General features: G+C 32.0%; 2 protein-coding genes across 3 annotated transcripts; both read right to left on the reverse strand.

Moving 5' to 3' along the window:
• Nucleotides 1–6,893: 6,893 nt before the first annotated feature.
• Nucleotides 6,894–15,463, reverse strand: LOC108915243 (ubiquitin carboxyl-terminal hydrolase 35). The gene is made up of 4 exons (XM_018721218.1): nt 15,235–15,463; nt 14,944–14,992; nt 13,076–14,316; nt 6,894–8,247 (listed from the first exon to the last, which is right to left on the reverse strand). Exons 3-4 carry the CDS (start codon nt 14,307–14,309, stop codon nt 7,454–7,456), a joined length of 2,028 nt encoding a protein of 675 aa, XP_018576734.1. The 5' UTR covers nt 14,310–14,316; nt 14,944–14,992; nt 15,235–15,463; the 3' UTR covers nt 6,894–7,453.
• A 5,562-nt stretch (nt 15,464–21,025) lies between these two features.
• LOC108915235 (lipopolysaccharide-induced tumor necrosis factor-alpha factor homolog) lies at nt 21,026–60,135 on the reverse strand. 2 transcript variants are annotated; one of them, XR_001964710.2, is made up of 4 exons: nt 59,677–60,135; nt 35,464–35,620; nt 21,754–21,912; nt 21,026–21,721 (listed from the first exon to the last, which is right to left on the reverse strand). XR_001964710.2 is itself a non-coding variant. In XM_018721209.2 (3 exons), the coding sequence occupies exons 1-3, from the start codon at nt 59,789–59,791 to the stop codon at nt 21,807–21,809; spliced, it is 378 nt and encodes a 125-aa protein (XP_018576725.1). In that variant the 5' UTR covers nt 59,792–60,135; the 3' UTR covers nt 21,026–21,806. The 2 variants fall into 2 exon arrangements, 1 of the variants encoding a protein (XP_018576725.1); XM_018721209.2 differs by having other exon boundaries at nt 21,026–21,912.
• Between the last annotated feature and the right edge of the window lie 936 nt (nt 60,136–61,071).

The following is a 61,071-nucleotide window of genomic DNA, read 5'->3' on the forward strand; positions in this document are numbered from 1 at the left end:
AATGACTTCAGCTGGTAAATTATGCATCTCCGCCCTAATCTTGTTCTTTAAATTCTCAATATTATCCGGTCTGTCCTGGTAGACTCTTTCTTTCAAATATCCCCAAAGAAAATAATCCAGGGGTGTTAAGTCGGGGGATCTTGGCGGCCATTCAACTGTACCCCGTCTACCAATCCAGCGATTTGAAAACATTTCATCTAAGTGTCTTCGAACATCAATACCAAAATGTGGGGGGGCGCCATCTTGTTGGAACCAAATTCTTTCATTCGGTATATCTGGATCAATTTCATGAGGGAAAATCACAGCTAGAGCAGGTATCAGGTCAAATGTTAGGAAATCCAGGTAGCGTGCGGCAGTAAGATTTCCTTCAAAAAAGAATGGGCCCAAGATTCTGTTGTTGATGATACCTGCCCATACATTAAATTTTTGTGGATGCTGCCTATGCGATTCGCATGTCCAGTGTGGTTTTTCCAGGGACCAAAAGGGATAGTTGTGCCTGTTAACCACTCCATTTAAATAAAACGTAGCTGCATGCGAAAAAAGTACGTCTCGTTGAAAACCATTATTGTCGTCACACCGTCTCATCATTTCCTCACAAAATTGTAATCGCCTATCATAATCGTCTTTCAAAAGCTTTTGGACAAGACATGCCTTATAGGGGTGGTATTTCTCTTTTTTCAGAAACATTCGAATTGCAGTTCGAAAAGCATCGTGATTGCGAGCCAATGAAACAGTTAAAGTATGAGGATTTTCAACAAGTTCTAATGCAAGTCCACTTTTGAGCAAAGTCTGTACTGTACCGTGTTCCTCAAATTTGTGAAATATTTTACTAACTGTCCCTTGCGAGATTTGGTTTTCGGAATATTTCGCATTAAATAAATCGCGCACTTCAGTCTGACTTCTTATTTTGTCTCCACATCCAAGCAATATCAATATTTCGATGCGTTGCCTTTCCGACAATACCATTGCAATTCAGTAAATAACTTGATTTTGACACAATAGTAACGTTTCGAACTCCAATTTACAATTAAAGCGAAAAATTAACCAGAAAGCCTGGCAAGTAAGTGGTGCCAAAAAAACGCAACATAAAAAATATATCTTTTTTTGCGTTAGCAGTGATAGGTACAGTTTCAAATTCTTTATTTTATTGTGTGCAAATTCATGGAGGATAACATTGAAGATAATTAAATTTTATTTCACTTGTTAAGTAGGTGTTTTATACAACCCTAAAAACCCTGCTATTGGATTCGGTTTTCTATAAGCTTTTCAACGAGCCCCCTCATGCCTTATGTTTCCATTTGAAAAAAAAGTAGGGGTAGCTGGGGGTTAGGGGGTTGACGAAAAATTAATTATTATATAACCGAAAGATGGGAAAAAATGAAAATCAGTTAACGTGTTTCGGCGTTTTAAAAAAAATTAACTCATTCAAAAGATATGAATTTTATTCCGTACTTCTGACCATCTCTGTATATCGCAACTAAATTAGATGGCGGTGGTCAGGTAGATGTCTTCTATACTGATTTCTCAAAAGCATTGGTATTCTATTGTCGAAATTATTAAACTTTACTAAACTATTTTTGTTAGCTTTTTCACCTCATATCTCTCTCAAAGGAAATTGACAGTAGAGTATCGTGGTTTCCAATCAAGAGAAATAAATGCCATATCTCTGCGGTCCCTCAAGGATTGGTTCTCAGTCCGCTATTATTTCTAGTCTTTATTAATGACATTGTCCGGAACCTAAATTGCGAGGCACTTTTATGCAGATAATCTCAAATTGTATGGGTCTATGTCAGACATTAATGATTGTGGCAAGCTTCAATCTAACCTGGACAAAATTTCTGATTGGTGCTCTGAAAATATATTACCTCTGAACTTCTCTAAGTGCAATTTTACGAGTTTCACGAGCAAAGTAATTCCTAATACTTTTAATTACGATACGTGAGGCATATAAAAATCTCAGCTTTATTCTAAGAAACTCAAGACAATTTTCTGAAACTTATACTACTTCCTTGCTGTTCAACGCATTCGTTTTGTCGAAACTAGAATGCGGGTCACTGCTATGGTGCCCCACCTATGAAATCCTTGTTATACGGGGTGTCCCTAAAAAGGATGGACAACGCTTGACCACAGGTTCCTTGGATGAAAACAAGACTATTTAACCTAACTTACCTACATACAAAAGTGCACGCCTACTGAGATATAGCCTTCTAAATATAGAACAGATAACCTAGTTTTTTTCAAATAATTTGAAAACTGTTTTCTTAGAAACTTCAAATTTGGTACACATATTTTTTTTATATAAGGGCAATGTAAATATAGAATTTGGTGAGAATACATATACAGGATGTTCTCTTTCTAGTGTCTGTGCGCCACTGGCTATCCCGTAACTTTTTTGTATGTACGCCAATGACGATAGAATTTATATTTTTAAAAATAAGCACTATTTTAGAAGATTTTTTTGCTCTTACAAAATTTTGATATCGTTTATGGATTTCGAGTTAAATTGGCATTTTTTACACATTAAATAATATAAAATCAGTTTAAGATAAATAGAACATTCTAGTACGAGGTACCATATAACAGAGAAACAAATTCATAACAATAATTAAAAGGTTCTGTGTCAAGCTAGCTGTGATTTAATTTTAGCTTACTTTGTTTTTTATTGCAATTTATACTTTTGCTGAACAAACTGATATGTTAGTAGTTTTGGGTTATTGTGAAGGAAATTGTTGTGCTACTGTTCGAACATATGCTGAAAGATTTCCTAATCGAAGAACTCCAAATCACAAAACATTTGCTAATGCGGAGAGACGCCTTCGGGAAACAGGACGTTTTTTACCTGTAACATTAAATCGTGGATAATGTACGGCCGGAATTATTCAGCTGGAGGAACAAATTTTGGAAAGGGTCGAAGAAATTCCTCAAGTAAATAAAAGGCGTTTAGCGGCAGAGGTTGGCTTTCAAAAAGTTCCTTTAATAGAGTATTAAAAGACCAGTTATTACAGGTTACAGGTATTACAGGGTACAGGTAGGTATTACAGGTTATTAAAGGTCTAACAGGTGGATAGGTAGAGGAAATAATGCCCCTTTAAAATGGCCACCTCGATCCCCGGACCTAAACCCATGTAATTATTTCATTTGGGGAGCGTTGAGGACCACAGTTTAAAATAACTTTTCAGTAAATACAGAAAACGAATATGGGAAAGAATACAACATGAAATTAATGTTATGAGAGGTAATGCACAATTATTGGATAATTTCTAATTTTCGAAGAACTAATGTTTGCGTTTAAGAACAAGAAAGTAACTTTGAGCATTTACTGTAATATTATTTTAATGTGATTACAAATATCAGATCATTTAAAATGTTAACTTTCTTACATTCTTACATTATTAGTTGATATTGTTTATTAAAAAAATATTAGTGTTGATTTTTATTTTATTGATTGATAATAGCATCTAATACCAAAAATGTGTAGTTACTTTTTTCAATGTGACGTTTTTTCATTATTATTCCCTGCTTTGAGGCTGTAGTTATAAATTATTTTTTATAAATCGGAATTTTTGCCTACATTTAATTAATGTATAAAAAATGTGAATTTTACTCGAAATCCATACGATATCAAAATTTTGCCAGAGCAAAAAAATCTTCTAAAATAGTGCTTACAAATATAAATTCTGTCGTCATTGGCATACACACAAAAAAGTTACGGGATAGCCAGTGGCGCACAGACACTAGAAATAGAACATCCTGTATATGTATTCTCTCCAAATTCTATATTTACCTTGCTCTTATATAAAAAAATAAGTATACCAAATTTGATGTTTCTAAGAAAAATAGTTTTCAAATTATTTGAAAAAAATAGGTTATCTATTCTGTATTTAGAAGGCTATATCTCAGTAGGCGTGCACTTTTGTATATAGATAAGTTAGGCTAAATAGTCTTATTTTCATACAAGGAACCTGTAGTCAAGCGTTGTCCATCCTTTTCAGGGACACCCCGTATAGTAAATATGTTAAATACCTATGGTTCAAACTGGACAACACATCCACCTCAAGGGGTACCACAAAACACTTTATTAAGTCGGTTCCATCTGAAACGACGTATGTGTACTCATAATTCATTGATCATTCTACATAAAATTGTAACCGGAAAAATCGATTGTCCAGACTTACTAGCTGCATTTATTAAAACAAAATGCAAGTGTCCAAAGTGCGTCTTAGGTCAAAGAAAACCAAATTACAGCGTGGACAGTGTCTTTAGTGGCTAAGATTAAAGGGAAACGTTTGAGACACTTGTGAACCCCCTCGCATTGGCGAGTAGGTGACTGACGTCCCAGCACCGCAGGTCAAGCGGACCCAGACAGAAACGCTCAATCTAAACCCACTATGAATGTTTACGACCCTCTCAATATTCCAAGGGAAGATGAATAAAATCTGTCGTGGCGCTCAACGTGGGACTATGACAGAAGATAGATAAACAGAATTAGTTATTTTCATTTATGTATCTTTATTTATTACTCTCTAAATTTTATGTTAAATGACTTGCTACTATTTTCTAGTTTATTTTATTTAAATGAATTAAATTTTTGTCTAGGTGGGATAAGCCTACCCTTAAAATTTCCTGTCTTTCTCTAAAATCATGAGATTTGACAATGAATGCCGTAGTACCGGAGTGTGTATGCGCATGCGGCTATCTGCGGGGTTGTTCGAAGTCACACTAACCTGCCCAACGACGGTATGAAAATTACGAAAAAAAGGGTTAAAAAAATTAGTTTTCACAACGGAATTTGAAGACAACTTATGTGTTTCTAAAGGTCAAAAGTAACCTCCATATAAATAAAAACCCCATTCAAAGTTAAATCTTGTATAAATAGGAAATACTTTTCAATTATTTTACTTTTTCTTTTTCTCTTCTGCTTTCTCTTCGTTTGCCTTACTAGCTAATTAAAATTTTTAGTTAACTATACAGGGCGTCCGCAAATTTGTGATTTATGGATTTCTTTTTGTGGGGACACATCGACGCTTTAGTGCATACAAAAACATGCTATCTCAGATTTCGGTTGGAAACATGCTAACTCAGATCTTTAAGTAAAAATATGCTATCTCAGTTTGACTAGAAATTTAAGTTGGCACATTGAACGATTGAAACCGTGCATTTATTAATAAACTTATATAATATATTTTTCAAAAAGTAAGGAATATTTATGTTTAGGTACACCGTTTATTCTATTTTTTTTATTCGGCATTTTTCAATTAATTTTGTTAAGTTACTATAAACGACAAAATTGTTAATTAAAAAAATATAATAATGTTCAGTATGCTGCAAAGCCTGAAAGTGGTCAGTTTAATTGTTATTAACAAATTAAATGTTGGCTGTAAAAAGTTTATTTTTATAGCTAGTACATGGAACTTGATCTGGCTCCTAGACTTATACGAACTGTAGTAGGATCGTATTCCATGCAAAGTAGAGCAAAAAGTTGTCGGTCTTTTATCAAAGGAAAATCGTGTCATCAAATTGAATAGGTATGATTGTTTTCGAATGTACGGTTATTACAATTTATCATTTTTAATATTACTAACGTTTTCACATTTTATAATTTATTATGTTAAATAATACAGTTTTAGTATTTCAATTTATTATTCAATATGCAGTTGCGTATAACCAAAGTTTACATAATAAATGTAAACTTTAGTGTAAATCTAAACTTTGGTGTAACCTAGGTAGGCACTTATTGTTTTTGAGAAAGCAATACTTATGTTTTTTACCTGTTTAAAATGCCAGCACTAGTAAAACAGCATTCATCCGTCCAGAGCACTTTGTTAATAAAGTTCTGCTGTACTTAGGAACCAATTGCAAAATTCAAGACGATTGGGGAAATCAGCTGCTTCTAAGGCTTGAACTTTTTGAAAATGTGTTATGTTAACTCCTTTGCGGGAAAAATGCGGGAGATATGGAGGGTGGTAGATTTGAATAAACGCTTTAAATTTTTAGGTAATGGTTTTCTAACAGTGTGTAGTGTATTTTGTATATTCGGGTATTTAGTGTGCCGACTTTTTTATTTGATAAAATACGGTGTGCCTACAAACCTCTGCTTTATTTATTTTCTTTTAACGAAAGTTGACTTCGAGAAGTCAGACTTGTTAAAACATTTTGCACTAAATTATTAAAATTAGTTATAATAAAATGCAGCATGATCCTTTATTTACTTGCATTTTATTGGTTTCGTACATACAGGTTAGGAAAGTACCGATGGTCCATCTGCCGTTACGTGAGAGTGATAAAGTCAGACATAGAAATCCATGCGATAGAGGATGGCTAAAATAAAGGCGTCTCATAGTCACCGCCCGTTTCGCCCTTCCACAAATAAGATCCACTTCAGATTTGTGGAAGGGCGAAATGGGCGGTGACTATTAGACGCCTTCATTATAGCCATCTTTCTCTATCGCACGGATTTATATAACTTACTTTATTGCTCTCACGTAACGGCAGATGGACCATCGGTACTTTCCGACCCTGTATGTATCTGTATACTAAAGCGGATTAATTAAATGTGAACCACAGATTATGATGTGAACTTGGCAACGCTGTTTGCTTCAGCTGACGATTTGTTCGTGACGTTACGTTACAAAATTTTCCGAGCATCCAGGCATCTGGCAGGGCTGCCCTCTTAGCGGGAGTTATGGGTTGATTTCCTCAATTTTTAAGTCAAGTAATAAATTTTTTTTTCAGATTTTCTTCGTTTATTAAGCCTTCCGAATACGTGGTTAAAATTAATGACATTATGACTGAACCACCCTGTATAACGTCGTAGGTCTTGCACTATTTTTTTGCCATTTGTTCCGCATCACGATATTAAAAGAAGAAAAAAGAAAAAAAGTGAAACAGTGATATCTGTGGATAAAAAGATATAATTGTTCTTGTCAAAACATTAAATCGAGATATATAAAATATCTGTGCCTCTGGCAGCATTTACATAGGTATTTATCTCACCGATTTCTAAGATACAATTTTTTAAATCTAAATAATCCAGAGTAGAGTTAAAATAAAATGAACCGCTAGTCCTTCGTCTAGAGTCTAGAGAATTAAACATGTAATTTAGATTAGTTTCGACACAAAACCTAAATACTTACTGAAAATTTCATTAACAAATTTAAAAATGTTTATTTTCAAACTTAGAACAAAGCAACAAAGTACATATTCAAATACGATGTGATAAACGTAGATCGGCGATTCTAATTTAAAAAAATTAGAAGCGTTATCACATTCCGTTCTTCATTTTCCGTGAAACAAAAAAAAAATAGTTGTTTCTTACAAAATAAAAACAATTATCCATATCATCAACATATATAACTTATAAATATTTATAAATTAAAACTACAATTTATCTAACATAGTTTTTGCAGTAATCGATACAATACCCCTCAATAGTTCGTTTTCAACAAATTTATCATTAACACACAAACATATTCCCCGCTGTACTGGAAAATCCCCCCCCGCCGCACCCGGGCGGAGGCGGTTCGTCGTTTCTATTCTGCCTGTTGTACATCTTAAGCGACTGTTTTCTCTTCTCGGAATCGTACTCCGACTCGTCCTTCTTAAGAGTCGACTGCAATCTATTAGACAGTACCGCGCACGGCAAGTTTTCCGGCTCCGCGTTGTCCTGTCTGCCATAAAACAGGATGTAAGGTGTTTCCGGCGGTTTCAGCCTGGACGGGTCGTCCGATCTCGCCTTCATCACGGAACCGTCGTTAAACTTGTACCAGTCGGATTTATCCTTAGCGAACGTGTAATAATGACCCGAATCTACGCTGGACCCGCAATGTACCACGACTGCGTACAACTCGTACTCGTAGTCCCCCAAGGCAAAGCGTTCGTCGAGCTCGACTCGTTGCAGGAGTTTTGTGCGTTGCTGCGAGGCGGGGTCGTACCGGAAGTGTTTTAAAGTTAGGATTAATCTAGGTGGGGCCTCTACGATTCTGGTGATTCTCTCCCCGTCGGTCAACGTAGTACATATATCACAGTGGTACTGGTTATCACCATGTAGTTTCTCGGGTTGTAGGTAATACTGCAACAGCTTCTGCACAGACTGATTGTCAGAGTTGTTGGGGAACGAGAGCTGCAGCTCCCTGAAATTGTCGGCCCGTTCGCTTTTCGTGGAGCACACGTCACACCTTGAAACTGTGATGGTCCTCCCGCCGAATGACTGCTGGACTACGGTTTGCACGTCGGTGACCGCAACTGCTCCTATATTGGAAAGAAAAACCATACAGAATATACTTTTATAACCTCTTCGACGGTAAATAAAAGAAACAGCTTGCAAATCTGAGACGACATGTTCGCAATAAAATTTACTATAATTCAGAGGAAAATTACATTTTGAAGTGTCCGAAATGTTGACTATGACTAAATCAATGTGAATTGTATTTTACCTAACCAATATTTTGCATTTTAATGTTAATAATACTTAAACGTATCATTTTCGATTTTTATTTAAGAGAGCTCTATAGCAAATAGGCAACCAGCAATACATCTTTATAGATTTTATTACACAGTTTGTCTAAACATGAATTAATCCACAAAAAAACACTTTCCTCCATTTTAAGGCAGAATTTCTATAAAATGGACTTCGTGTGAAACTCAAATAACTTTTTGGTGAAAAGAAATTTATAATTTACGATGCCGCTTGTTCAAATTCGGCAAATTACAAATTTCTTTATAATAACAAAAAGTAATTTAAATTTCAAACAACTCCATTTTATAGAAAATCTGCGTTAGAATGGAGGGAAGTCTGTTATTTGTGCATTGATTCATATTTAAACAAACTGTAATAAAATCTATAAAAATATATTATGGTTGCTATTTACTATAAAGTCCTCTTAACATAAATATTAATTATTACCTGTTTACTGTTATTGCTGGTATAATTCAACGCTAGTTGGGGCATGTTGCCCACAGAATAGTTTCCTGCAGTATCAACAGTTAGAACTTATATGTGAGGTTAGATATCTTTTGGTACAAATACTTAAAAAAGTCTTTTGGAGACTCCAATGTTATGTTTAAAGCTAACATGTTTTAGTAAGACAATAATAAAACAAGTAGATCCATCCAGGAATGACGAAGCGTCATGCTAGACTAGAGCAACTTCCTTTAACTTTTCGCATTGAAAGATCACATGTAAACATCAGAAATTTACCTTTCTTCTTTTGTCCAGCAAAGTAAAGACACTCAATAATTGTGATTAATGTGTGTGTTAATATTTTCCTAAAAGGATTCTGTGGGATGTGATTAAGTTTATAGTACCGTACGCAATTTTCTGTATGTTCAACATTCAGGAAACGTAAGATAAACATACGAGGTAAAATATGCTTTTATTTCCTTATTTTGAATGTATTGACAATGACAGTTGTCTTATATCCTGAAGAAAACTTACATACCTCGTACAGTGAAGAGACATTGTTTCTAACTTGCTTAGATTTTCTAAAATGCTGGACAAAAAATTGCACATATACATTGTCCCAGAATAACGTGTACAATGGAAGACCACAGATTCTTGTACTCCAAATAGGCAGATTTATTTACAAAATTCAAAAAAATTTCACGAACTTAGAGGCCATCTAGCGATCAAACGGAGCGATTTCGGATATAGGTGAATTAGCCTAGATCTGCCTATTTTGACTCTACAAATCTGTGGTCCTCTGTTGTACACGTTATTCTGGGACACCCTGTATAAGCCCGCCCTCCTTAAAACATTTGTGGAATGCACGAATTATCTTGCAATTTATGCAAATGCAGCTTAAAATTTAAGTAATGTCATGCAATCAGTCCTAATGAGAGATATTATAGAAACTTTTAAGATGGTTGTAAATAAGGAATTAAAAAATTATCTCATTTCACATCGGCTAGATGACTTAGGCATTTTTATGGTTCTCCTAATTCTCACAATTAAGCCAATGTTTAGCAAATGATCCATTTTTCTCAAATCGGAATTTCTAAGTCATAAAATTATTTTCCTCTTCAACTATTACATGACACTCAAATGTTAAATATTTTAGCTTGAAAAAACGTTCATGATGCTAAGTTAAAATATTAAAACATTTTAAATAAATCACCCAATATCTTATAATATTTTTCAATTTCACTATATATATCATACAGGGTGTCCAGAAATTATAACCAAAAAATTTTGTAGCAAAATAATACAATAAAAAAAAATAGTGGCGTAAGTTTCTACAACAATTTTTCGAAAACTTTTTTTAATATTGTGCTCATGGTTTCTGGACAGCCGATATTAATAGCAATTTACATATTTCTGAGAATCCCTCTATCAGAGAAGGCGAAGAGAGGACAATAGATATTTTACTTACTACAATCCATAAATAATTTTTATCTACATTTTTATACCTACAACCCTACAAGTATGCCACATTTTACAGGTGCACAAGTATAATAATTCAAATATTTCATGTTTATGTATTCTAAAAATGTACATATTGTACAGTTTTTCACAAAATAACTTTATTTTATAATAAAACAATACAACAATGACCAAATTATCTCAACACAACACCTCGTCAGTCGCCTGTGGTCATTCTCTCTCTCTCTCCCGTGTCCCTGCCTTTCAGTCTGAATTTCTGCGCTTTGGCCTTCACTTCTTATCGTTGTTTTATAAACAACGGCCCCAGTTGAAATAATACCCCAACAATATTTAGATTATTACAAAACTCAAAATTAAGCCTTACGTTGACAATTTTTTAAAAACTAGATTTAGATTTTTTCTTATTGAAAATCAATTATCGAATGTTATTCTACACTACTTAACCATTAATGTACGAAAATGTGTAAGTTTTCGCTCAAAAGCACAAATTACCATTATTATTTTCACATTAACCCGAAAAGAATTAAACAAATAAAAATTAAAAGAATTTCTGTGGATACAGAATAATTATATACCTAATGTAGACTATACAAGTCCTACTAGATTTCAAATAAAAAATTTCTAATCCAATTTTTCAAAAATTCTTACTTAAAAAATTCATAGCAAGTTCACAATTTGCAATTTTCGAATTTTGGATCTACTTTTAAAAAAATTAACTTGTTCTTTACTTATTTTGATAATAATCTTTACAAATATAAATAGGACACTTATTTATACTCTATTTTACCTATAACTTGCTCGTAATAATTTTAATAATGAGAAAAATAATATTGTTCTTTTTCATAAAATTAAAGCGATATGTCAAAGAAATATTTTAAAAATTTATTTCAAAACTGAAAGTAAACCCCTGGTTTGTATTTTATTTTACCTTTTCTGAATAAAAACTAATCGATCATTAAAAGTGGAATCCTACTAACTAAAAATCCGCTGAATTTTATAATAGTTGCAATTTTTATTTGAACAAAATAGAACATTTCAAATTTGATACGATTTTATCTCACTTTGGTAAAACCCCCCAACATAATAAATTTATTATCTTATCTTGTCCGAGTCTCTTACTGTTAATATCTAAAAATACTACTTACTGTAAACAAAAAACAACGCAACACACAAGACTTTATCTAAAATGTGGTTAAATTCAAATATTCAACGGTAAACAACTAAAATAGACTGAATTTCAGAATTAAGAGAGTGTCCGTATTTGAGGCTTGAAAAACACATCTTGATAGCAATAAATAACAATAATATTCAACTTAGGATCACGATATAATTTCATACTTCAAAAAATTATTGAGTAGTGATTGAAATTTTTACATAAACTTCAATAATTTATTTGTACAGGATGTCCCGAAATACATGCAACAATATTTGGTCATAGATTCTTAAGAGAAACTTAGGGGACCCATATTTTTTCCTTTTGCCAACTGGCCCCCTCTTTCGGAGTTACAGCCCCCTGAAATCGGCCCTAAGAAGTCTTTTTTATGTCTCAAAACCATGCTGTACAAGAATCACAAAATTTGGTACACAGGGGTTTTATGACATGTGGAATCTCACAGTGCTATGCCTTTTGGCGAGAAACCCCCTTAAGACACTTTTTCGTGGGCCCCCTTGTCTTTGGAACCAGAAAAATTTGGTTGCAAATTTGATTTTTTTTTTAAATTATTAGTTAGCTAGAGAGCCATCGAATTTAGAAACTTTTTTTTCTCTCGATATTTGTTTCGTAAAACGCAATGTTTTTGAGGAAAATGGCGAATCGCGATATGCATTCGATAACATTTTGACATTTTTCTCAAGAACATTGCATTTTACAAAAAAGTAAAAAGAGGCAAAAAGTTTCTAAATTTAATTGCTTTCTAGTGGACTGATATTTTTTAAGAAATTTAAATATGCGACCAAATATTTTTGGCTCCAAAGACAAGGGGGCCCAAGAAAAATTGTCTTAAGGGGGTTCCCCGCCAAAAAACGTAGCACCATCAGATTCCACGTCATAAACCCTCTGTGTAGCAAATTTAGTGATTCTCGTACAACAGGGTTCTGAGATATAAAAAGATTATTCTTAGGGGCAGACTTCAGGGGGCTGTAACTCCGAAAGAGGGGGGGGGGGGCACTTGGTAAAAATAAAAAATACGGGTCCCCTAAATTTGTCTTAAGAATCTGTGACCAAATTTTGTTGCATGAATTTCGGAACACCCTGTACAGCAAGTAAAGACCTTTAACAAAGATGAAAGCATGGACTTGAAATTTGATAATTTTATCTATTATTTGCAAAAAATAAACTTGGACCACAGAAAAAAATTTGCTCGTTAAACTTACTTACAATCCATATATTTGTTGAGATAGGATTCCAAGAAGACCCCCGCACCATTTACTTTGTATTAACCGCATTCGACACCCAAGGTAGAAAGATATTGGCCGTGTGGTGTTCACCGTTCATCCGAATTTAAAAACAACTTAACAAAGAAAAATATTTTATTTAATTTCTATCTCAAGAAATATCGTATGGACTGTAGCAATTTTGCATGGATCAAATTTCAAGTTGACGGTTGTAGATCAGCTATTAAATATTTAAAATTACCAACAAAATAAATTACCTCGACCACATTCCACAAGCTCCTTTTATAAAAAATTCATATTTACCTTCGGAACTGCTGGAAGCTGTAGAAACATTCTTCTCTTGCTCGTGTAAGGTGTCCAATAAATATCCAAGAAACTCTGAACTGTCATGCTGATGCCCCAGCAAAAATCCAGGTGGTCTCGACAAGTTTAATATATCGGTGGGCGACAAAGAGAATTTCTTCGAGAATTGCAAAAGAGCGAACAGAACCTGTAGTTTCGAGAAGAGCGGCATCATCTCTTTGTGGTGCAACAGAACGTCGTTTCGGAACTTTTTCGTCATGAACAACGCCTGCAACACGCTGTTCATGTAGCAAGTATTCCCCAAATTATTCAACCCCACCTTTCCGACGGAATACCTACTGGGAATAATCGCGTTAGTACCATCAGACCAAGATTTGCAGTGCAAAGTTTGTTTGTAATTGGAATCGGGGCAGTAGGGCTGCAAGGTTTGCGTTAAGGGCTCGTAGATATTCGGGAATCCCGGAAAGTGCTCCATTAAAGCTATACACAAATTTACAATTGCTTGCAAGTACAACAAACTGGTTTCCGTTTTCTGGGTGTCCAACTGCTTGCAAACAACGTTTACCAAGGGAATAATTTTATGAAATATCTGCGGGCTGTGCTGCACTCTCGACAACATGTAAAGTACAACAGGCCCGACACTTTTACGGCTTTTGGGCAATATTAAAAGCTTAAATAGTGTATCTACATTGGCTAAAGTCACGTCCATCAAGATATCATAGTGGTGCTCCGCCTCTAGGCCTTTCATAAAAGCTAAGACTAGAGGGCCCAAATTGTCGGTCCACAGCCATTTAGTCAACCAGTTACACAACGTACGTAATGCCCTTTCAAGGCTCTGCTCTGGATAGCCAGTGTTTAGAATATATTTCACTGCGTTCGGAATATCATCTTCGTCGATTAGTTTCAAAACGATCGACATGACTGGAGAAAGGTGTTTGTTAGGATTGGATATTTCATCGTACAGAGCCTTTAAAGCAGCAAACACTTGCTTTTGACTTGAGCACTCTTTAGCTAAAATATTTTGAACACTCTTAATATCTTCTATGAATTTCATATAACTGGTTTCATCTGTCGGTACTGGGACAGTACCAAGGCTTATTACCACATGTGCCCATACTTTATCGTGTAATTCATCCTGTGCAGATGATATACCCTGCAGCGCCCTGAGAATGATCTGCAAGCGTGCTTCATTTGACGGGTCGACACATTCGACAACTTTCTGTTTAACAGCCATCTTTCACCTATAATGAGACAGAACTTCATCATACCACACTGCATATATCCAAAAAATATAACGTGCAAAATAATTAACTTACAGCAAACTAAAATATGAACATAGATAACTTTAAAAAATTTAACCTCAAAATTGAAAATTGATCAGCGTCTCATCTGGATGGTGTTTATTAATAATTTGAATAATATTCTGATACTAGTTACAATTCAGGAGCATACAATTATAAACATATAAGGTATTTTTCTTTTGCAAGTCTGTAAATCTTTGATTATTGATATTGTTGCCAGTACGGTACACCAATGCACCTTGCACAGATGAAGAATACAAATAAGGTTAAGGACTCAACATGCTAGTGATGGCAAACAGTAAAATTAGCCTCAAAACCAATCACTAAAATCATATGGAAAAACTTTATCCTAGATTAAAAAGTTGTACTTTACATATTAATTTACAGTTGTACACTTATACTTCAGAGTGGTTAATCCTGTCTTATGCTTGTTTTATGGCTTTAATAAAGTAATAAATAAGTCAAGTGAAATAGTGCATAATGCATGGTAAATAAACAGTACTGTTTTATTGAAAAGCGCTATTGCTTAGCAGACATAAACCATTAACATAGAGATGATTTGCTTACCTTTTGGTTTTTACTCCAATAAGAAAACGCCAACCTTCAAAACAGATATCTGAAACGGAAATGAAAATTTATATTAGATTTTCTAGATTTTCCACAGATACTCTTAGTGCATTTAAAACAATGACTCAGTAATTGCTGACAGCATTTTAAGCAATGCTGCTTCTAAAAATATCATTTTGACATTAAAAACAATACACAAAAATAGAATAGAGATAGAGAGCTGCGTACAAATTAAAATGTATTGGGATTAGTGATTAAAAAATAGGTACAGTTTATTTTGTATAACCTTACCTTGTCTGGGTCTGGGAACAGGTACGTCATTAAATAACAAATTCGATGTCAATCGGGCGATAAGTCACACTTCGTGACGATCTAAATTTATACACACATCATTTAGGTTTTCCATGCACATGCTTAAATTAACTATACGAAAATTTAAATAACTTTGATAACATTACCGCAAAAGAAACAAAACAAAAACCAAAAAGTTCGCCTCTCTCTATTGAAAAGTGCAAATGAATTCAAGGTAAAGAATGGACAAGAGCGCATGCTTTGTTTTTGGCGGTCAACTTTTATGGGTGGTTCACAATATCGTAGCGACGACAAAACTTCGAATCGACACGCATGAGAAACGTCTATGTTGAATTCACGGAATTAAAGCAGTGTTTTATTAACCAAAGATCTCAGCTAATCTCAGTTATTCTGAATGCTGATTAATCAATTATAACATTAGGATTAGAACTATTTTACCATTAGAGACAGTTTATTTTTTGGTCGTTTGTCGTAAATAAATTTTCATTTGTAAACAATAGTGCTGCTTTCCTATTGGTCGCTTCAAATTCAGCGTATTGTAGACGTAGGTTTGTGGACGTAAAATTAGTCAAAATACTTTAATAGCTTTGTTCCAAGTGCATTAGAATTAGTTTCCAACAGTCCGACGCAATCGCATTTGATTCAAAACAATGAATTTTGAACCTTATGTAAGCATTATATAGATATGCGCATGCGTCTGACTGTTGGAAACTGTTTTGGATTCTACTAGGAACAAAGCGAATATCTTCAGGATTTACAGTTTATTTACAGTTTGTTTTTGACAAAAATACTAGTAGCAAACAAACTGTGCCATTATAGGTATATAAGAAATTCTGTAGATATATGCTTATATATTTCCTACTCCAATTTACCATTAATTAATATTTTATAAACATTTTTATGAAAAAAAACAAACATTTTTTTAGTTTTTTGCTTATAAAACCTGAACTAACGCAGCAATCTGAATTCTATAAAGAGACAATTTGTAGAGAATCAAAATATGAATAAAACGTGAGGTCGATCGATCCAATCGGATAATTAGAAAAAAAAAAAGCCCGGAAAATTCGGAAAATTTAGCTTTTTTTTAAATTCATTACTCCGCCATTTTTTAAGTTGTAGAGCTGACCCTGTGCACAAAAGTAGTGAATTATATGTACTTTAAGTGTGCACAAAGTAGGCGTTGTCGGACCATTAGTTTTGGCAGAATTGCAATTTAAATTTTTTGGTGCACACTATTTTGCAGTTTCTGGATGCGTTGGAAGTGGTCCGATTTTAATTTTTCAGTCGTATTTTAAAAGTAGAAGTATAATAAGTACTACAAAACGAATATTATATATAATTTTCCGATATAATGACGCAAAATAGGTGAAAAATTCCTCCAAACATGCTCACGAAAACGAGCGCGCGTACGCGGTCGACTAGTGGGGGAAGGTCGGGAGATGAGGGGCAATTTGAAATACAAAAAAGTGTAAAGAAACAAAAAGTGAAGATAATAAAATGGCGCAAATGATGACCTATTTTATTTGTAATATTATACAGTGATAGTTATACAGGTGATATTTTTTTTGCAGATAATGATCGATGATATTCACACCTCCACCACTGGTAAAGCTGGTAATTTTTTGTTTCATACCTACTGTCATACTAAATATGCACACCGAATTTGGCTAAATTATCTGAAGCGGTTTAGAAATTAAAAATTAAAAACAATTTTTTTTTAATTTTTGAGAAATTTTAAAATTTTAAACTATTATCGATATACTGTTAGACGTGATACTGATACGTTTGATTTTACTGCTGTTTCCGAAATGGAAGTTCAAACAATTAGGTATAATATTAAATCAAATGCAACAGGCTCTGACGGTCTTAACATAAAAATGTTGGTATCGTGTTGCCCATTTCTGTTACCATTCGTTACACATGTTGTCAATTATTGTTTGCAAAACATTACCTTTCCTGATTCTTGGAAATTTGCCATTGTTCAACCAATACCTGAAAGTAGTTATCCAAAAGAGTTCAAGGATTTAAGGCCTATTAGCATTTTGCCAACACTTTCAAAAATTTTGGATCGTATAGTAGATAGACAGTTACGTAGTTTTTCAACTTATCATAACATTTTACCCATTGTCCAATCTGGTTTCCGTCCGAAACATAGTTGTGAAACAGCTTTTATTGCATATTACAGATGACATTATGAGAAATGTGGAGAATAGAGATATGACTGCACTAGTTTTAATCGATTTTACTAAAGCATTTGATACTATCAATCATCAGATTTTACTAGCAATTTTACATTTCGTTGGATCAAGTGACAATGCCATTGATTTTTTTTTTAGTAATTATTTAAATAATAGAAAACAAAGTGTTAGAATTAATGATAGAGAATCTGCTCCCCTTAAGATTACTTCAGGTGTTCCCCAGGGATCGATTTTAGGCCCTCTTCTTTACATTTTATACACTTCTAATTTTGTTAATAAAGTAAAAAAAGACAAACATTCATTTTTATGCTGATGACACTCGGTTGCATTATGCTTTTTCAACTTATAATTTAGATTTTAGATGATGCAATTAAGACTATTAATACTGATATATTAAATTTAATTGAAATGACTAAAAAACATTCTTTATATGTATTAATGCTGCTAAAACTAAAATTATGTTATTTGGCCCTCCGAAATATAGAAAAAATATATCTAACTTTTCCTTAATTCTTGATGGACAACAAATCTTTTCCACTGAGGAGGCTAAAAATTTAGGTCTTATACTTGACTCGAATCTGAGATTTAAATCACATATTAGCAACTGCATTCGCAAGGCTTATTGTAATCTTAAATTAATTTATAATAGTAGACAGTTTTTATTTAAGAAAGTTAAATTAGTTTTATGCGAGTCGTTGGTTTTATTTCAATTTAATTTTAGGGATTCAGTTTATGGTCCATGTATTGATGCTGTTGACTCCAAGTGAATTCAGTTAGTGCAGAACTCTTGCTTGAGATTAATTTTAGAATCAGAAGACGTCAACACATTTCTTATAAATTATCTGAAGTTGGTTGGCTGAATATGCATAATCGTCGTTTTTTGCACAGTGCTTGTCTATTTCACAGAATTATTTTGTATAGGGCACCACCTTATCTTTACAATAAAATATCATTTAGAACTGATGTTCATAATGTTAATATTCGCTTTAAGGGTAAGGGTACTCTGATTCCTCCTCTACACCATATCCAGTTTTTTAAATGGTCATTTTCTTACCAGATTACTAAAGTTTATAACTCGTTAAATCATAATATTAAAACATACAGCATTTGTTAGTTCAAAAAAAAAATTAAGTTGAAACTTCTTTCTGATCTGGGTAGAAATAATTAAGTATAAATGCGAGTATATTAATCTTCCAACTAAGTGTTTTATTACTTAAATAAGTATTGATTGATAATATCATATTGTTTGGTCCAGCTTAGGAGTAATACCAGAGGCTGTGTTTTAACTGGTTCAGTCACCGGTTCCTCGGCTTTTTTCCTAATTGTATGCTTTTTTATACCCATGTTTTTTTTTGTATTGCTGTTATCTATTATGAAAAAAATAAAGACTTTTATTATTATTATTATTATTATTACTATTATAATGTCATGACATACCTAATTTAAATGTGTGTATACTAATTACTAATAAATATGCTGTTTGTAGAAGACAGTAAGAAAAGTATTTGTAAAGAACTTCTATAAGCCATTTAAATTTACCGCTCGATTTAGTTCTTATGTCAACGAGAGATGGCGGAGTATTGTGCGTAGGCAATTAGCGTTCTACATATATCATGGGTTATTCTAGGACTTTATTATTTGTTATGTCACCCGTAGTATGTGGGATTCTTGTTAAAGTTCCATTCCATCATTATGATACCTACACATATTAAGAATTGTAGTCTCCAATCTTAATCGCGTATGTTTAGAAATAAGTACAAACACAGAAATATATGTGGCTTTATTGTAGCTTTATACACATTCATATTAATACATGTGCAATTTAGCTTATTGCAAATATTAATACCTAATAATACAATATACCTACTTAAACTACTTCATAAAACAAACGGATTTCTACTTCCAATGGACAGGGAGAGGATAATGTGCCGCATTTAAGTAAAAAAAAAACAGTTTTTCAGTTTACAATAACTACGGAATGTGTCTTAATCATAGTTGTAACAATTTTTAGAAATGAATAAACAAGCCGAAAGGTGATTAAAATGTTTAAATCATATTTCAGATTCCTTTTTACATTTTTTTATTTACACTTATGTACATAAATAAATAAAAATTAAACGTAGGTTTTGGAGATAAAAGAAATGCTGAATAAATTACCTATATATTTGGTGCACTTTAATTTTTTTTTTAAGAAAGTGTATTACTTATAAAGGGCGTTCCAAAAGTAACACATGATTTAAATTGTGCGCCATTTTGATTCCGAAGAGTTGGCCGAGTGAAGATTGTGAAAATTCGTTATAACTTATAAGTATGGAGAGAATGTAGCTGAGAATGTGCCGCAAATTACGTGGAAACTTCGGTAGGTTCGGTTTCATATGAAATCCTGCGTTTATTTTGGGACACCCTTTATAAACAATGGTGTTGGATAATTAAATTTGGCGTAAACCTTTGAAATTTTATATTTAGAAGTAAGTGATATAAAAAACTTTTTTATGTGAAAATGTAGTTCTTATTTTTTATATGCATATTTAAAAGTAGGTTTAAATATTAAAAAGGAAAATTTAAAATAACTGTAGAAATAAAGAACAAAGTGTGTCTTTATGTAGGTATGCAATAAAAAATATAATTATGATTTATTAAAAAATTTGAATCCGATAGAAAATTATGAAATTCAGATAGGTTACTGAGAAAGTATATGAGTGATCCATATTTTTCAAAAGAAAAGTAAAGAATACTCCTTCCATATGAATCTAATGCAAAAATGTTTTTAGAAAAGGCAAGCAGTTATCAATATTTAAATCTACAGAATTGCCTAATTATTTCAAAATGGAAGAAACTGGTTTCAATTACATCTAATCGTATCCCACCGGGAACTGCTTCGATTGATGTCTAGGAAAGTACTGCTATTTGGCAACATGGCAATGTCCTTGGGGCGAACACAATTAAAATATCTAGATCTCTCCAGCACTTCCGGTTATACCGAAAGGCGACTACAACTTCGTTATTTTAAAGGGACAGCCTATATATTAATGGATTTTCGAATTCTACGTGAAATTTGAGGGCCACTTTATTAAATATTCCCTATACCTAGGAGTTATAGATTTTGAGATATTAATTTTTAAAGAAAAAATTTGACCGATGCAAGGGTCCGCGGAGATGCTAGTAACTCTTTTCAGGAGCATGGTATCAAGCGGATTTTTGGTACCTGTGAAGGGCATAGGTAACGCTAAATTATGGTATACCAACAAATTAAACCATTTAATACTTCAAAGAGCTATAACTTTGTAAACTGAAATGGAACACCCTGTATTTGTTTACTCAGTCGTATGCAGAATGAAATTTCCTTTCAAGCCATATAATCATTGATAGGGTTGCCAGCACTAGTTTTAGAGATATTTGCAATTTTCTATATTTTGGACAGTTTTTCTCGTATCAGACCTGTTGTCAAATTGGCCATGACCAGAAATACTCCAAAAACAATTGAAATAACATGACATTTGTCAAGTTAGTTGTCAAATTATTGTTGTGTCTGAATAGTTTTTGCCGAAAATTGAAATAAAAATGCCTGGGGATCGTTTAAATTATACTAATGAGGATTATTTTAATTTGTTTGTTATTTATGGAAAATGTGACAAAGTAATTTCAAGAATATGTAGAGAATCTGCTGCTTTTTCGGAACAGTACTTTCCTAGATATCGATCGACGAAGTTCTCGCTGGGACACCCTGTATAGTAACTGATAAGCTGGTTTAAATGAATTCTATATTAATATTTTATTTTCTTATTAATCTTTTATTAATTTATTTACTAATCAATAATTGTACAAGTTAAACTTAATTTCTTCAGTATAGCGATTTCAAAAAACAATTTGGAGAATAAAACAAAATGTGTGTATGGGTCGACCACAAAATTTATTAATGTTAAATTATATCTTCAATTTATTCCACCATCTGAATTTTCATTAATAGATATAATTAATTTTTAAAGTACGGTACGTTATTATTGTTATCGAGTTGAAAAGTTGTAAACTTGTACAAGAAAAAGTCAATTTATTGCGAAACAAATATTTTCGATTCAAAGAAAATATGAGCCAACACTAGGTATTTATGCAAAAATTAAACTGAATCCACATAATCTAATTTCAACAGTTTCTACATTAGAGATATTATTTTTAAATTGATTTGGAATTAGTTGTATTGAAATACCCGCAGTGATTGTGCCAACAACTCGTTGGATAACATCCAATTTTTACAACTTATGAATCAAATGCAGAAACGTCTGTTTCTGCACTGGATCAAATGTTTATCTATTACAAAACACTAGCTGAAAGCTTGGAGGTAAGACGTCGTCTTTTTTATCTCTTGAAAGTGCCGAGATAGGCGTCACAGTTGGGACAGGTGTGGGACACATCCATGCACTTTTCTATGCAGCAGGGTATTAGGCAGCAGCCCCAAAAGCACCTGAAACAGAAAAAAAATAAATTACAATACTGAAGACGAGACAAACTGTTCATCGTTGACTAAAGTAAACAAAAAAGATAGTAATTAAGTAACATTTTGTTATAAAACTGTCTCTATAGGCTTTATAAGCCTTTGATACTGCTATTTTCTTCATTGTAAGTGTTCATTTGAACGCTTACGCTAGGATGCGCAGTGGCAAAATAGTGGAGTGGGGAACGAAGTCCATTTCATCTGAATTGCTATTCCATTGTATATCAAGTAAATTCCCTTTTTTATTTGAGAATTTCAAAGCTCAATGGAAATTTGTTCAGTTGTACACTACAGGATGAGTCAACGATTGGTTAAAGTAGATTTACTCCGAATTGCTAAAGTATATCAAAAAACTATTCCTACAGGGTGATAAGTACGCTAACAGGGCAGATTTTAAAAATATTTTAAAATATACAGGGTGCTCCAAAAACTTGTGACAAACCAAACTTACATTTTTTTAAATGGAACACCCTGTATTTTACAACATTTTTAGATTCTACGTTTAATTTGAAACATTTTGATATAAAATTTCCTATATCTAAATTTAATAATTGGAACTAAATAAAAATTATTGCATTTTTGTACCTGTATTTAACAGTAGCTATCCTCGTTCTTTTTAAGAATTAAAACAATATTTTTGGTACCGTGTTACTGTAAAGATGGCTTGAGAACGTCATGGATTCAAATTTTGATCAGCGCCTACAGGGTGTTCGTAAAATAATGACAGATTTGAAGAAGTTTAAACTAAAAAATCTTAATTTTTTTTAAATTTTAAAATATTTTTAAAATGTGCCCTGTTAGCGTATTTATCACCCTGTAGAAATAGTTTTTTGATAAACTTTAGCAATTCGGAGAAAATCTATTTTAACCAATCGTTGACTCACCCTGTACATGTACAGGATGGATCATTAGTGTGAAAAAGTAAAATAACTCCTTTGCTACTCATAATACAGAAAAAAAGTTTATATAAAAGTTGTACAGAATCAAGAAACATAAACAACAAACTTAATTTGAAATATATAGGGCGATGAGTAAAAACGGGACACACCAAATATTACATTTTTTAAATGGATTTATAATATTTTTAAACATATGGATTTCCGAGAAAATTCTATACAAGGCAATATAAACAGTTTATCATTTTGGTGCGGGGTTGCCAAGTTATGTAGAAAATTCTTCGAATTTTGGAAAAAACATGACCTCGAAGAAGTTGTATTAACTTTCAACTACTAACACTTGGAGCAAAAATATTTGACGGAGTTATTAGCTAATATCGATATTTTATACAGGGCATTTTTTATAATACGAACATTTTTAGAAAGTTCAAACTTGATTTTCTAAAATTTCAATTTCAAATGGAACACCCTGTATTTTATTGTTCTATTTTATTCACATATCAGTCCACTTCAACTTTCATTAAGTATGTTCACACCTAAAGTTGTTAGTTTTTAAGATATAGCAACATTTTTGGAAAAACCTAATTTTTATTATTTTCTGTCGCACGAAATGGCTTTGGAAAAAACTGTCACATTGTGTCAACTTGTCAGTTCATAATTTATCATTCCATTTTGAGTTAATTTTATTATTTAATATTTAATTGTGGTATTTTATAAAATAATAAAAAATATTTTTTTTTCAGAAATGTAGCTATATCTTAAAAACTAATAATTTTAAACATAGAACGTGCTTAATAAAAGTTGAAGTGGACCGATATGTGAATAAAATAGAACAATAAAATACAGGGTGTTCCATTTGAAAAATTTTAGAAAATCAAGTTTAACTTTCTAAAAATTATCGAATTATTTAAAAATGCCCTGTATAAAATATCGATATTAACTAATATAGGAATTTTTGCCTAACATTTGTCTATAACTCTGTCAAATATTTTTGCTCCAAGTGTTAGTAGTTAACTCAACTTTTTCGAGGTCATGTTTTTTCCAAAATTCCAAGAATTTTCTACATAACTTGGTAACCCCGCACTATATTGCCATATATAGAATTTTCTCAGAAATCCATGTTTAAAAATATATAGGGTGTTCCATTTAAAAAATGTAGTATTTGGCGTGTCCCGTTTTTACTAATCGCCCTGTATGTTTCAAATTAATTTTGTCCTTTAGATTTTTTATTCTGTACAACTTTTATATAAACTTTTTTTCTGTATTATGAATAGCAAGGGAGTTATTTTACTTTCTCGCACTAATGGCCCACCCTGTATGTAGATACTTTGTTTGAATAATGGCCCACCCTGTATGTAGATACTTCGTTTGAATAATAACTACCAAGGCGTGTTGGTATTATAAGGATTTTGAGGGATCGCAACTGGAAAGGAAAAAGAATCTTTATTTGCATTTACGAGTAAAATATTGTGTGTAAGATTTTTTTCATGGAAAGTTCAAGTAACGAGTAAGTCCCAAAATCATGACAATATAAGAGGATCCTAAACAGTACACCATAGACAAAAACCAATTACATATTTACTTCTAATTTTTAAACAAATTAGTTTTCATTTAAATAAAGACAAACTGATGCAGTATTTTTGCAATACCTACAACTTTGCTGTTATGTCATTTAGACTCTTGTGGTTTTAATTTATGGTTAATTCTATGACAGATACATATTTGGATTATTAGAATCTGCGCAAAACGATCCTCTTCTTTTTTAACGAGTAAAACCCTTCAACCACAACCTAATTTCGATGGCATTGGTAAAATCTTGGAAATGATTTATGAGAAACGAGCCGCCACTCCTACTACTAAGCACAAAATAAAGTCCAATGAGAACAACCAACGTGATGATTTGGCACACTTCTCTCAAACTAAAGTATGAGCAATGCTAGCTAACAATAGAACTTTACTATCTACACACTACGGTGTTATTTTGAACTTGTCTATAATGATTTCATTAACTTTTATTTTAGGAGCAACGTAAACATTGTGATTTTACTTAGCGCAAGTTGTTTTAGCCAAAAATCGATCGTCTTTTGGTTTCATTCCGGTAGATAAGCAATATATTATTCATTCCAACCACAAGCCATTAAATAGATTGGCATAGTTCGTAAAATTCATAAAACAAACATCCGTTGCACACTGTCGTAGATGATATTTTATTATACAATTCTGATGAACCTTGTTATTTTTAGCAATGAAATATCTTATTTTACTACTACAAGAAGAAACTTAAAGACAGGGAAAACATTTTTATGTCCAAAACTACGCAGATAACACATGTCTAAAGAATTACATATGGGGTGTACCATTTTAAATTGCCACAGTTGTATTCTTAGTAAGAAAATTATCTGTTTTAAATCGATGTTAACCATAATTCCTGTATTATCGGAAAAATTCAGAAGAACAGTTTTTCAGGCTAATACCTTCTTACAGACTTTGTCGTTAAAAAATTACGATTATAGTATACCTTGTAAATGCAATAAACACTATATTGGAGAGACCTCCCGACCTGTAAAAATTAGAATAGACGAGCACAAAATAGCACAAGCAATGAGTACAAATAGCGAATTATTATTGAAGCCGATGCATTAAATCTACTTTACTGTCAACTTAAACACATAATTTTTCACCAATCAATTTTAATTTTATCATAACGGCAAACAAAGCTATTTATTTTATATTATTAAAAATCTATGATACCTCTTTCATGAATAATAATAATTTCATTAGGTCGATTGTGGTTGCTATAAGAAGAGCGTTATTAAGTAAATAACTCAAGTACACAGTAATCGCCATATTGTTTCTATTTAAATCCATAAAAATAACTATTTATTATTTGAGATGGAAGAATTCGCATTAACTCCGCCAAAGATTATTGCATCAGCAAAGCAAATAGAGTGTAACTTATTGCAAGAAAAATCGAAGATGTATCAGCAAACATAATAAGAATGTATTGATTACCGAGCTGAGAATAACATTACATATGTCTTTTCCAAAAAATGTACTATTGGTATATTTTTCTGAAGTAAGCAAAAGTATGAAATCTTCATAATGGTTAGGTAATATAATGCGATGCTAAAGCATTCTTGAAACGTCAGTCGGATGGACAACATGCTAAAAAATCGCGCGTTTTAGGAAATGAACAAATTAAAAAATTTCTGATAATGCCCATTTAGGTACAAAGGTAGTTATAAACTAAATATTTTTGTAATTGAAGAATACTGACTATTAATATTTTAGGGGGCAATGATTTTTGTCTTATCTGGGGCGTGTCGATGTGCTGAATTACTTCAGATAAAAATTGGAGATATAGAAGATATGGGAAATAGATTGCTGATCACTCTGCCAACTACAAAAACAAAGAAAAAAAGTTCCTTTATTGTAAGCGAATATTTAAACATATCAGAAATATAGTACCACAAAACCTACATAAATAGATAGTAGGTAACAGATTTTTTTTTAAAATATTCAAGTGGTAAAGCATATAACCAATTAACAGAAATTTATACACTTGGGAAAATGCCAAAACAAGTTGCTGCATTTCTCAAATTGAAGGATTCTCACGAATATACCGGACATTGTTTCCGTAGAACTTCAGCTACACTAACTATTATAGACCAGGAAAAAGAGCTGGGAAATAACCATTTCGCTACTTTTTGTTTCGGCAAGCTGAATTTATCATTATACATATATGCTAAATATTATGTACAATAGCATTTCCACAATCATAAAAATAGGGGGGAGATTGTTTACAGGTTGCTTAATTGTATAACTTTTACGTAAATTCAAGTTTTTCGCTTATACCTTTTTTCCGTTCATTTCCACGAGAAAACAGTAAAGCATCAATGAATATTGATTAGATCAAAAGTTATAAGTAGAAGAATTTTATTTATGACTTTTGAATTAAACATTTATAAACTGCGTTAATATTACCAGAACGTTTTAGCATCGCATCCGCTCATTCCCTATCACTGTCTTATTAGAGTGAGTTATTACTCACACGAAATCTGGAATCGGTAAGTTGAATAGTTTACAAACTACAACTAATTATTAGTATGGACGATCCCGAGTATCTTCCACAATCGCACTGATGTTTTTCATGGTAGATTTCATAATAATACATTGAAATTTATCATTTAAAAAAAAAAAATTTCAAATTTGCAACCTCGAAAGTTTTTTATTTTTTAGCCTTAGTTGCAAAATGAAATATACGACGCACGCGCGTGATATAGTCAAATATTATTACATATTCGGAAAGCTTATAAAAACAGCTTTAAGTTAGAAAAAAATCGTCAAGATTCGTTAAAAAACAACGGAGTTACAGACTGTCAAATATATTATTTTCAGTCTCCGATTATTTCAAGGCAAAAAGTCTTCATGAATCAGGAATCTAAAGCCACTACTTGTTAAATACTATTCAAAACCAGCTCAAATATTGTCCAACACATGACTTAATAACAAAAGCATTCATGGTTATAATAAATGTTAAAATATGCCACATACATATGATAATTTATCCTTTCCAGAATTGGTCCCGACGGAATACCAAATTCATTTGTACACACCATTTTAATTTAATTTTATTTAATAGCGTACTGTACTGAATGTAGAGTATATCATTCTACGTCTTATATTTAATTAACTGAATTACACCTAGCAATTTTCTAAATAGCTTTAGTGTAAATGGAATATATGTGTACTTATATTTACAGAGAAAGTTAGAACATCAAAAAATAGATCGGCTTACAATAACAAAATATTCGTTAACTCAGTTCTTATCGAGTTAAACTTCATTAAACGAACTACTGTAATATTTCACGTTCTGTAAACTCATTAAAATGATTTATTCCTAAATACCCTGACTTTATTTGAGTCTGGTGTCTAATATACAGAGTCAAGAACAATATACAAGTACCAGAGAATAGCAAAATAATAAACCAAGCCTTAAGAAAGATAATATTCAAACAAAAAAATAATATTGTTCGGAAGTATTCAAACCAAACGTTTTTCGAAATCTAAGACACATGTGCTTTTATCTTTTATCACCTTTTTTCAGATTTTGATCTTTTGTTGGTTAAAAGAATTTCCTGAAACCAGTCCCTGCGACCGATCCTTTTGACCCAAGGGTTTTGTTAACTAATTTTAATTTTATTTATAAGCTATTAAATATGAACTAATTCACAACAATTTTCAAACAGAACAAAGGTTAGGAAAGAATTAGTGAAACTACAAAGGTAGTTTCCTCTTGGATGAAAATAAATCAATATAGGTTACCTTAAAAAATGCAGGTCTTAAAAAACCTTATTTAGTTTTTGTGACACACAACTTTTTAAAGAACAAAGCTGTATCAAGATAAATTGGTTTATTTTCTTCTAAATAATCAACCCTAGAAGAATCAACTATTAATTTGCAGACATGCTGTATATTAAGTTCATAAGCTGGTTGATTTTAGGACAGTCGATAATAAAAATACAGAATAATTAATAAACATCCTTGATTATATGTAGAAAAATATTTAATTGCGTTCATCCACTGGTTGTACATAATAAACAGTTTTCGATGAACAATATTAAACAGCTTTATTATTCACTGGTTCGTTCTAAACTTGAATATGCTAATGTGGCATGGAATCCAGGTTATGAAGTTCATAAAAACAGTCTAGAAACGATTCAGAGGCAATGTCTTAAATACCTAAGTTTCTAATCTGATAATATTTATCCACCTCGCGGAATCCCTCAATCCGAACTATTGACCAGGTTTCATCTTATTGACTTAGCTCAAAAAAGGCTCTATTTTTCTGTTTTGTTTCTATTTAAGCTTGTAAATGGGATGACTGATTGTAGGGAATTACTAGAGTTTTTGAATTTTAATATTTTGGGATGTAGAACTCGCTACATTTATTTATATTATTTGAAAACACCAAGAACAAATATTCTTCAATTTTCTCCAATAAATGTTATGTATTCGAATTACCATCGTTATCAGGATCATCTTGATATTTTTTGTTGTAATGCTCCCAGTATTAAAAGATGTATCCTCAATAGAAGTTAAGTCGCTTTTTTTATGTATTTATATATAGTGTGTATTTTTTATTTGTGTTTTAATTATGTTAATGTAATTATATCTGTTTTTTAATCTGTATTATACCTGAGTTATAATTGGACTCCGTCCTGTCTTGGCAATTGTTTCCAACTAAATAAATAAATAAATAAATAAATAAATAAATAAATATACAAATAAATAAATAAATAAATAAATAAATAAATAAATAAATAAATAAATAAATAAATAAAGGGGTAGGATTTTACAAATTCTAATCACAAAAGCTCTCTACCAATGATTAAAATTACTTTTTCTAATTACCTCAGTAGAGATGAAAATAAAATTAATTCCATGAAATGAAAACACAAAATGAATACATAAAAAAGTTATGATTAGTTCAAATTGTCGAATATGAATTTTTAGTCTGATAAGTTAACTGTATCCTCATAAATTCCTTTCTATTAACGTTGCTGGTAATTAATCCATTGCGTAATCATGAGAATGTTCGCATTAAAAATGGTTTACTTAATGGATGTTATTCACAACATTTTTTAATGAATTAATTGCGCTACCGATTAGGTTAGGTTTTAGAATAGCTTATGGCATGACATTTATGTTCTTATCATTGTTGTAATTATTGTATAAAAAACTTTTTTCGTGAAAAATAAATAGGTACAGGGTGATTCACGATATTTTGACCCCCCCTTAACTTTTTTGTTATAAGAGTTATAAAAAAAAGTAAAATACAAAAGTTGCACGATTTTTTATGAATTTTTCGAAACTGATATTTGAAAAACAAATGAAGTCCAAACAAAATGGTAGCGGATGTTAACTTTGTTAATTTAAATTGAATACCCTGTATATTTTTACATATTTGAGTAGAACGTTCCCTGTTGAGCACAGTCATATAGGGTTTGTTCGGTCCATATCTAACAATAAGCAAGATATTATTAAAAAAAGAAAATGTTTTTATTAAGAAAATAAGATATCTTGAAATTGCTAGACCTCTTTCAGGCATTTCTGCCTTTTTTCCAATTACGTAAAGATTTACAGATTTAGTTGTAATATATTTTGACATATCGGACATTGATATGGTCCAAAAAGCTATTCTAACTAAATCTCACTAATTAGGCTGTGAGATGGACAATGTTATGTGGTAGGCCATGACAGTGACAGGTAATGTCATGATAACATTGTTATTAATTGAAACTTTTTATTATACTTTAATTAAAATAGGTTGACCTTATATTTAACTCAAAGCAACAATTGTTGACTCATAATTTTTCGAAAATCTCTTGGTTTTTAAGAAAGTATTATTTCTTAAAATAAACAAAAATAAACACAAAAATGAGAGTGCCAGTATTTCGTATTTTCGTTGGCAAAAAATTGAAGATAATAAAGTAACACCTTCATATACGTTACATATTACTTTATTGATCCATAGGCACTTCTTAAGTGTTATTTTAATGGGTACAAAACAACTTAAAAAATGTGAGGTTTCAAAAAAAAATCATTTGATGAGTTAACTATGTAGTTGAAATTTTATCACTTATCTTTGAGATATCCTTTATAACATATCTTTAACATAATTGGATATTATTACTGTAATTAACAAAATTACACATTTTATATAACAGCTTATGGTACTTGCAATAAATTGAAATTATGTACTCAAGAGAAGATTAAATACTTTGTCACCATGTCACTCCCTACCCTATTTCCTTTCCAATTTAAAATCTTGTGCAAATATAGAAATTATGGGAAATCTTTTAAATTTTCTAAAACTCTAATTATAAAAACAACTGAACGTTGGGTTACAGAGATATAGCACTTCCATGTTTTTTTTAATGGAACTCCCTGAATATGTTTAAGCAGTTAGATAAAATATTTTCTTACTATTATTTTCATATAAAGTATTTATGGGTCTATGTCAAATAGTAAGGGAGATCCGGGCGAAAAAATGTGTCACTAATGTAAAAAGTTTGTTATTGTAAATTTTGATAAAGTATTGTTATGTTACAAGTAAACAGTGACTATACAATGTCGCTATGTGGTTAAAATTAGGATTCCATCAACGTTTCTGGAAAAAACTGTATTTAGTTTTTCATGATTTTTGGACCGGTATAAAAGAGAAAGATAGTAGACTCTTGAGACTTATTTGGCTCTAAATAAGCAAGGACTGCTTCAGGATATCGAAAGGCAACGCTTGATTTCAGATGGTGTACTCATACTCATCAGACTTCTGGTTATAGAACTATAAGAACTCAGAGTCGACATTCGATCACGCCTCATGGTGGCTATGCCAATAATTCTCGGGAGCTGCTGTCCAGTTTGGATCCTGACAAGTGCTTAACTGTTCTAAATTTATGTAAGGAACATGATTTCATGTCCCAACTCGAATTTCGTGGTATATCTGAATTAATTCAAGGAAAAACTCGAAACTGGGCTAAAATTTTTGAATTGTTGCGGCTTTGTGGACAAATATTACTGAAAATTTTGATTTCTGTCCTGCGCGTTCTACTCTAGGAGGATGGTCGGTTAGAGGCCCTTGAGCAATCAGCAACTATTTTTCAAACAACTAATAATAAATCCCAAAGTTTTGTAGACATGCATATTAATGTCATTACTGTAATTAACAAACATGAATTTGGCATCATATGCTAATAACCTGGTAATATTTGAACTGGTCATACTTTGTGAAGCATACCGCATCTGTTTCTGGTTTAGAAATCTACATAATTAGTTACCGCTGACAGTAGTTGTGTTTTAGCAAATGGCATGTCCAATATCTTTTACATGATCGTCCATTAAAATAATTGTTTGCCCGTATATTGTACTAATACTTCTTACAAAATAAGTACAGTGTATTTTCTTAAAGAAGTTGCTCTAGAAAACCACATGTGAGCTCCTTTTTGCCTGCTCTGTTTAAGGCTGTTCTGCTGAACTTCAGTTGTCAATAAAATCTATCAAATATGCCAAAATAACAAAGAAAAAATAATAAACTCACACATTTAACAATGTTCGGTTAAATATTGGATCTGCTACTGTAGACTAATGCAAAAGTGTGACAATATCTTAAAGGTAGTCAGAGAAATTTGGGCCGATGGAATCTATTTCCAATTTTACATCTGTGAACTACTGTTGGTTGCTGCTAATAGACTGATAAATGTTTCATCAACAGTCTCATCTGCTAGCCCACAAATGATGATGGATTCCAAAGTTTTTTAAATCATTGACAACTTGAAATCTCGAAAACTGCTTTTGATAGGAATTTCTTGATGTTAGAATGAAAACACGAACCAATTTGAGAACTCTGACATTGGATTTGGATTTAGTGGGTCAAAACACTAGACGACACACTGGTCTGGTCGACAACATAGCAAACTTTTTTTTGTGGCTCTGTTATTGTCACCTAACATGGTGTCGAGAATATTATACAAAAATCCCTTTCAGTCGTGCCATTGTCATTCTGACAACAAATATTATTATCTGCGGATTTTGCAAGTCGAAAGAAACTTTGTTGGAAATGAAGATCAATGCCACTGAAGACAACTGTTGATAATGATACAATAATACGTCCGTATAAAGATATTTTCTATCGAATTTATTAGTAAACGTCCATTAAACCATTCTCGTAAAACTCGTTTTATGAACGTATTCGTGAACATTTCCATTTAGAGCGTGAAGTGAGGAGCGAGAATTTGTTAAACTTTCAAATTATCTTCAAGTGGGCTTATATTTTTATATAGTGTACACAAAAAATTCCTCGTGCCGTACCATATTAGTAATTCGTTAACCTCCACCGCAATATATTCATTCGTTAAGGATGCGAACACCATGGAATGGTTCAACAAATATTTACTTATTATGTAACGATAAATAATGTAACAGGTAGTAACAAGGTGTGCCTCCAAAAACGTTCCTAATAGTAATTAACTATAAAGGGGCAGTTTTTTTTAAATATCTTTTACAGGCACAGCAACATCTGTGAATAAAGGATTTAGAAAGATTTTATCAAAGCATGTAAATTCATACGTTCTATAGCTTTCATAAAATCAACAGTAAATTAAATAATATAAGTTATAATATAAAAATCATTTTCAATATTTACTGAAATACGTTTACAAAAGAAACTGATAATTTACTATACATCAACAATAATTTTCTAGAAAATATAAATATTTATTCTTATTAGTACTTATTTATTATTAACGTCATATAGAAAAGTAATTTAATAAAAGAATTGTTGTAATAACCTTAAACCGAAATTATATGAAGTTTTTATTTTTCATCCAACGAGATACTTTAGTAGGTCCTTTACTCCACGTAAAACCTCCTCTTAAGATTGGTATTGGATCATAAGAAATATAAACATTAGTCGTACAATTTCGTGAATTTTGTATATTTTGCAGCAGTGGTGTAGACAAGTGCACTAGGAATATATTAGATAGATAGATCGATAGATATCATATAGTTTAAACACCAAATCGGCAGACCAGTTATGTCAGACTTGATCTGCTGATCATGTCTTTCACGTATTGGTACCTTGGATATTAAATGCCTGTTTATAGGTTTTATTATTTGTTTACTTGTAATATGCATAATATGTAAATTATAGGAAACATAAAGATTCATAATTGAGCAGCTACTGGTCCTTTAAGTAATTATTATATAATTTAAATAATATACAGGGTATTTCACCTTCTGTAACTCTGTAACTGTAAAATTGATAAAAAAAAATGATTTTAATAAAAGTTGTCTGGAATCATGTAAAGAAAATATTTTTAGCTTTACAGGGTGGGCGCTACATAGCTTTGTTACTTTAAATGGAACACCCTGTATATTATTGCGCTTTTAAATTCCTTGGTTAATATTAGGTAGAGTTTATTAAATGTACATGGTGTTTAAAACTTACCGTTCACGATCACGATCACGAAAATCACAATTTCAGCTCTTTAAATGAGGCTAGGTAGTGTCTAAACCGTAACAGTTAGAAACCTGCAGTTTTCACAGTTCATTTTGGCAAAAATTATTCTATATTGTCATCTATGAGCAAAACGTGTACGTTATTCAGACTCGGAAATACTGAAGCCTACATTTAATAATCTTACGAGTTGAAAAACTTTTTTTTCAAATGGAATGACCCATATTAATTGTCATGGGTGAATGCAAAATTGAACATTTCGACTGATACCAGGCTGTCCATACTTATCTCTAACAGTTTTCCAGAAAAATCAGGTTCTTTTCTAAAGTCCGAAAAAGTAGCTATGTAGAATAACAGCGTCAAGAAGGCCATTTGTACAGCGTCGATACATAGGATTTTACAAAAGCACAGCACAGCACATCCTTATCGCATCCAATTACACCAAGAGTTACTAAAAGTAAAATAAAAAAACCATTTGGGATACTAGCTGCTTGACGCACTATGCCTGGTTTTTCTCGAAAACGGGTAAATTCTTACAAAAGCACCTTTTTTGTTTAGAATAAAATTTCCCATAACGACAAATGACAAAAGGGACAAAAAGATTAACCTCAAAAAAGTTAGGTCCTAAAATGTTCCCGCGGAGTACTGCACTGAACGCCCTGTATGATATAGCCAAAAATTAATAACTCCAGAGCATTTAGCATCCCCAGAAACCTTATATAACAAAATTTCAGTTCATTCGGTCGAATTTTGTGGAAGATAGGACCGAAACTAAATTCTAAAAAAAAAAATTATTTTTATTTTTGTATCTCAAAAACAGAAAAAGATACGCCCATGGTTCATAGAAACAAATTGTAATATTTTTCGAAATTCTATCAGGCCTTGAATTTATGCTAGTGTTTTTCAGAACTCCCTATATTAAACAGGGTGAAATAAATATCGTCCGAAATTTATAATGTTTTCTTACAAATACGAACATTCGTTTTTAAGATACAGAGGGTACAAGAATTAAGGCACGCCACTGGTAAAAAAAAATGTGTATTATCGAAAATATCTTTCCCAGTGGTGTGCCACAATTTCAGGGGGGATTTGAAATTAATTTTTTTCACATTTAATTCCATTTTATTTATTTCGTTCTAATATCTCATTTGGTCATAAAATATTTAGAAGTACTTTTTTTAACTACTTTTAACACCCTACACTTGCTTGTAAATAAAAATATTAAAAAATGTTGACGAATAAAATGCTTCTTCATTTTTAAGGCGTCTTTGTGTTGTATTACACCCTGTATACATATCTAATACCGTAAGCTGAATAAACATACCTACATATACATATGAATAACACGGTTTCAATATTTTTTTACATTATAGGTGTTTCCGGAGAAAGTTTATATTGTACAGTTACTTTATCCTATATTTAAAAATTGTTGTTGAAATTCCATAATTGTGTTCGTGCAATATTTAATAACTTTTTTATCAAATGCCATTATTAATGCAAATGAAGCAACACCAGCAGGATGTTTCTTTAGCTTTTATCTTTTAACTAAAAATTAGTTTTAGTGATTCATCTCTAGAGCATGTAATTTTAATTAATGTATGTACTTACCCAATTATACACAAAATTGCCCCTGAAATGTATGCTATTAGACCCGGTTTTGACTTTGTTGTTGTATCTATTTCCGCCTGACAGTGTGGACATATCATGTGCGTTGGATTGGGCCCTACGGCCACTACAGTCGTGACGATTTCAGGTCCCTTCATAACTAAAACAAAGAATCATAAAATGAAAAATGTTGTTTCTCTGTAACATATGTACGAATCATACTTAAAATATGTATTAAAAATTAAGGAATTTTAAACATATTTAAGTAAGGCCCTTTCTTGATTAAACACTTTTCTATACATATCCACAGGGTGTACTTTAAAGATATGTAAAAAATTATTTGCAATATTTGAAAAAATATATATCTTTAAAGTTTTTTACGCGATTATTTTAAACCATTGAAAAATTGAGATAAAAAACACAATTTACGTTTGGAAGAAACTTTCATTCTGTTTTAAAAATATAAAATTCAAGTCAGTTATTTGTTGTATTTATTTTCTTTTAGATTCAAATTGCTCAATAGTCTTTAATTAAACAGTTCATAGTTTTATTCGACTATTCGAAAGCATTTGACACAATTAGTCATGACATTTTGGATAACATTTTAATGTTTGCTGGTTTTGATATATCTGCAATACAATTTATTTCTAACCATTTAGTAGGTAGACAACAAAGGGTAGTACTTAAAACGACATTTCGAATTCTATTAATACTAATTGTGGACTGCCACAAGGATCCGTATTGGGACCTACGTTGTTCTCATTGTATACCTTAATTTTCTAAAGCACTGTAAAATTCAAATGTATGCAGATGATACTCAACTATTCTATTCGTTTCATCTTAATGATATTCAAAATAGCAGTAATATAATTAATAGTGAACTCGAAACACTTCGTCGAATTTCACTGAAGCACTCTTTGCGTTTAAACCCTACAAAACGTGATACTTTAAAAATCAAACATTTAAACAAAGGGAGCAGTTTAAATATGTATTTCAGAACTAATTATTCCTCTACTTTCTTTTCTATTCCAAAAAATATACCTCTGTTTTGTTTTCCTCCTGAAAAGTCTCAATAATTTTATAGCTACTTACCGGTAAATTTGTTGTTTTTTTTTTTAGTCAGTACAGTATAAATTGTTTGCTAATTTTTTAGCACTAATTATTATTAATTTAGCACTAATTATGCTCCTCACAATAAAAGAAATCGTTCGATTACAGGGAAATCGGCGACTAAACGACATCTAGGCAGTTTTTTAAATCACCGAAAAACCACTCTTAAATAAGGAAAATCACATTCTAGGGGGTATAGCACTTGGAACAATTGTAAAAAAAATCAATGTTACTGCAGGACAGGACCATATCTATACGTATTTTAACCTGTTGACTCCGAATCATAAGTCGGAGTCACTCTATCACCCTCCAGTATGCAAAATTACTTTAAAATCTGGGAAATTCCTTCCGTTTACCCAGGGATTCTGCTAATGTGGATCTGTTGCCCACTGCTTCAACAAGAATACATCAGGAAATGAAATTTCGTTCGAAGCTTTATCGCTTAAGATTCTCAATTGGATTTCATCATTAGAAATTTAAAAAGAAATAAAGGCAAAAGCGTAATTACTTTGTGTGTTTCATTTCTTAAGATGTTGGCCTAACTCATCAGTAGGAAACGAAGCAGTTTGCACACTAGACAAATAAACACAGTACTGAAACAAAAAAACCCAACAGAAAATTAATTTAAGATGTATTTGTACTATGAAAAATGCTGATCTACTAGGGAATGAACGATGAAGTTTTGAAAAGTACTCGTAGAATTTTCCATATTTTCTGTATTTAAGGGAAGTTTTTCGCGATTTAAAAAATGGAGCAGTAATTCTGGCCTTGGATTCGGATTCAGATATCGTCCTGCAGACATTTTCAGTGGGTTTCCACAGTTATACATAATGCTGATCAATCCCAAAGCGAGATTTTCCATATTTTTTAAATTTAAGGAAGCTATACGATTTTTTTTTAAACCAATTGGAGATGGCTTATTATGGATAGCTGGTATTATAAAAAAAATAGGCGGAACAGAAAATAAGTATATACGTGTTTCCACAGTGAAGTTTTATTGAAATCGGTGACTGACATCTCGATAACCTTCCTTGTGAGTAAAGTAGAAAAATAATTTGCTTCTTGATAAAATTGCTGTGAAAAAGCAAGTTTTATTTCCTTACAGTACTACATACTTGATTAAATAACCGAATTAGACAATATTTGTAAGGTCATCTTTGTAATAGTAAATATTATTTTCCAGTAGTATAAATTACATCATATCGCTCCAATACACAGTATAACAATTATGCACATCCCCACTTCCAAATTAAAAAAAGATTATTAACATATGTGTCTGCTTATGAATATTTAGTACAAAACATAGATTACAGAGCGATATCGTTGACCTTGAATAAATATTTCAACGCTTACAGTGGGTAGACCGTGAACTAATTTTTTATTGTTACTATTTAATGGGAAGAGTGTGTTATTTCTGTAATTACAAACGCGCTTTCATTAGCTAATATGCTACAAATAAAAAAATATGTATTTAGGTATATTGGTCATTAAATAAGGTCGCGTGGTTAAAAAACACACTTATAAAATATACATAAAACCATTGTTAGTGTTTTTAATATAAACAATATTTTCATATGACTATTTTCCTTGAAACTACTGCTAACTTGGGTCACCAAAAAAACATAAAAGAAAACAAGTAGAAGATTTCCAACGTCTACAAAGTATTCTTATTCAACGAAAAAGAAATCTAGTCAATTTGGTACAAATTTATTTATTTTTGTAAAATTCTCACCATGCCAATATTTTGGAACAATTCAAAAGATGGTTAATTTCTTCGCAGACTTAGGCCATCTCTTTTCACCAAGAAGGTACGGTGCTATCGCGATAATGACTGGATACCGGGTTCTTCTTTCGACAAGTCTTCAAAGAGGAAATAAACAAATATTTCATCTGAATTCCCTCGTGAAGAACCTAGAGGTATGCCCTGTTTCGTCGTATTATTAGCGATGTTATTAAGACATTCGTGTAGAAGTGTAAGATTGTAGATTTAAGAAACGTCTCAGTACTATTAACCTGGTAAAAAACAACTTTCGCAGGTTCTACCAGAAGGGAGAAGTCAGCTAATACGTGAATATTAATAAAAGCCCAGCAAAGTTACGCTGTTTACGGTTTGGAAGAAAAAATTTGAAACCTGGAAATTATGGAAAGGAACCTCTGACAAAGTTGAAGTAAAATCTAACTAGAAGGCCAAAGATGCGGAAGTTTAAGATTATGGAGATCTACAAACATTATTGAAAAAATTGGTCGCAGAGGAAAAGACTGATGTATCCACTCCGTACAATTTAGAAATTCTACCGAAACTTAGCACAAAATAAATTAATTCCTTTTACTTTGCACAAGTTAAGTTAAAAATGATATTTCTTAGACATCTGGTTAATGTTCTCTTCAGTGTATTGATGTAAAAACAATTCCAGTTTTTAAATGATTATCATTTAAGAAAGGAATAGATCCATAGATTTGAAAAATGAGATTTTTGACGCAAATATGGAATCGTTGGGATTAATAGGAATGAACTGTAAGATAAATTCACTTGCCCCTGCCAGATTGTGATACGTAATTTATCCAATTCCTGCAACACACATGTGTTGTTTCCTTGGTCTTGGTATTTGTCTTGCCAATTTGTGTTCTTAGATATCATTATTTTGTAAGTAGTAAGTAACGTACTAATAAAAAAAACTCCTGAACAATTTACATATTAGTACCTATCCTCTTCTTCTACCAGGATCTGTTGTTCCTGTGTACTCGAAAATTGCTATTCTTTCTAAAGCAGCTTACATATGTTTTCATTTAGAATTTTTCTTCGCTTGTATTATGAAAGAATCCATAAAACTTTCAAAAAACCTAGTAGATATGTATGATTTTCTACCAAAAAGTGTGTTCTTGTAACTGATTGTATACTTTTACTTAACAACAGATTCTAAATTACTAATGCCTACAACAGTTGTTCAAATTGCCTTCCTTGGGCCTGCAAGCTTCTAATTGATATTTGGTCAGGTAATTGACGGCTTGTGTTTATTTCCACACTGGAAGCCAGTTGTTTCAAACAGGCCCAATGAGGAAATGTATTAACTATTAAGTGTAGCAACAGCTGAGCGAGTCTCTTTGAGCCGCTGAAACTACCGCTGATACGACAAAAAACTGGGAGAGAGTTGACGTCTTTCAGGAAAGGCGATCGGAGCTTTTCACAAAGTCCAGTACCAGTGTTTTATTATTATACATAATTATTTTAACTAAATAAATAGCCGACGTGAGAAATTAAAACACTAACAGTATTTTATTTGTTCAACTGCAAATACATTATTTGTACAGACGAATGTCGAGAACTGCTGTATATTTTAAACAGATCTTCAACTCGCAAAATTGAAACCATTCGGTAGGTGATAGACGATTCCTGTCTAAACTTAGTGCCCGTCAGGACATGTTGAAATACGCATAAGTTGACGCCGATAAATGAATAAAAATAACTTTTATATGTATACTTTGATGATCCCAGTTTCCAATATATCAAAGCGGTAAACTTTGGTATACATTTCACAGCAAAATTCGAATGTATCTTGTAGATCCTATCCAGAAGGCAATAAATGCTTTCCAAAATAAATATAAAAATATAACGTTTAACAATGTATTTAAATAGTAGAAAGATTGGTTGATTCGCAGAGATTGAAGCGTTTACAGTACTTTACAAATAAGAATTGGTCCTTTTTTAAGTAGATAACTGATACAACTAAAGCAAAAAAGTAAGTCACAGTTTGAATAGTAGGTATATACGAAAATAAAGTAGATTTATTTTGGAACTTCTAGTATAAATTGATCGACGTACATACAAAAATATAAATTATTTTGTTGCCTAAATTCAAAATGTTTATGGATCATCTTCATCATTTTTGGCATCTTCAATATTTCTGACTTCACATTCATATGGACAAATAAAAGTAATTAATACGATTACCATTAATTACCACCTACATACGTAGACCACCTCTACTCTGTAGTATCTGAATCAGCAAATTTAATATCATTTTTACAATTTCAAGGTGCAGTTAAGCGTAGGTAGACAGGTGTATGTAACCATGTGTAAACATGTGCAAATCCACCTAATACAGGTATATTATCGGAAAATAAGATGTTTGAACTCAGTTGTGGCGGTCTTATGTACGTATGTATTTCTAATTTATATATAGCAACGTCAGCTGTAATTCAATTCAGGATCATAACTATTTCAGGCATTTATTAATGATTTGCTTATCTGAATGTACTTGTATATTATTTGCGGTTGATACGAAGTTTGGCTATAAAATAACGAGACATGCTGTAAAACTTTTTATTTTAAATTTACACATAATTATTGTCCATTTCAATATACACTCCTAGGCCTCTATCCCTACACCGCTCCATACGAATTGGTCAAAACAATGTTGGAAGTCTTCTTCTGGGAACTTGTTGATGAAGCTTGCTGCTTTTTCTTTCACAGCTTCAACGGTTTGAAATATTGTTGCTTTTAATGCAGGTTTGACCTTGGGGAACAGGTGGTGCCAGGTCAGGGGAATAAGGTGGATGATATAACACTGAGATGTTATACTTGGCTAGAAACATCCACAATTCGGGTTTTTCTTTTCTGATTTTCTCACGTAATCTAGCAAGAACCTCGAGGTAGTAATGCTGATAAACAGTTTGACCTTCAGAAATACAGTGAAGGTACACAATCTCGTGGATATCGAGAAAAACAATCATCATTGTTTTGAATTTTGATTCGTTCATTCGAGCTTCTTTAGGTCTTGGTGAATTTGGGCTTTTCCAATGCACGGATTGACGCTTAGTTTTAGGATCACAAATGAAAAATCAAAATTCATCGAAGGTTATCACTCTTTCCAAGAAGTTTGGGCCATTTTCAATGACATTTAAAGTGGCATTATAAATATTTTACTGAGCTTTTTTTGTTCGATTGTGAGAATTTTCGAATCAAGTTATGAAATAGGAGAACCCTATTTGTAGCCCCATTAAGTTGCCTTAACTGTTAAGGCAAGATCATTGTGGCTCAGCGAGGCAAGGCAAGATCACTTCGACCCGGACCATAACGATCTTGTCCTGACTGGCTGGGCCAAACGATCTTGCTTTAACTTAGTGGGGCTGCAAGTAAGGTTCTCCTATTTCGTAACTTGATTTGACCTTCAATGAACCTTCAACTTGACCTCTAGGTTAGGTCAAGGTCATCGTTGTGTAGTCCCATGAAACCATAAAACGATCAACCAGTAGTCATAAGTCGCGGCGGACCACAGTCATGGCCACCTAGTTCCGGGACCTCAATGCTTTAGATTACTTCCTATGGGGTCATCTCAAAACATTGGTTTACAGCACACCAATTCATACTGAAGTGCAGTTGAGCAATCGCATCATAGTTTGTTGCGAAACTATTAGAACCACTCCCGACATTTTCCAAAGAGTACGCGAGTCCATGAGAAGAAGAGCAGAGGCATGCATATTTGCAGGAGGTGGACATTTCCAACGTCTGATATATTTCTTTGTGCGTTCAGGGTAATTTTCTTTTACCATTCCAAAATGTATGTAGATTACTGTAATTTCATAATTTCAACGTTTAAAAGTTATTATCTTAAATAAATTATTGTTCAAAGTTACATAAATCTTTTTTTTTTCTCGTAAGTGGTCCAATAAGATGCAAATGAATGAATTTAGTTTTGTAATTCAAAAGTTAAGACTTTTAGGACATATGATCATATGAAGTTTTTTTCTTAAAATGGGCCCAAGAATAACCTCCATAAAGATTAGCACGTTAGTAAGAAACACCCTGTATACTAAGATGTATTTTACAATTAAATTCAAAATCAAAAGAGTAAATATACTTATATGATTTAGAATAACCCGTTTTTGTGGATTTAGTATTTATGGCCCATTGTATTTTAACTGTACTGACTGGTGATTTACTTACTCACTAGTAGATTCAACAATGACAATGATGATGGATTGTTACTTTCACTTTGTGAAAGGACTCAATAAAAAAATTTCAGTAATTCTTTCTCAGGAATTAATTATCTCGTATATTTTGTTTCCTATACATATCCGGATTCGTCTTCCACGCACATGGATGCTTCCGTACTTTCTCAAATATAGTAACGTCATACATATTATACGAAATTTCGAAACATCACTGTTGTGGACCACATGCAACAGATGTTAGTAAAGCACATGCCTGGTGTCAGCGGCTGTTTAAAAATATAGCCCGGATTCAAACATTGCCCCACAAGGTCATTTTCGTTGTTTTTAATAAGACTACTTTTAACGCCAATTTTTTTTAAGTTTGAAACTGGCGTTACAATTTAAATATTTTGAACATAGGTAAATCTAGAATACACCCTATTACTAGGATTTTCTTTCTTTCTTTATGTCGCTAATTAGCTTACGTATACAAGGTGGCCTTCAAATACGTTCCGATAAGAGGGTGGCCAACCAATACCTACAGCGAAAATAGAGGTTATTTTTACACTTAAATATTACAGCAAATTTAACGTATTTCCTTTTTGAAAAATACTTAGTAAATGAAAACCCAAGTGATTTCCCCAGCAAAGGCGTGAACAATTTTTTTAAACAATAAAAACTGCAAAAAATTACATTTTTTTGTTTTTTTTATATCTCGAAAAATAATGATGGAATCGTCTTACTCTCAATAGGACTTTTGTAGAGAATTAAAAAACCTATAAAATGATTTTTTGTGCGGCCCGATCGGTTCATTTTTTACAGAGAAACTCCGGAAAAACCTCTAAAATAGACATTTTTTCAAAAATTCATAACCGTCAAATTTGAATCTGGAAAAACAATCGTGCGGAAAATATCAGATAATAATATGTAGTTTAATCGTGCGCAAGATGGTTTCTGTCTGATTCATAGTTTTTGCACAATTGCATTTTAACCAAATTAGGGTCTTTTTTTGCACAGCGTGGCGATTTATCAAAAATGGATCGATTTAAATTCTCAAAACGGCATCTGAAAGTAGACGACAAAATCTCCAATTTGTATATCTCGGATTTTCGCCTAGGTGATGGAAAATATGCTAACAATGCACTTGAAACTCGCCCGAAACGATAGGAAAACCAAAAAAATGTCATTTTTTGCAGTTTTTATTGTTTAAAAAAATTGTTAACGACTTTGCTGGGGAAATCACTTGTGTTTTCATTTATTAAGTATTTTTCAAAGGTAATACATAAAATTTGCTGTAATATTTAAGTGTGCCAAAAAATTTCTATTGATTGATCTATAAATTCTGGGGTTCTTAGTCTCCTGGTCTTTACGCCAATGATTTATATATTTGTGTACTAAAATAATGAATTTTTAATTTTATTTAGTTAATATCAGACCAAGTTTCATTAACCTACCACGTTTCGAGATATTCACGTACATATATTTGTTTAGCATAAAAGTTTTGTACAATATTGGTTCATTATAAATGCATGTAATTCAAGATTTGTCTCTTAGATAAAAATGAATAATTAATTACTACTTTTATGTAAATATGTAGATATATTACACTGTATCTAATAACTCTATGTTACGTATATTTATTATTAGAAGATAAACGATAATGTTTTCTTACAAGAAAAACAATTCAAACGACAAAACAAGTCATTTCATTTACTGGCAAGGTCAAGATGTGGTTTTACAAATTAGTGCGTAGCTACAATACCAACTAAAGACTTTTTAATGCTTCCTTCGCAAATTATTGCAATCGAGAAACAAATAATCAATCTTACAAAATACGCATTCAAAATATGTCAACTTTAAATTTGGTACAAGTGGTAATAGTAGTTCGGTTTGGGTTGAAGCTACACTGGTACTGATCACCAATATTGTCAAAATTTACCTACTTTTGGACGAACAGTTCAAATTAAAAAATCATAAGTATTTGATTAGTTAGGGTTAATACCTTCTTTTACAGTCAAATAATTAGGGCAACTTTCAACACAAGAATATAAGTACCTAATCACTTTTCAGTCTAAGTATCTTCCTGAGACCCTTTTCAGAATAGTGAGTATTCTTTTCTTAAAAATATGGATTTAGGATAATTTCAAGAGATTTACCACGACGAGAACTACTAGAATATTAGGTAATCCGAAAAAACAATGCAGTCATCATACTAACTTGCTGAATCATCAAACTAATACATTTATTAATGTAATTAAAAGTTTTTTTCTAAACTTTACTCCATACATCAGTTATGCGTGACATGTGTGAAGATTTAAAGTCATTATATAGTAGAAAAACAAGTTTTTCATTTAAATTTCAATTGCCAGTAAATAACATTACATTTTGTTACCATCCCAGTCCATTTTTAGTTCTAATGATATTTCCTAATAATTCTCATCTGTATAACAATTTTTTGGTATAAAAAATCAAAAATATTCTAAAAATGTTGCTATTAACCTTTATAGTTTGTTTGTGTTTGCATTTAGTATGTGGAAACGTATCAGCAAGAACTTTCTCGGAAACGAATCTGCAGAATTAAAACTTACATAATTGAATAGATTCAAGAGATGAGAATTAAAATAATTATATATTTAAAACGGAAAAGGTCTTTGCATTGGATTACCGCTACGGTATTGTCTTTATGGTTACCACTGATATTTAAAACGACTTGAATGACATTATGATCATTGTTTGGTCCAGAAGAAATACTTTTAACAGCAAATAAAAATAATGTAATAGCTTTCTACGTTTGACAATTCCTAAAAATGTATAAGTTTGATCGGAAAGACGGAAATAATTCGAAAACTTTTATGAAACATTTTTCAAATCCATAATCTTCACTGTTTTTTTCTTTCTGCTCAAAAAAAACCAGAATTGCTTCGACATCCATATCTAAATCGGTCACTTTGAAAGGTACGACAGGAAAGAGTACCGCCGAAGGAATTATCACTGGTAAGTACAAAGTTGTGCGCATATTCTCTCACACATAATATGCCTCGAATCTGTGTCAATTTTCTTGCATGGAATAATGTCTGCGCGACAGTCTGCTGTAGACAATTTATCTGTCTGAAAACGTTCTTACAGACAATATGCAGACAGTCTCCTCGCTGAAAGGGTTCTTAGTAGAATAGATCGTTGTTTCATCAATTTGCATCGTTTCTTCAACCCCTCGGATTTTTCTCACTACTCCATTTCTGTTTTTTATCGAACCGGCAATATATCATTCTGCTACAGCAGACGACTTCCATCCATAGTATTTCAAAGTCATGAGATCTCCTCCAGCGAATTTATTTGATTGGTACACTTTCCTTACTTACAGAATACAAACAGTTGATTGTGTGTTACGGACGAAGGCCTCAGTCAACCTGATATTTCAGTGTGATAACTCTTTACATAGGTACGCTACTTATAACAAAGAACAGCAAAAATTACAGGGAAAGAATCCGCATACCTAATTTTATGTGATAAATAGTTATTTAGCACTTACTTTACATTAAAAAGTGGTCTCGGTCAAAATTGAAAATTGCTGTGGATACACGAATTATTTTTGGCCTCTGGAATAAAGTTCCGATCATAAAAATCCCGGCAGATGGTTTGCTTGTCTGTTTTTGATCACTTTCACTTCTCTCAATGGTCAAGAACCAACCCCAAAAGGGGCTACAAGCATCTCTGATCTGTTTCAAAGACTGATTCTCCTCTATCTCCTTTTTCTCAGGATGATAGACCCCATAAACATAATGTCACGCTATCTCGATCCTCTCCAACCACTCAAACGAGTGAAAATCACCCTTCAAGCACTTGAAAACGCTTTTTTTATATCAGTGACCAAATCCACTTATCCAAAATCTACACATGCCTGTTTTTCGACCCATGTTACTGTTATAAAAAAACGTTATTCTACGTCTTTGCTTCCACTTCCTCTTTTGGAGTTGGTTCTTGGCCATTGGGAGCCGAGGAGGAGGGGTATTGGGGTGCGGATGGCGTGATAGTATGTCCTTGGGCTTTACCTTACTTGTAAATGGGTGACAATGCTATCCGTATTGCGTTTTTACTCCATTTGCACACGTGTCTGGAAAAGGGGGTAAAGTAGCCAAAAACAGACAAGCAAACCATCTGCCGGGGTTTTTATGATCGGAACTTTATTCTAGAGGCCAAAAATAATTCGTATCTACAGCAATTTTCAATTTTGACCGAGACCACGGAATCCTTTAAAAAGATTTTACTGATTTTTTATTTTAAACTAATCAAAAATGGATTGTTAAAAATTTGCGTAGTTAGAATCGGACTAATAATTTATTTCTGTCATAAATACCATAATTATCCTTATCATAATTAGTTACCAATTTATATTTATATTAACATTTTACAATTTCATAACGCTGTGAAGTAAATATAGTGTACCACATTAAATTTATTGGACAAGGGCCTGATAACCCGCTATCACCTTAGAAATAAGAGACACTGAATGACTCAGGGCTATTTTAAACCATACATTCATACATTTATTTCTGAGTAAACTTTCAGCGTCGGGGTGCCTTACAATATTTATTTTAATTCATGAATCAGTGGCAAGTTGGTGGAGTGTAAACAACGTAAATGATGAAAAAATAAACACAGCCTTTTGGTGGGAAAAGTTTGTGGATTTATATATGTTTAACAGTTACAGGAATCTATATTTTGCAGAATGAATATTTCTTGGATAAAAGACAATGTACCTCTGACATTAAAGGTTAAGGAACAGAGGAATGTTACAATCCTATAAAATTAAAAGGTTACTTATGATAAATAAACAATGCTAGGAATGCATTAAAATGTTGAAATACTATCTACCTCTTGTCTAAAAGGTTATTAGAATCGTATATTACCAACTCGTTCCCAGAGTTCTCCAATTCAATATCTTCAACACGCGGTCTTTAAATACAAGTAGGTATATTCTGATAATAACTTAGGTGATTCTTTTATTGCTATTTTAAGGAAAAAAACACTACTCTGCGGATTAATGCCCCGACCAGTATTGAATTACACCTGCATTATTATTAGGTGTAAAAAATTTTGAATTAATTTTTGCTTAAATCAGTAGGGAGTATACTGGGAAACACCCAGGACCCTAGATCTTCGATAACGTTGAATATTTTGAAAATTCGAACTGTATATTTGATTCTTAACCAGCTTTCAAATAAGATTTATATTGGACGAAAAAACGACTCGTTTTCAAATTATTATTTTATCTAAACTAAGCCTACCATATAATAATTGAACAGATTGAAATAAACTACATAATACAGTTCTTTGAAAAACAAATAAGAAATAAATGCATCTCTAAAACTAAACCGCTTGGGACATAACTCCATAGAAACTTTTTCAACCATAATAATCAACCACTTTATTATCAAAACATATTTAAGGGTCTTCCTATATTTATGCAACTAATTTTATTTGAGAACTTGTCATATTTTTTTCCTTTAAAACTTAAAATATTTAGTGAATGTAATTTTAAAAATATTATATCATATAATTCGCGAATTTATTAACAATATTGTTTCACTACAAAAGTTGAAACATAAATGATAGTAAGTATCAAGTGATTGAGAAAATATTAAGAATTGCTTATTTGAGTTAATACTTGGAGACTTCCATTTTATCGTAATTTTTATTTTTTTTAGAGTTAAACTATCCACGTAATTTTATAGTCCTTGTACTGGTGTTTTCAAAACAAAATAATTATTGAAAATTACATTTACCTACTTCTACCTATTCAATTTAATTACAGGAAAACACCTGTTACGAATAGCAAGTGGCTGTTAGGACATATATCAAATCTTGATTTATTTAACTATTAGCATGTAGTAATAAAATTAATCAATAATAATTATTGAATCACCTAGTAATTAAATATGCAAGAATTGATATCGCGTAATTGCAATATTGCAGTTACAATAGCAACTGGGTCACACATATCAAGTACATATTAAAAATATGTTATCAATAATGAAACTAATAATCCAAGAAACTCACATTCATTCAATACTTCCAAAATATAAAACGAAAACATATTTACAGCTGTAATACCTATTAAATTAATATAATCTTTAGTTGTTATCGTATCTACATACAGCACAAGAATGTAAAAAATAACAAATTTTGCTTTATGTATGAAGTGCCTTTCAAGTATACAGGGCGTTTGTAATAAGTGCGAAATATCTTGGGAAGTGGTTGCCGAAGTTATTTTGTGAATAAAAGTTCATATAAACTTAGGTCAAAATATGCTTTGTTTCCGAGATACAGAGCGTTTAAATTTAATTTTTTTATTTATTTTTATTTATTATTTCAAAGAGTTTTAAAGATATTGACTCGAAATTTGAAGAATGCTTTGGAGAGGTAAATGTGCGTTTTGATGTGATCCGAATATTTCTACTTGCAACAGTGGCGTTCGTGCGAGAATGCCAAAACCTTTTTTAATAAAAAAAATGGTACGCCACTGACTTTTTACAGTTTTGATATTTTTTTAGAGATCCGCCTTCAATTCTGAATGAAATTGGTCTCTACAATGTTTTCGTAGGATGCACCGTTTTTCAAGAAAAAAAAATAAAACGTTACATTGCAAGTTGTGTATTTTTAATTTCTATTGATACATTATCTAGTAGGTTGCTGTCACTATTTCTAAATAAATTACAATCATCAAATTTCGAGTCAAATCTTTAAAACTCTGAACGACCTACGTTCATATGAAGTTTTTTTCACAAAATAACTTCGGCAACCACCCCCTAAAATATTTCGCAATTATTTACAAGCACCCTGTATAATATCTTCACCACGGGTATACGTATATTCAGTGGATTTTCCTTCATTAGCGTAAGTTTCATCACTGCATCAAATATCTTCAGACATGCTTTTGAGATGGTGATTTTTTTTAAATTTCACCACCCTGTATTTAGAAAACTATTGACTGACCCATTTTTATACGACCTGTTTGACTTGAAATCAATTAAATTGCCTCATAAAGTTTGTCTATGCACTTAATTCACACCCTGTATGTTTTATTATATATCAGAGTGTTATTTGGGGAATTTAGTAGATCATAATTTTATTTTTGGAATTTTTCGATAGAAAAAAAAACAAACATATTTGTAAAGAGTACTTAATTTAAAATTTTTTAAGATCTTTACATTGTTAAGCAAGTAACGTAGGTAATGTTTTTTAAACTAGAAAGATCAGACAAACATCCACATGCTATCAGTGATAACCATTATTAGTATCAGCTCGGTAAATGTATGGGCTGAAATTGTAGGTAGCCATTTGCTTGGGACATTATTTCTACCTCAAGTTCAATGCACGGCAACATATAAATTTTTTAGTAAACCATTTCCTCGAGTTGATATAAAAGACGATACAGGGTGTATCTCCACATAGTGCCAATAATTTGGCACGCTTCATCACCTGATTCGGATCCTGTTGATTTTCATCTGTGGGGACGAGCAAAATCTCTGGTTTATGCAACCCATCCTAATACAGAAGGTCAACTAAAAATGACAATTGTAGATGCATTTAATTGGTGATGGAAATAATCAGTTAATTTTCCAAGGATGTTCAAAAAATACCCTTTCGCACTTCCAATTTTATTCATATTCATATTATTTATCGGTCTTCCTCAACTGACTAGTCTATGAACTTTTCATTATGTCTTCTTTTTCCAAAAAAGAGTTAAGCCATAAAAACGGTCATTTTGTAATTACAGTTTTCTAAGTCTATAACTGCCAAAGGGCACCTTTAAGAAGGTAAGTTTATTAGAACTTTTAATAATTGTTTATGTACTATTATCGTCCAAAGGTTGTAATATACTTTAAGGCACACACTGTATAAGTTGTACTGTTATGGCAGAGAGTGCATACTTTTTCTGTATAAGTATGGAATCCTCCTCATAGCTTTTGTGTTATGATATAACCAACGTGAAAGCTTCAAATGCTATTAACATCTGTTTAGATTTGCCCATGTTTATGTCATTCACTGTATTTTTCAAATCGTTTTTTATTTTATCATTGTCACTTTAACTGACGCAATAATTGATGTTTTCAATTTAATTTTCCACGTAATAATAGGTACATTCATTCCCATTTTCCAGTAAATATTATTCAGCATTGAGGGTTTAATGATAATAATTATTTTCCAATTTCTATATCCACGTTAATGTCAATTATAACCTCTGAACATATCTACATAAAGTAATTATTTACAAATGTACTATATAATTATAAACAAAGTTTTCACCTGTGCGTGTTTGTTTACTATTTTTCGTTATAGATTCAGGATGACGTTCTGATATGGAGACACTGAAGACAGTACAGAACGCACGAATACCTGATATGAAGGACTAATAGGACGAATTAAGATCTCATATGAAGACAATACAGATCTGATATGGGGTATGTGAAAGATGATGTGACGTGAGAGATCAATTAGAGGGCATGAAAAAAGACATGAAGAAATAATTAGACGAACAAGCGGTAGGATAAATAACATCAAGAATAGAATCGACAACATGGAGAAAGCGTAGACATTATAGTTGTAAGAAGTAAAAGCAGGAAACGAAAAAGTTAAAACGAGGCTTGACTACATGATGGAAACTGGCAAAATTGAAAAATCTTATCAAGGTTTGATCAAGACTCAGCCCTAGAGGCTTGTGATGGTAAATCTTCCTGGAAAGCCTCACTTCTGTGAGAAAGTGTAGTATTATTGAGAGGTGAAACCTTAAAAACTTTAGGAGGAAGTAGACACAATAATTATGACAACACTTTGGTACACACTTATAGCAGCTAAAATGTAGGGCTCAGAGAATAAATGAGAGTTTACAACACTACAAGTCCTATGTAGCCCGTTTAGTTCACTTCTAATAGCCAGATTTAACAGCCCCACAGGACCTTATTGAGCGAGTATTTATTGAAGGTGTCCAAGACAACGAAAAAAGCAAGCTTTGCAATAAAACAAATGTAAGACAATCAGTAAAGCGCTTGTATATGCCATGAAATTTGCGCCTGCAAAACAAGCAAACAGATTGAGACAAACAACCACCAGAAAGCAAGAAAACAGGGAACAAGTAAGCAATAGATATATTTCAAATACTGTTAGAAGTAAAAGTATCAAAGACGAAATTTTGAACTGGATGTATTCCAAAGAGTATGCCAGACGATGGATTATAGAAAGATCAAAACATAATCTGAGGGCATGGTGGATAGATTAAACCGAATCCTGGAAAATTATCTGCGATCTACTAATCAACGAACATCAGTTCGACTGAGATAGATACGTATTTCTTATGCACAGGAAAATGTAAATATGTATATGGTACCTATATATTTTTTCATAATATGTCCGTTGGTGTATTAAGCGAATTCAAAGTGAAAACATTTTTCAAAAAAAGTCAAATGGACTTAATTAAATAATATATCTTAATTAGCTTATCACCTTTAAAAAAATCGAGAGCTTATGAAATAAATATTTAAGAAAAGTGTCGAGATTCTAAATATGACTTTTTTAAATTTTAGCGCAGCAGTGCAACCACATCTGATAATAAAGGTCCACGATATTACTCATCATGTAAAATAGTTGTGTACGTTTACGAGATGTGACTGAAATGAAGTGCAATTTTTTTAACTTCAAAACTGTATCTTAGAAAAGAAGTTTAGGTAGATAATTTTTTATTTGAACTACATTCTTTAATTTTCAACGTAGTGATGAAATTTGTCTCATTCTTAAGAAGATACCCTATTATAGATACAAAATATAATACATATTGGGCACCTATCATTTTCGTCTGCTTCATAGGTCAGTGAAACTTGATTTAGTGCCAGAGGTAAAATTATAATTCTGCAAATGGCAGACATATTTTCACGATGAATGTAGGTCAGTGACAACGACTTGGAATTACAAGGTTTATGGATTATTAATTCACTGCTTTACAAGCTTGTTTGGAATAAACCGGGTGGTCCAAGTTTTCACCGGAATTATTTAAAGGAATATTTACTTTACTACAGAAGCACGATCTTGGTAGTGAAAGAAACAACATTATTACCTCTTGTGTTAGCACCGTAGAGAAAGTAACTAGTTCTTTGAGAATCTTAATTTTATTTATTTGGTGAAGAATTTCTCGCATTGACAGCGCATTTCTCAGCATTAGCATAATCGAAAGAAGAAATAAAGAACAAAAATACGAGTAATAATGTATTAATTGACCTATTTCGAATATTTTTAAGGGGAGCGTTTATATGTCAATTGTTTCGTCCAGAATTTTAAAAAATCTAAGCAAGTTGGAATCAATATATCTTCCCATACCAGTTTTAAAAGTTTTTTTCAGGGTATAAAATAATTGACAATACATTCAAATGTTTTTGGGAAACTATTAACACATGCATTAATCACAGTTATTGAGTATCTTTACAAATTTGCTGGACCAAACAAGAAAGGTATATTTTCTGATGTTTACATGTTCTACATGAACTTTCAATGAGAAAAATTAAAGGAAATTGCTCCAGTTTAGCGTTAGGCTTCGTCACTTGTCGCCATTGTCTTACTAGTGTGATTTCTTGTCTATAAAAGGTCAGATTTAAGATAGTCTATACGGAAACTTTTTCTTGGACCACCTAACATTATTTTACAATACCTACTAATTAAAAAAGGTGTACTTCTAGATGTATTATATAAAATGTTACATAAAAGTAGGTCATGCCGTTAACCATAGATTATTGGATGAAAACAATAGGACTTTTTTTATACTACTTTTGATTCAAGGACCATAAATTTCTTTATCCTATATTTTCCATGTCGCCTGGTTAAATATCAATTGTTAGATCTTTAATAATTGACGCGGTCTTTGTTGTTTAAAATTCCCAATTTTGTTCGGGCAACGAGGTAACCTTGACAAAGATTTCCTTGAATGGTATCAATTCTATCACAATTTCCTAAGCAGAAGTTGAAGTAAACGAGAAGGCATACAGAATTTAATACACCGTGATTTTTATTTTGTGTTGATTCTCTCTAATTTATATTTTCATTTGTTTCATACCTGACCTAAACTTTTACTACTCATTACTTTCTTCAGGATTTTGAATTTCAACATTGGAGTGCACCTTAAGATGCTTAAAATTTTAATACTGTTTTTCTAATTTCTCAAATTAAATTAACTAAATTAAGATAATATTTAAGTAGTCCTAAAACTCCGGCAAAATGATAGATAATCGGTTATAACAAATATTTTTTAAGGCGCCTTAGGCGTACTTTAAAAAAACAATCTGTCATATATCCAAAAAAGTTACATCTGTAACAAGCCCTAAACCAAAATTTTACTTACGTGAAAAAATAAATGAACAAAATGTCTGACCTAAAAACAATATCCACAAATCATAAATGTGCACAGGAAAAGCTAAGAAGTCAAAATCTCAAAAAACTTTAAGGTTATAGATAGAAATATTTTCTCTAATCGTAATTTTGATACCCTCTATCTTGAAAAAGTAGAGCCTACATGAAAATTATTTTATCTGCTCCCACTATAGTAAATAGATTATTAATACATTGTTTTTAAGGAGGTAGGTGGATAGAAGTGGAAGTTGCTATGAACAACGGGAGGTAAGTGAGCGATTTCGAGTTATAAATGCATATTTTATGAACAAATAGAAATATTTGATGAACATTACATTTTATTAATTATTATGAATGATAATTTATAGTAATTGTAAAGTTATTACATTTAGTAACATTTATAAAATCTGGATAATTATTCCCGTCGCGTTTACTAATTGTCACATTTTTCTCAAAATTATTTGACCGTTCCATTTCAGTCACCGGAAGCTCAATATTATCTGACAGATCCATTAAAACAGCATGATGCGACGTACTACTAGAACCTGAAGTTGAAGTGTCATTGTAAAGAATCCTATTGGCTATTTCATTTTTGTTACTTAAACTGTCAGCCACATAACTTTCAGCAATTGTGTCTGATTTCCACCCACCATGTCCCCTTACTGCTAATACATCCATTCCTATATTAGCCAGTAACATTGCCGATGTTCTTCGGAATGAATGACCTGTATATGTTTCAGGGTGTTCTAGTTTCAAAAACTGTGCAATCTTATTAGGAATCATAGAAACGGTATTCTTGCCGACTGATTGGTTGTAACATCTACCTGCTTGATAGTGCACAAAAAAGCGTGAAATTTCAATTTTAATTTCCCATCTAATTTTGATATATTTCTTGAGAATTTCTATGTGAGAAACAGAACCCAGACGAGAAGTAATTGTAAAGGTACGTGACATACCATTTTTAGAATCTCGAATTGTAAATACAATAATGTCATCGAAATTTTTTAAATTGACGCCCAAAGTAAGTTTGCATAATTCATCAGAACGGCATGCTCCTGCAATGCCTAAAACCTTCATCAGGAATCGTTGACTTGTTCTGTTGTTTAACTTTTTAGGTGCATAGAAGCTGTCATTCATATGTCTCAAAAATACTCTCAGTTTGGGTATATTGATATATCCACGTTCTCCTCTATGAAAATAGTTGACTTAATCATTGAGTATTCACTCCACAAACTCGCCGTGACCTAAAAGTTCTTTACTTCTCCATGAAACATGCTAGCAGTAGCTCAGAAGCACCAGTATTTTTGTTCTGGTACCATTCCTTGAAATTTCTATGTGCTCGTCCGTTTCGACTTCTCGGGCAATAAAAATTCGCTAGCAGCATTTGCTGCACTTTCTATTTGAAAATCACTCATATAGAAATAATAAATTCAAAACCAGCAAAATTGGAACTTTTATGTACTTAACTTTGTTTATAAACACTTTAGAAACGACAAAATCCAAACAACCAATGCGACTTTGCAATATTTCGAATAAATTGATTAAAAAATGTCAAAACATAAAACCTGATCTTTATTTCATGAACCATAAGGAAATGTGAGAGCAGATAAAATGTTATACACCACACAGCAGTTAAGTATAATTTACCTCCTTTATGGTGTAAATAACTATTTTATTCTTTTCACGCACAGAATGTGTAACCTACTTTTCGTAACACCTTGTATATTAAAATTTTTAATTTCGCGAACTCGTAACGGTAAAAATACTATAGTTGGGTACATGACACTGTCTCTAAGTAAATTTTTAACAACTAAACAAATAACTGTGACTATTCTCCTTATTCATAGAACTTAGTCAATGAAAATATGTTTATGACATGAAAGACAAAAGTAGTAATACAATTAGAGACTTTGAAAGCTTATTACCCTTAAATTTAGGGCGAAATGCCATTGTCATTGGTATGCTGTATTGGTAGATGCTCAAAGGGTGTACATTGAAGATGATTACAATACTATTTTGCAATGACACATATAACACTCACGAATTTTAATTACTGTCTGACCTCGTATACGAGTATTACCAGAAAATTATATCAATTGTTTTGTTAAAATGATTATTATGCTATTAATAATAAATATACATACAATACATTATAATGTTAATTTTATACAAAACTTTTAATAACGGATTACGGATTATGAAAAGAATTTAGAAAACATAATACTGAATGTTGAAATTTATTTGTAAATTCTAATGTAGGTACTATGTGAAATATGCAGAATTATTCTTCGGTTTCATTATTCTTAGATGCTAATAAATATATCTAATTAATTCCTCTGTTACATTTGATCAGATAAAGTAACGATTGAAAAACATTGTTTATCATTTCAATTTTGTGGCACCTCCCAAAACTGTTATTTATTCGGAGTGAATTTTAGTTAATAATTCGCAGAGAAAGTAATATGAGTTGAATGTAAGAACTTTCAAGCTACTTTCATAGATACATGTAGATAAGCATTTTCAAGTCAGTAAAATTTTTCTATTATACTAAATATCTCTAGAATCCATTCAACACCTTGTGACCAAAATAAAAAAACTGTTGAATAAAGTCGCGCATTCTTTAGATCAAAAAGCTCTCAAAAATTAACTGCACCTAATAAATTTTATATTACAAATAATGATGACTAATGACGGACAAAACACAAAAATTTAAAAAATGTAAAAACACATAATTTAGCTTTTAATTGATATAATACAATTTCTTTAATTGATATTCGAATTTGTTTCATTTCAGTTATTTTAATAAGTACACAAAAGTGTGCTACTTAATAATAATGCATTATTTCAAAAGTACCGCCTTAGATAAAAGTTTACACATTAAAAGTTCATATGAAAAAGTTTTGAATTACAATATTACAAATAATATTATTTTGAAATCAGATATTTAGCAAGAATAATTTTCTTTCCAAATTCTCTAAAATATGCCAGTAACAGTAATAGAAGAAATTAAGAATATATGTCTATAATCGGACTATTGGTTCGATCTATCAATTCAACAACAAAATATTGTCCAAATGAAAATCGCATTTATTATTTTGTGTAGCAAAATTACACATATATTTTTAATACGCAGTTTATAAGTATTCGAATAGGACATGCAATCAAGCATATGTACAACAAACATTAATAAATGGCAGTTGTGATAATGGTGTACATTAATGGTGTACATTAATAGCACTTAAATATGACTGTTTGCTCGTTATTTTTAAAAATTGCAATACAGGGTGTTAATGATAAGTTTTACCAAACGTTAATGGTATATTCTACCAATAAATATAATCAAGTTTTGCCCTATACAAATTTTTGATAGGACGTTTTCCTATAGAGATACAGGGTGTTAAAAATTTCAAATATTTATATTATTTTTCTTATAATTTCACTGGCATAAAGGATTTTCTAGTGATTACACGCTTCATAGTTCCAGCCGTATTGTGTATGGTTACGAAACCCTCTACAATGCGCTGCCGAAGTACTTCTACATTGGAAACTCGAATAGGATACACCATAGGTTTTGAGGTAGCCTCAAAAAAAGTAATCCAAGGGATTCAGGTAGGGGGAACGAGCCGGCCAAGCAACGGATCCTCCTCTACCAATCCAGTGATTAGGATACTGATTATTCAGTAACTGTCTAACGGCAACGCTGTAATGAGGTGGCGCCCCATCTTGCATAGACCACAATAATTGACGTAACCTCATTGGCACTTCCTCTAAAAGTGGTCATTCTTTTTGTAGGAACCTTTGATAAAATTCAATCCTCGGTTGATAGTCATTGCAGCTCACGTAAGACATTCCAGATTGTTACATGTGATACACCCAAATCTGTTGATATCTGTCTGGTACTGGTATATGGGTCTTCATCTACAGATATTCCAATATTCTGTCTTCCAAATGAACTGTACGAACAGGTCTTTTGGTAGCGACAAACATGCAGTTTCACGAGCTCGACGGTGAACGCTTGAAAAAGTATTCCTTGTTGGACAACGTCAATTTGGAAAAGTCTGTCTATAAAATCGCTCAGCTTGTCTAGCATTGCCATTCGCTCTACCGTATGTAAAATGTATATCTGCTAATTCAATATTGATAACGGACCATAACTAGCAGAGAAACGCGACAAAAATGTGCGACAGTTTCAAAAAGTATGACTATTTCCTAGCAACAACTTGCCACCTACGGTACTGGTGTTTTACAGTTGAAATGAATTGAATACCATATTTTTTTTTTATTAAAATCTGTTTTTAATTGTATGAAAAATAACAAACTTTTTGCAACTCACAAAACAGTGGCGTTGTATATTGTTTTGAAATCTCTCAAAAATATTAGGTATTGAATTTATTGTTACACATTTAGCAATCAATGATAAATAGCAACGTATAGGTACTTAAGTATCTTCTTATTTGATTTCCCAATTATCTAAAGACCAGTAAATTTTACGAATACTTTACGAGAATACTTTATTGCCACAAATTGATTGTACATTTTAAAAACATTTACAGTTATTTAAAAAACCAGTGGCGCACGATTTTTTTTCAAAAAAGTACACTTACTCCCCCAATAACTACGCCACTGGAGTGTATTTTGGAATAAGTTATCCATGAAAAAATAGTTCCTACTAAAAAAATGTCATCCCCCAAATTTAATCACTAAATATTTTTTGCCAGTAAAGTTATAGGAAAAATCATAATTATTTAAAACTTGTAACATCCTGTATCTCCGTAGGGAAGCGTTGTATAGGGCAAAACTTGATTATTTTCATCGGTAGAATACGCCATTAAAGTTTGGCAAAACTTATTATTAACACCCTCTATAATACCCTAATTTATTACAAATTTTTTTATATCATATAAACAGTTAAATATACAGGGTGTTCCTAAATAAGTGTCGCAACGGAAAACTGTAAATTTCTCTTGAAAAAAGAAACATTCTTTTCCTCTTCCATTTTTCTCTCCGGGCTTTCGTTTTCGAGATACACGGTGTAAAAACTTTATTTTTTTTTTAAATGTTTTGCCAATATCTTAGGAACCGTTTGAACTACAGGACTGAGTTTTTGTACACGCATTACCACTATTAATAGCTACTTTTTCGCACCCTTCTCGAATTCATTGAACGTGCCGTGCCAGTGGTGGAGATTTTAAAGTATCTTAAGGGTTTTTTCCCCCTAACTTTTACGCCACTGGAAAAATTAACATTTGACAGCAAATTCTAAAGCGATAATGAATTTTACACAAAGAGAGTTCTCTTGGTTCATTGCTCTAAAGTCAACCGTTTTCAAGAAAAATGACTTTTTATGAACAAAAACAAACATTTTGCTAACGTTTCGAAAATCCTTTGTAATTTAAAATATGGATAGTAATAATTAAAAATTTTAACGAATTTAACAGCATTTGCAACAAGTAGCTATTAATAGTGGTAGTGTGTGTACAAAAGCTCAGTCCTGTTGTTCAAACGGTTCCTAAGATATTGGCAAATATCTGAAAAAAAGTTTTGACACTGTGTATCTCGAAAACGAAAGCCTGGAGAGAAAAATGGAAGAGGAAAACAATGTTTCTCTTTTCAAGAGGAATTTACAGTTTTCCGTTGCGACACTTATTTAGGAACACCCTGTATATTATGTAACAAAGGCCTTACCTAATTTGTTTTAAAGATTAGATTTAAAGTAAGAGGAAGCAAAATAAATGGTTACCAATGTTGGGATAGGCGAAGGGATGAACTACATTATCGACTTACTAGAATGATTAGGCACATAGGGGCTAGTTGGGGGTACACCCCCAACGGCCTGAGCATAACTCGGGGGCGCCGCCGGCGGTGGCCCGTACGGGGGTGGCATTGAATTCTTGCTCATTTCGAACAGATGTTTACACTGAACGGCACTATCTTATTAAGGGAACTCGAACCGGTGACACACTCGCCTAATTTTAGTCCCTCCTGTGCTAATGCAAGGGTATAATCGGGTTACGCCGGACAACAAAACACTTATAAATAATCGGAAAACCACTTAACAATCCACCACTCGTCCGCTAAAGAAATAAACCGTAGCTAAGGTCATATAACAGCGGTAACAACATAACTACAAGTGATGTTAGGCTCTGAGTTTCGTACGCGGAACCTACATGACTTTATAAAAGGCGTGTGATGTCAGCCAACTTTCTACAAGCCGACCAATTTCCAACTTCACTCCAATATACGAAAAATTCTATGCCGCTAGAGTTGGAGGCGGTGTTCGGATATCTGAATCTTCGCAGAAATGAAGGATGAACATCAATAATTCTATTTTTAGATTGTATTTTGTTGCGCTGTCCTAAATATTCCTATACTGACACCGTTTCAAGCTCAAACATCAACGTGAAATATCAGATGACTATGGAGAGCGGATTACCTTTCTGATTCAAAATTAAGTCAGGAAAATAAAACAAAATTTAATTCTAAATTATCGTCTTGTTTTCAAAATATATGTAAAGTTGCATTGTGTTTAATATACAGGGTGTCCAGGTACTTGATACAAGTACAGATAGATGAGGTCAAAATAATATCAGTTCTTCATATAATTTTTTTTCATACGTTCCTTCGTTAACAACGGGCCCTCAAAGGTGAAAATTAAAAAGTTATTTTTATTTACAGTCTCTAAACTATTAACTTCAGCATGGTGCAAATTTGGTGATCGATAACATATGCGTACAGCTTATTTCTGGTGTTGTAAGTGAAACTTCATTATGCCCAGAACGCCAGGGATGGACTATGCCCAATGGTAAACAACCCAGAATTTTTTGCATAGACGACGATCGCAATCTGCCTGTATCAAAAATAAGTTCTCTGAAGAATTTGCCAACGATAATACCCTCTTGGTTCAACTCGGTAAAATTAACAGTTTAGAAAATATTTGTGATTTTATATTACAGTGCACATCGAGCGGCGCCTCCACCATTTTTTGTTTTTAATTTTTTATCTACGACTATTTAATAATAGACGCATTATAATTGTGATAGTAAGTACATAATGTAACTCATATTACACACCCGTGGATATGAGTTTCATATTCCACAGGTGTAGAATATGAATTTTTATACGTATCCCTTATAGCTTCTGACCGCGCTACAAAATAGAATCGAGCTTGCTTGAATTATT

The sequence above is a fragment of the Anoplophora glabripennis genome, unplaced genomic scaffold (genome assembly GCF_000390285.2).
Source record: "Anoplophora glabripennis isolate ALB-LARVAE unplaced genomic scaffold, Agla_2.0 scaffold915, whole genome shotgun sequence".
Classification (NCBI taxonomy): domain Eukaryota; kingdom Metazoa; phylum Arthropoda; class Insecta; order Coleoptera; family Cerambycidae; genus Anoplophora; species Anoplophora glabripennis.

What these genes read in the sequence shown, in the direction of transcription:
- LOC108915243 (XM_018721218.1), bottom strand. Translation starts at nt 14,309, where the DNA reads ATGGCTGTTAAACAGAAAGTTGTCGAATGTGTCGACCCGTCAAATGAA. An exon ending in AGCTTCCAGCAGTTCCGAAG is followed by an intron (nt 8,248 to 13,075) that starts GTAAATATGAAT and finishes TTTCCAATATAG; the next exon opens with GAGCAGTTGCGGTCACCGAC.
- LOC108915235 (XM_018721209.2), bottom strand. Translation starts at nt 59,791, where the DNA reads ATGAGCAAGAATTCAATGCCACCCCCGTACGGGCCACCGCCGGCGGCG. An exon ending in CTATGTGCCTAATCATTCTA is followed by an intron (nt 35,621 to 59,676) that starts GTAAGTCGATAA and finishes TCTTTGTTTTAG; the next exon opens with TTATGAAGGGACCTGAAATC. An exon ending in GCAATTTTGTGTATAATTGG is followed by an intron (nt 21,913 to 35,463) that starts GTAAGTACATAC and finishes TTTCTGTTTCAG; the next exon opens with GTGCTTTTGGGGCTGCTGCC.